Here is a 72,089-nt window from a genome sequence, read left to right as displayed (position 1 = left end):
TTGTCGTACTAAAATCAAAATTAAAGATTTTTCCACCTGCATAGAGACAAGTGAAGGAGGTCCACTAAAATTTGTCTGCAGTGCACGTTTAAAGACATAAAAATTACTTACCTATAAGGGGAGACTTGAGCGGGCAGTAGGGCATGTCATCTCTGTGTGGGTGGGGTTTGGGCAGGTGCGTGAGGTTGGCGTAGACGTCTCCTCCCAGGACCAGCCCCGAATTATTGCGACCATGCTCGGGTTTACGGAAGATTCGGATAAAGTAATTCACCCGTTTTTGGTATCCCTCGCGAGACAGCAGCGCCATCACAACCAACTGAATGCCCAAGAACATGAAGAAGTAGCGCCATTTTGACTGGAAGCTTAACATGGTGGCGCAGAATGGCCGCTCCTCCAACTTTTCTTAATTAACTTAATTGATTAGACATGCAACGAAAAGGCACTTGTAGTCTGCTATGTCCGTCCCGCATTATGCAGTTTCACCCGGCAAAGGATCCATGCATTTGTATTGACTTCATTGTCTTTCCATGTAAAGCAACGGTTGCTTTGTGAGCTTTATGTTGCCTTCTGCCCTCCGCCATGTTTTCTCTTGGGGGAGGGATCTGCTGCTACGTCAACAGTCGCCATGACAAAAGGTAAACATATGCGCAGAGGGCTGGGAGTGAGCGAGTTGGGGGCAGGGGTGATCAGACTGAAAAAGGGGTTTTGAAACTACTGTCGCATCATATTATTGCAGTCAGCGGAGGAGCAGGTTGGAGTAGTTCTTCCATAGCTCTAGTAGTAAGAATGTCTGGTATGATGAGCCTGGAAAACACAAAGAAAAAAAAGGGGGTGGTTACATTGACGGAAATCTGTTGACTCAGCGAATCTTCCACAAACAATGAGCGATTGTGTGCAAATTAACAGTTTGTTTACAGGGTACTTAACGTGGCAGTTGGATAGTCTCTCACTAATCAGGGCCCGGGGCAGATGACACTGGCTGCTTCAAAGTATGCTAATAGGAAGCAATTAAAAAAAAAAAAAAAAAAAAAAAAAAAAGACTAATAACTTCCTGGAAACAGAGCCAACGAAATCACTCTGAGATACGTCATACAACTGTACAACAACCAAGTCATGTCAGTTATTTGCACTTTGCGCCGTTTCTCCTTACAACCTCTTGTATAAAACTGAGAGATATTTGTACTACTACTATGTATTTCTATATTTAATTTTTACATGTATATAAATTTATATAATTATGCCTTATTTATTTGATACCAGTCTCTTGTTATTTTTGCTACTTATTTTGAATGTATTATTACCATTTATATCTTTGCTCTGTGTCATTATAATATATTGTGCTGTGTGAGCTGCTCTGTCCAAATCAAAAAAGTTTGTCTAAGTCAAAGATGTGTAACTTAAAGGTGCATTGTGTAACTTTTCTGGTGGAGGGTCTGTCAAATACTTTTCTCCATGGAGATGTTATTTCTTTGTCTGGAATTTTTCACAGTATTGTATTAAACCTTTCAATCTTCATGGAGACCAAACCAGTCTAAATGACATGTCAGATCTGTGGAATGGCAACACTGACAATGCCCGTTTTTCTAGGTATTTATGAGCTAGCTTCTCCCTAGTGTGTCGTCATCAGCATGTTTAAGATCTCTCCACTTCTAGAAATGTACCATATTTTTCAACTTTTCTTCTTAAATGTCTTCTTGGTTGGTGTAAAACTAGAATTTATATTTACAATAGGTATAATGCCAAAAAATAAAATAAAAATAATGATAAAGAGAATCATAACAATCTGTCATACACACTTTGACACCACTGCTGTACTGTGGTGAGCTCTGGTGTCAAATGGTCTCTTAGTCATAAATCAATTAGTTCTTGTTAAAAGTAGCCAGCCTCAGACGGTTAATCCTAATCCTGATTTACTGTGAGCGGAGGAGGAGTGCTGAGAGACGCCTGCAGAGAATTACTACCACTACTACCACCACCAATAATACTACTACTACAACTAGGGGTGTACAAAAATATCGAAATAGCCATAAATTGTATCTTTTAATGTGTTGATACAGTACAGACATTGTGGGCTGCTGTATTGATATATCGCCAAGAGTATTTTTTGGTATATTTTACTACACATTTTATTTTACTATTCAATACACGATTCACGATACGATATAATCACAATATGGCAATACATACAATAATCAATACATTGCACATGATATGCTGTTTTTTAAGATCCAAAATACATTTTAGCAACAATATTTCTTTGTTAAAGGACTGTTTGTGCAAAGTTAACATGAAATAGGTCAATTTCAAAAGGGCCCATATTATCATTTCCTCAACACAAACACACCTGGAGTTGTGTTTTGTTTCGTTCACATGTGTTTAATGCACAAACCCATATTTAGGCTGAGTTCTTCTCTCAAACGGAATACACTCTTCCACCTTGTGATGTCATGTGTAATACAGGAAGTGCTCCACTGTGTTTTTAAACTCCACACACCTTCACTAGAATCATTAAGATCACTTCAGCCCTGGAATTCTTGCAGTCTTTTGAAGTCTTTTCTGAACCAAAGTTAAAAGGTAGGTGTTAACTTGAAAACTGCCGTTACATGACATCACAAGGTGGAACAGAGCATTTAAAGCTTTGGAAATGTAGACAGACAAATACAACATAACTCAAACATGTGTGAATGAAACAAAAAAAATGTCAATTTGATGTTTTTTTACATTAAAACACGGCATACAGGAGTCACAGGAGTTAATTTGGCATAATACAGGACCTTTAATCATCAAAACAGTGAATATATTAGGTCTACTGCATAAACAAAATCCTTCTACTAAATAAGCAACAACATTGTAGTGCAATCACTCAAAAAAACAAGCTAAAATGATTAAAATGATACCAAAAAAATACTCTTGGCAATATCAATACAGCAGTCCATGATACAGATACTGTCTCACGATATATTGATATTTGAATATTTTTGCATACCCCCACGCAGTACTACTAATGCTAAAGCTGTTAGTACAAGTGTTGCTGCGCTTTGAGGGTATGCTAAGGGAGCTGAGCAACATTCAAATTGCAGCAGTATATACTAGTCTGTGCTGTTTTACAGCGTCTGATGCTTGAACCTAAACTAACCTGAAAGCAAATTAGAAGGACGAGACTGAACCATGTGAGCAGTGTGAAAGCAAACACTAAAAACAAGCTTTTTCCGTGTTTGTTTAGCTGCTAACAACTGCTAACACTAGACCTGTCACAATAAATACTAGATTGACTTGAAAGGTTGTTGTTTTTTTTCTATATGATAAGATTTAAGACGTAAAAGGTTGAATTATGAACTGTGAACTTTCAAGTGTTTCTTTCTGCTGTTTATTTATTGCAGCTCATGTTCGGGTTTTTTTTTTTTTTTTTTTTTTTTTAAGTCCGCTCATGACTGGCCTAATCAACACGACTTGAGTCTTAGTAGGGCTATGCTTGTAATCCAAGATTATTTAAGACACTTTAATTATCAATTATCAATATTAGACGCCATCTTAATCAAGAGGTTTACAGCCAATCCATGTAATTTGAAGCAGCGTTTGAGCTTTTGATATTTGAAGATTTTTGTGTTAAATGTAGGAATTGTACAGTTTTAAGTCAACATAAATAAAAAAAAAATCGTAATTGTAAAGTAACATTATTACAGGGCAGTTATTTTATGCTTTTCTCAGGACAAAGTCTCTAAGATTAAGTTAATTATTCATCTCCTCAGTACAGTCTACAGATCTGTGCTTTACAACCAGTTTGCGGCTCAGTGAGCATAAACCAGCATTAAAACATTCATACAGCCCAGATGGGTGAAGCCTCTTGCCCATAGATACAACATCGTCACTCCACAGTCAGTCTCACCAGTCAAGTCATAGTCTCTTTTACAAGAACATGAGGGGTTTAAGAGTTTCATCCATGCTTTGAAGGCATCTGCACCCATGACCACCTTCAAGAGGATCATGGATAGTGTCCTCAAGGAATACTGGCACCTCTGGTAATTTTGAGATCTGCGTAATTTGATTCCTATATTATTTGTTTTTAATACCGTTTTAATATTTGTTCTTTAAAAGCAGCTTTGAGTGTCCTGCATTATTATTATTATAATATTGCTGTGTTATTGCTTTTCCTGGAATGTTCCATGGTATCCAGATATTGGTATCCATATAGCATTTATTCATTATGGGTGTTTTTACTGCCCAAAAATACACTCTCTATACATATACACTCTGTAAATAAGGTTGCCGTTCCACAGATCTGACCTGTAATGTAGGTCAGATCTGATCTACATTACAGGTCAGTAGTAGTAGTCAGCAGTAGTAGTAGTCGAGTAGTAGTAGTCTAGTAGTGGTCAAGTAGTAGTAGCAGTAGGGTAGCAGTAGTCTAGTAGTCGTCAGGTAGTAGTAGTAGTTCACCTTGAGATAGATAGGTTTAATCTATACAGTACAACATTCTAGACAAAGCGATAGCATCTCCATGGAGACATGCAGGTGATGGACCCTCCACTAGAAAAGTTGCGCAATGCATCATGAAACTCAATATAGGCCAAACAGCAGCTGCAAAAAAAAAAAAAGCCCACATTAAAACTGTGCTGCTATGCCTTTTTAACTAGAATAACAGAAAATTCAAGTTACATGCAAAATCAATGCAAATCTAAATCTTTCAGGCTAAAGTCAACCAAGTAATTAGATGTAGATTTTCCTGATGTACCGGAAAATGCATTAGGGACGTGAAAATTGTTTTTAAAAGGTCCTATATTACACAAAATTGATTAGTGAGCTTTAAGCCGTGTTCTAATGTTATTACCTTCTCAAAAACATACATGGAGTTGTTTTGTTTCATTTGCACATATTTGAGTAACCCTTCAGCTCAAATTGCTTGGGATGTCATGCAGTGGTAGTTTTTAAGTTAACAGCTATATTTTACCCTTTGTTCAGTAGACATTGGATAATTTCAGCTCTGGAATTTCCAAATGATTCTAGTGAAGGTGTAGAGAGTTTAAATACACAGTGGAGCATTTCCTGTATTACTACTTAACATCACAAGGTCAAAAAGCATGTTTCAGTTTTAGAAGAATGCAGCCTAAATATGCGAGATTTGTGTGTTAAACATGTGTGAATGAAACAAAACACAACTCCAAGTATGCTTGTGATGAGGATTATATTAAATCAGAAAACAATGTAATATGGGCCCTTTAAATGGTTTAGTGTGTGTAACTGTGTGTGTGTTTCCTAAAAAAATCTGCCAATATAAACATGTAAACAAAGCCCTTCTGAGACAGCCTTTATGTTGGATGACCTGTACTAAGCCTGATAAGACCGAAAAAGCCTGAATAAAGGCCCATTTAAAAACACAGAGCAGAACCGCTACACCCGTGTGTACGCAAGATTTGGCGGAGAAATTTGTGTGGCTGAACACAACACAAACCAATGATGTAACAAACTGCTTTTTATATTCCAGTAAAATACATTTTGTTATCGTATTTTAAAAAGTAAAAAGTTAATTTGTGGGCCTTGCTATGGATTTTAAACAAGATATTGGTATCGGCAAATATCAGATATCTGTATCGGCGCAAAAAAATAAATAAAATATCCATAGTGGCCAATACTTAGGTCTTGTTATCCTTAAATATTATCCTGAAAAGTAGTTTCATTTCCAAAAGAAACCATTTCATTGCATCATTTATTCATGTGGTTTAAAGCATAATCTGTATATATAAATGGACATAGATAACATCTAACCCTAGCCGCCGCTTTCCAAATAGGAAGTTCACATGCGGGCTCTTCCACCTCCTAGTGACCTTGGCTCCCATTGACTTATATTGGAATATTGTGGTCCCTCTCTCTGTAACTGCTGTAGTGAGTCTCATCATTTTGGAACTTAAAATGTTCGTATTAACCTGCTCTACATGTTCCTGGTGTTTCACTATTTTCTCCTTTAAAGTTTTATTTATAATATAGATCTGGCACCAAATGCTCCCCTGTAACCAATAGCATCGTGAGCTTCATTTGAGCAGTGCAACACTATGGGTGACTTCGTCTTTATACAGTCTGTGGTTTAAACTGAAACAAAGCAGAGGATCATGGGCCATCTAGGTAATTGTTTTAACAGATGAGTCAGTTTTCCCAAAATAGTTATATGGCACTCTTGCTCACACATTACAAGAACTGTAATGGCATGCCTCTTTACATGCAAATTCTAAATCTTTGATGGTGAAGAGTTAAAGAGTTAGATTTGTCAGATATTGTTAGATATGTCAATTCATTAGGGAGGTGAAAATTGTGTGTTTATTCTAAATAATCCTGCCAATATTTCTTAACTGACATGTAAACAATGCCCTTGTGATGCAGCCTTTTGTTGGATGACCTGTACTAGGCCTGATAAGACAGATGGAAGCATCCAAGGCCCATTTCAAGATGCATTGTGTAACTTTTCTAGTGGAGAGTCCATCAAATGCTTTTCTCTATGGAAATGTTATTACTTTGTCTGGAATGTTTCAGAATATGGCATTAAACCTATTTATTAAACCTATTCCATCTTCATGGAGAACAAACCAGGCTAAGTTACAGATCAGATCTGTGGAAAGGCGACGGCGGCCAGAATACCTGTTTTTCTAGATATTTTTGACCTATAAACCACCTGTAATTGAATATATGCAAGGTAACAAGCTGTTTAATGTCATACTGTGTATAATATAATATGTAATATATATAATATTCCAGGCAGAGCAATGACATCACCATAGAAACAAGCAGTGACTGACCTCCACCAGAAAAGTTACACAATGCACACATACAGAACAGCTATACACATTTGGAGGACAAATTTGTGTGGCTGAAGCAGAATGAAGGGAGTATTTCCTATTCCAGGATACAATAGCTCTATCTGGACACATGGATCACAAAGTCTTGACCACATCACAGATCATTTTCATCTGTGGATTAGAGCAGATGGCAACCTGACCTCCTCTCACTTTGCAGGGCCAGTATAATGCCACATAGATTACCAATATGGTTTATAAAAGATCATGATTTAATCCCAGAGAAAAGACCTCCACTCCAGGACGGCACGGGGAATACGCAGAAAGGAGCGTGTGCAAGACTGTGGCACTAAACCTACACATATTTCATGCCCGTGTCAGAGAGTGGAAAGAGTAAAACCGAGATAGAAAGAAGATCATATTTAGCGTATTTGCAGAAAGACAGAAACTGTTGGCTATTTATTATGGGGCAAAAATCTCATAGTAAAAAAGTCTCATAGTATACCAAAAATACAAAAGAGAAATACATTTTTACATATTTTGTCTTTGTAAATACTACACCATATTTGCCAAGACAAAATATGTAAAGAATGGGCTGCTAAAAGTATTGAAAATCATCACTGATCATTGATAGTAACACTAGTATCAAAGCTAGATACTCATTTGAGCAAGTATAAAAAAAAAAAAAGACACATTCAGAGGATTTTTGAATAGGTTTAGAATGACCATTAACTTTATCAAAACAAGTATAAGACCACATAGACTGGTATAAATGTGTTTGTGTACTTTACCATTTCGTGTGCGCCCCTTCTGAACAGATTAATGAGTCAGAATGAAGCCCATGGTATACAGCAGGATGTTACACAAACCAATGGCGTAACCAACGATTTTTTATTCCAGTAAAATGCATTTTGTTATTATTTTTTACAAAAGTGAAAAGTTTTGTTTGTCTTTTTTTTTTTTCTTAAAAAGGTTCACTGTGAGGGTCCATCACCTGTTTCTCTCCATGGAGATGTGACCTGGATTGTACGGCATTACAATTGTTTATCTCTACAGAAACAGCAGGTAACACCACACAGCCAAGTTACATGTCAGATTCGTGGAAAGGCAAGCCCACTCATAGCAAGAATGCACGTTTCTAGGTCAGTAAAAACCCATGCAATTGAGTAAATACAAGATGGATACGTTTAATGCCATATCAGGGCAGTCCAAACAAAACTATAACATCCTCATAGAAACAAGCAGGTGGTAGATTCTCCACCAGAAAGGTTAGTTGCACAAATTTGTTGGCCTTGCTATGGATTTTAAAATGAATTGGCAAAAATCTGATTTGTTTTGGCTCAAAATGAAAAAGAAAAAGAAAAATACTGGCACATTTGTACTTTCAAGGTCTTGCTATCCTTACATAATAATTACCCTGAAAAGTGGTTTGAGCAACTGGCATTTTCCAAAAGACCATTGCATCATTTGTCCACGTACTTCAACCTGAAACAAAGCAAAGGATCATGGGCCATTTATGCAGTCATTTCAAAATATGAACGCTTGCAACGCAAGAGCAAAATTGTCTGAGTCAGTTATACCAAAATAGTTCCACCACACTGTTCCTCTTTCTTTTCAGACAAATTGTTCATTTGAAAGAGGAGCCAGGCTTTAGTCAAATGTGTGGGACTGAACAGAGAAGGGGAGGGGAAAGGAGGGGGAATGGAAAGAGGCCAAGAGTCTGTGAACAACATGTGCTTTTCACTACACTGCTGCAATATCCTTCCTCTTCTCAGATCTACTAGGGCTGAACAATATTGGAAAAGATGACACTATGCAATATGGCTGTGAGGTGTTGTGATAGACATTACTGAGATGTTTTAAAGGTGCATTTTTAGGCCTGTAATAATAATCAATAAAATCATACAACAACTTTTAACATGCCCAATAACTTTTCTAATTTCTATTTGCATGCTTGTTTTCCTCGTCTCTCTTGCTCTCTACGAAAGAGATTGAATTTCAGGCTTCTATTGCTCTCTACTGAATCCTTAGCGTAATGATGCTTGAATGTGTCAGCGTAGACTATCAACACAGCGGGTGCGCGCACAGCCTAAGTGCAGAAAGCACCGCTGTCTGTGCGGTTAATATGACGCCACAACACAAGCTAGCGCCGCCGTCAGAGCACCAAAACAGTTCATTGCCTTATGACAAAACAAGTCACGATGTCAAATCAGCACGATTGAGTGGGATACGTCACAACAGCCACATGTGTCAAATGTAGAGAGCATGCAAACATCGACAAGAAATGGCTCAAACTTCAGCAGCCAACATACACCCATACCCGAGCGACAGAACTAGCCCCTGGGAGAGCCCGAAATCCACTGAAATCCCACAAGACACTGATACGATACTGATACGATACCAGCCAGGACAGCAGCTCCATCATATCCAAACAGGATCCTGTAGGGCAGGTTAATACGAACACTTCAAGACCAAAATGATGAGGCTCAATATTCCAATGCAACTCAATGACTAAAATAACTTTTAAGGGAAATTTTGTTACAGAGACTTAATAATCCATTTTATTTATTGTCTAGTTGTGTTTGGTTCAACAATGGTTTATTCAAGTGCATTTTTTTTAACACGTCCTTGCTATAAGACTACATTACATTTGGATATTCTTATGTTAACACGTCTATTTTATTAGGCCTATTGTTTTTGGTTGTCTTGCAGTTCCTCTGTTAAATGCATTTTTAGAAAGTTTATTGATCTTTGAAAGCGTGTATTTGCATTTTTATTCCTTTTTCATTACATTAGTTGAAAATGGTCTCAAAATGTTTATTGCAATTATTTCTTTGGTCAATTAATTGTCCAGCAAAATCTGTTATCATTACAGGCCTATGCACTGTAACTTTCCTGGTGGAGCGTCCGTCACCAGCTTCCCTCCATGGAGATGTTACCTGGAATGTTCCACTGTATAATATTGCATTACGCTTATGTATCTCTACGGAGACAGCAGGTGATGCCATCGGACCAAGTTACATGTCAGATCTGTGGAGAGGCGAGACCACTTATAGTAAGCATGCAAGTTATTAAGTCCATTTAAAAAAAAAAACATATTATTCAGTAATTGCAACATGAATGCATTTAATGCCACACCGGGACATTCTAGACAAAGCAACAACATCTCTATGGAGGCAAGAAGATGCCAGACTCTCCACCAGAAAAGTTACACATTGTACCTTTAATATATTAAATAGGGATACACTGTTCCAATACTGGTACTGGATATCAGCACCAATACTGAAATATTTGCTGGATCAGATATTGGATTCAGCAGATATCCTGATTGGACTTATGAATTGATATAATAAAGACTATTTCCTGGTTGTAGTTGGAACGAAAAGTCTCAGAATGTTTGGGCTTTTTTTGCTTACTGTATTTTTCGGACTATAAGTCACACTTTTTCATGGTCCTGCAACTTATACTCTGGTGCGACCTATGTTTTAATATTTTCAGACTGACAGCCACGAGAGGGTGCTCTAGGCTTGTGTGTTAGTTTTCTGCACATGTCTCCTGCAGAAAAAGCTGCTGTCCTGTTGCAAGAAGTGAAATATGCAGCCGAAAATGGTAATCAAGCAGCAGAAAGAAAGTCTGGAGTAGTGAGAAACTGGTCTGGCGGAAAGCGGGAATGGAGAACACAGCCTCACGGTAACTAGGAGGGTGCACAATGTAACTTTCCTGGAAGTAATTGGCTGGATCGACAAAGCCTGGAATTCAGTGACAACCGAAACCATCCCGTCAGGATTCAGAAATGCCAGAATAATTCTAACTGGAATTGATGCCAAGTCTGATGACAGCTACGCAGAAGAGGCAGCGGCACTCTGTTGGAAGTGACGAGGATGAAGAATTCAATGGATTTAGTGATTTGGAGTGAGATGGAGAGTTTGGTAAACTTGTCATGTTATATTTTTTATGCTATAGTTATCTGAATAACTGTTCATATGTTACATTAACATACCAAACGCCTATTCAGCCTGTAGTTCTCTATTCTCTTGGTATTACTGTAACTTGGTTTTCAAGATGAAATGTCGGTTCCTGATATCTGATATTATAAAAATTAATTTCCACCAAAAAGTGCGACTTCTGTTTTTTCTTCTTCATTAAGCATTTTTTTGGCTGGTGCAAGTTATACTCCGGAGAGAGACTTCTAGTCCGGAAAATACGGTATATACAGGGCTGTTCCGAGTTAAATAACAGCAACATAACACATTTTCATATCAGCTTCACAACACTCCAAAACGAGAGGGGAGTGTTGCAGTGTCAATAACGCCAATTTGTAGCATGCCAATGTGCACTTCCTGACTATCACACAACCATTACTAATTAGATGCAGATAGCACACAGTACGGTTATTTTCACCTCAGGAGTCCTTATAAAGTATATCTGTATTGGGGCAAGAGCACTGACTGTAAATGGACATAGCTAACCCACTAGGCGCTGCAATACAAATAGGAAATGAACATGGGTGCGCTTAAAAAAATAAAAAAAAAAAATAAAAAAAAAAAACACATTCTGTAGCTGCTCCTGTCACCATTTTTCAATTCCTATTGCTAGTATAGACCTTGCTCCAAATTCACCCTCTAATCAGCCTCAATGAGCTTCATTTGACTAGAGCCGAACACTATGGGCGACACTCTTTTGGTCTGCTTCTTCATACAGTCTATGGGCAAGACAACGTTTGCTCAAATACAATAAAAAAAAAATCTGGTACAGGCCCTTTAACGAAAAGAGTCTGTGCTCAAAACGCCAGGAGAATGCCTTGACCCCTCTCTTGCCCGCTGCCTTTATGCCCGGCCGTGTGCGTTTTAAAACAGGACATTGTGCCTGCGTCCCCCGGGAGCATTAATATTACATCTGTGCTGTCCACGAACACGTACCACACACATGAATGAACAGAGGGCACAGTGCCTCAGAGCCCGAGCAGAGGGGTACACTGATATAAGAATAACGCTAGTGTATTTAAAGGTCCTATATTACGCAAGAGTAGGTCAGGTTATAATGTTGTTACCTCTTCAAAAGCGTACTTGGAGTTGCGCACGTTTGAGCAACCCTTTATTATTTGTCTGTCTACCTCTCCAACTCAGAACGCTCTGTTCCAGGTCATGAAGAGGTAGTTTTCAAGTTAACAGCTACTTTTATTGGTTACAGATTGAGAGAGATTCCAGGGCTGAAATTATCATAGTGTTTCCATACACAACTCCAGGTATGTTTTTGATGTGGAAACAATATTTTAACATAAATTAAAAATAGCGCAATATGGGCCTTTAGTGCCTGCTTCAGAGCCATGATGATCGTAATGAGTAATGCCGTTTTTACTATAGAGCTACAGTGAAAGGACGTAAAAAAACTAAAAAAAGAGGTGCGAACTCAAGTGTGAACAGTTAAGAGTCAAACAGCTTCCCTAAAAGATTAATACGCTATGAAGGCTGTAAGCATCAAGTTAGAACTCACCTCATTTAATATTCAGCCCCAACTTTGAAGGACCTGCATGTAGACTTTTTTGTATATTTGAGCAAAAAGTGTCTTGCCCCTGTAGAGACATATTGTATAAACAGTTCTTGAGGTCAAAATAAGTTCGCTGTGCCCCATCTGTATTGTATTTGTTTATTTTTTATATTTTTTTATATTGTGCCTATTCTTTGCAGCACTTTGGAGAGTTTGTGTTGGTAAAATTAAAGTTGGACTGAATTATAAAGTGTGCTGGTAGCATGCCATTTGTTAGTCATTAGCTAATTGTTGTTGCTTTACCGTGATGGCAATACGCTGTTCTGGGTTTTTGAAAATTGTGAAAAGCATTTAAACTACTGTAAATATTAGGGATGCACCGATACAAAACTGCTATAAGATATCGGGGTAAATACTGAACATTTTGGTGGATCAGATATCGGCTTTCAAGACATCGGTTCAGTCGATGTCCCATTTTGGTCTGTAAATTGGTGTAATAAGACGATTTACTAGTTAATGTTGGCCCAAAATTTCTCATAACATTAAACCTATTTTTACAAAGCTGTTTAGTAGTTACAAAACACATTTGGATAGTTTTTTACCTTATGCAGTTTTATTCTCAGTCTCTGCCGTGGTATTGGGTATCAGCAGCTAAAGCTAAAGTATGAGAATCAGTATTGAAACAGAAAAATCTTAGTATCCCTAGAAAATATTAGGAATAAGGTAGGTTAGGGATAACTAGCCAGGCCGGTGCTACCTAGTGCCTCCGCTCCATTTCGCTTCTCTCCAGCATAGGTTAGGAATCGGAACACACTAGACGGTTCGCAAAAACCCCGGAAGTGCGAGTTCGGGCACCAGTCAGTCAGTGAAGAGCCATATATTCTGTGTTGGCAACGATTCCCGATATCAAGGATTTAAAGCCGGAACAAAGAGTAAGTTCTGTGAATCTTATCAAGGTGAAAGACGTTATTGCCCTTCTTCCTAGGGGATTTGGGAAAAGCTTAATATACCAGTTAGCCCCGTTAGCGGCACATTTCATACGTCACAACCAAATAGCAGCGAATGGTTAAATGAAAAAAGTACCCGCCTACCATCGAGCAAACAAATTCTAATGCTGCAAAGTCAGACAGTTTCTACGAAGTGAAACCAGCTGATGAATCAGGCTAAGGGATAACTGGACCAATGTAGTGAAATTAACTAGTTGGTTCTTTTTTGTAACCTTAACCAAGTTACAGTGCTATCACTAGCAAATTAGATTAGACAGTATTTTGGGTGCATTCTTCTGGTGACTCGTATTAGAAACCAAATGGAACTGACAAACAAATTATACATGCATAATAACTAAAAATGCGCGAATGTCTTTGACAGATTTTTGTGTGTATGCATGTGTGTTTGTCTTCATTTTTGGAGATCACTGATGTATAGACGGCACTGGAGTCCTCCCAAACCCTGATAGAGAACATGTACTTGGCGGTCAGCACAGTGAAGTTCAGATCGGGGCACTAAACATCTGCAACGTACATTTTGATTTCGCCAAGTCTTCCACAGTGGTAAAAGTCACAGTGATTCATAAGCAGAACTAAACTGCCTGCTTGTTCAACCACATTTACATTTTTAAACTCAACTATAATAAAAAGGAAGTGTACGCAGCCTAGGCTCTTATGGTTTAGGAACTAAAAAAAAGGTGCATTGTGTAATTTTTCTGGTGGAGGGTCCTTCAAATAATTTTGTCCAAGGAGATGTTATTGCTTGGTCTGGAATGTTTCCCAAATGGTATTCCCTATATGGCTTTCTATCTTCAAGGAGACCAAACCAGGCCAAGTTATAAGTCAGATCTGTGGAGCGGCAACCCTGCTCACAGTCAGAATGCCTGTATTAGAGCTATAAAACCACAGCACAGGAATGAACCTGACCCATGATCTTGAGCTGTATCAAAACAAATAAAACCACAGAGACAAGTATATGCCCATGAATTACTATGGAACCTGGAGGACACATAAAACTGTGTGGTAATATATAAAAAAGTACAATTATTTAATGCTATCTAAAATGGAGAGTGACTTTTATTATCACCAAGTACTATTGTTATAGAGTACTGAGCATTCCTTAGTACCACATCAAGAGTAAATCATGATCATGTGAAATTTTAGTATCGTGACAGCACTAAAACCACCTTGATTTCCGCATTGAAACTGGCAAAATTACAGGGAGGTACATTTGGGGTGCCAGTTTCAATTTCTGATCCAAAACAAACTAACAAACCAAGAATACAAACAACATTGGCATCACGTCCAATGTTTTTACAATTAACAATAAATCAGTATTACAATCTTTACCAGTAAAAACTATGTTTGACCTGAAGATGTTTACCTCATATCTGAAAACATTTTATAACATTTTTAAAATCTAAATCTTATACAGTTTACCTTTTAAAAGGAAATGGATGTAACATTACTGTTGGAGAGTTCGTCAAATCCATTCCTCCATGGAAATACTATTGGTTTGTCTGGAATGTTTCACAGTATGGTATTCAACATTTCTATCTTCATTAGGGCTGTGCAAAAATATCAAAATACCAATATATCGTACCGGTTAATGTGATGATACAGTATCGATATCGTGGGCTGCTGTATTCATATATCATATCAGAAGTATTTTTTGGTTTATTTTACTACATTATTTTGTTACTGCAACAGTTTTGTTGTTTGTTTAGAGGAAGGAAACTCGCAAATGCGACACATTGGACATTTTCACTGTTTTGATGAGTTAAATGTTTCTTTTATATGAACTTTGATGAAGAAGCGGTTTAAACAAAGACTTATTTTCACAGCCACAATTTAGCCTTTATTTTTTATTGAACCGTATTGAATTGATTTGAAATATATCGTATCGAATCGGAAGTGCACTGTATCGAGGTATGTATCATATCAGCAACTTCTTAATGATACCCAGCCCTAATCTTCATGGAGACCAAATCAGACCAAGTTACAGGTCAGATCTGTGGAGAGGCAACCCCGCTCAGTCACAATGCCTGTTTTTCAGAAATTTTCAGCAATAAAACCACCTGTAATAGAGTAAATGTACGGTAGAGCTATTTAATGTAATGTGGAAAATTCCAGGCAGAGCCATGACCTACCCAGAGAATCAAGCAGGTGACGGACCCTCCAACGTAAATTTACACAATCCACATTTAAATAAATGTACTTTTTTCCAAAGATTACATGCTTACTATACTGCAAGCTCAAACCTGACTAGAGGAACTGAACCCATATGACACTCACACAGGGGCACATTGAGAGGGGCAGGGGGAGGGGGGAGGTCATTTTACATACACATTCCAACACAGTCAACAGATGAGCCCCACATAGACCACAGCAGATCTGACATTGTTCCTGTGTGCGGCGTTTAAATGGGTCCTGACATTCCAGTCCCAGCTGTTTCACATCACATGAAGTATACAGCCGCAATAAGACCATGCCACGTCTGCACTTCACATCCAGATAGGAGCCTCTGTCAACTAAAGCAGTGCATCAGCTCTGATTGTCCAGGTCCTTCAAACACTACCAACTGTATTTAAGTTCCAAGAAAACACGCCAACACTTAATCTAAACTTATAAGCAGTGATGCAAAATCAAAGGCTGCGAGTCATTTGGGTTGCCAGGTTCCATGTAGGGATGGGTGATAATGTAAAAAAAAAAAGAATTCTCTTTTTTTATTTTTTAGACACTCTGGACAATTATGATTTTAATCGATTTTAATCCAAGTGAGAGCATGGACTGCTCATCTTTCAAATTAAGGAAGCTCTTCACATTTTCATTCCTATGCTATTTGAGAAATCGTAAACTGCCTTCCATTACATTTGTATAGAAATGTCATTTTAATACCGCAATTAGCCTGCTTTGCAAGTAAGAAAGTCAGGAGTAAATTTCAATTCAATTCAAGTTTATTTATATAGCACATTTAAAAAACTTCAGCTGACCAAAGTGCTTCAGATACAAGTCAACAAAATAGAAGTAACAGTTACAAATACATATATACAGATAACATGTGAAAACTACAATAAAAACGAGGAAGAGGAAGGAAATTTAATCCTCAGTTTAAATTTTTTTCAATTCTGATTGTTAAAAACCTAAATGAACAGAATGAATTCCATTAACAGCTGAGTCCTAGTTCAATGATAAAATACAATTGGTTTTAACCTAAAAAGGACTCTGTTTGAATACTCATGACACAGCACAAGCAATTCATTTTAGAGGTTCTGAGCTTTTACATGAGGCATGTCCTGTCCATCTGTTGAAAATGAGAAAGTTTTGTAAATGGCCTGTATATGCAAATTAAGGCGCGGGGAGCCCAGACTTGGTGGTGCTTGTAACTACCATTTTGAAAACCATATACAAGCTCAGAATATACAGTTACTTTATACATGCTACAGGATACAAAATAACACTTCAGCAAACCGTAAAAATAGACCTTAACTATTCTCAAGTAAATCGCGAGTAAAATACCTTCTTTCTGCTCATCCCCAGAGATTTGCATGGTTTTGCATTAAGGGGATAAGAACAAGGATTTTATATGAGGCATTAGATCACCATCAGCATTAAAACACCACGTCAAGCCTGCTGGAGAGATAGGCGCCACTCTCCACTCATATTATCCATTAAAGCACACTTCGAGATGTAGGTGGCCTGGAAAAATGAAACATACAAAAAGGTTCATGCTACAGTCTATAGTTACAGCATAAATGAAGCTGAAATGAAGGGATTACATTAATCCACATCCAAGACCAACAAATAATGTATGCTCAATCAAACTGGGCTATGCCATGACTAATGTGCTATATTTAGATGTTAAGTGCATTGTTAAGCCTGATTTTATAGTAGATTTTGAAAGACAATTGATACTTTGCAGCTGATGTACTCTACATTCTCTGGTGTTGTAAAGCTAACAGAAAGCACTACTCTGTTAGAAGGTCTGCTGCTCAAATTAGACTAATCTTTATTGTAACAGTCTGACCAGAAAAAGAGCTGACTTGGTTGGAACTACAACAGGTGAGCCAATTTGTGCTCTTAAAAGCTCATCAAGTCTCTCTCTCGACTGACCAAAACCATGAATTGTATTGATCACAGGCTCCTGAAAATGTGTTTAAATCCATTCTGTATATTTCTTCAGTTTTCAGACTCTTAAAAGTTTTTGTCTGTGTTTACTAATGTGTACCATATTTTTTTGGACTATAAGTTACTTTTTTCATGGTTTGGGTGGTCCTACGATACTTATACTCCGGTGCAACTTGTATATTAAAATTTTCACACTGACAGCTGCAAGAGGGTGCTTTAGACTTGACCACTATCACTTCATGCTTTACTGTGCATGTCTCCTGCAAAAAAAAGCATCTGTCCTGCTGCAAGTAGAAAAATAATCAGCTGAGAACGGTAATCGAGCAGCAGAAAGAAAGTTTGGGGTGAGCGAGAAACTTGTGAGGGATTGGCGGAAACCGGGGATGGAGAACACAGCTTCACGGTAACCAGGAGGGTGCGCAATGCAACTTTCCTATGACTTATGTTTTTTTCTTCTTCATTACACATTTTTTGGCTGAAGCGACTTATAGTCAGAAGCAACTTATAGTCCGAAAAAAAAAAAAATACAGTACATTGTGTCACCATGATATGACATGCTGAACATAACACCAAAAGAGAAATATGTAGAACTAAACCCAGCATGATGCCACTACATCAATCAATCACAACGAATAGGTTCAAAACTTTATACCAGTGGCTCTCCAACATTTCACACAAAGTACAACCAAAGAAATGATTTGGCAGAGTACAACCAGATCTAAACTACTCCAGATTGAACCTAGGCCCGTCATGAAAACACATTTTGAAGTACGCTCTATTGCTGAGGAAAATATAGACGATAAGCAATGATACTGAAACTTATGAAATGTATCCCACTGACAACAGATAACCAAACATCTCTTCTAAATATGCCATATAATTAAAAATAAAAATAAAAAAACATTAGTTGCAAAAAATGAATAAATAGCAGAATGAAATGCTTTAGTAGTGAGGATACATCTAGAATGAGTCACAGCAGTTGTTTATTTGATCCTGTTCAGGTGAAATCTAATCACAGTACAGAAAAAGAACAAAAACTCCCCCACTAGAACAAAAAAAAAGTACAGGTCTACTCTAACCTAGGGCTAAAACAGGTCTAAATAATGAGTACATCATTTCTACTGTAGTTCATAACAAGAAATGATCCAAATGAGAGCAAAAAGTGGATGAAATGTACTGCAGATTAGGCAAACCCACAAACTGAAAAGCTATCCACCTGAAGCAGCTCGCATACCACAGTTTGAGAAACACTGCTCTATACTGATGTTAATACCAAAATAATAAAAATATTATTTTTTGTAATTAATATTCAACTCCAACAAAAAAAAAAAAAAAACTTTATGTTGCCGTTCTGAAAAAGGCCCAAAGTTGCACAGAAAAGGTCAAATTTTATCCTGTAAACATTTTTTTTGTATTGATACTTGCTAAAATTTGTTGAATTTTTATATTACCATAGTTTTGATATTCATTATTATGCAATTTTAGATATTTTGACAACCCTAGCTGGAAGAAATGTAAATGTAATGGCAAGTAACAAGAACATGAGGATTACTACAGATTAAGTAGTCTTATAATATTGATAATACCATTGACCTAGCAGTTTATGTTTATATATTAGTTTATTGTCTCACCACAGTTTTGCTTATTCTTAAAGGTAGTTTTTGCAAATGTATCTGAATGGTGTTTGATCCAAAGCTCCATTCATGATTTAGTACACAGAAAAGTATTCAAGGTGAATTGTGTGACTTTCCTGTTGGTGGAGCTGCCAAATACTTTTCTCCATGGAAATGTTATTGCTTTGTCTGGAATGTTTCGCAGTATGGTATTAAACCTTTCTACCAAACCAGACCAAGTTAAACATCAGATCTGTGGAGAGGCAACCCTGATCACAGGCAGAATGCCTGAATTTCTAGGTATTTTTGAGCCATAAAACCACCTATAACTAAATAAATGTAAGGTAGAGCTTTTTAAAGTCATACTGTGAAACATTCCAGGCAGAGCAATGACATATCCATAGAAACAAACAGCTCATGGATTGTCCATCAGAAAAGTTCCATAATGTACCTATAAACAAGTTGCTGAATATAGATTTTTAAATTATGTGAACTCAAAAAAATATTTCAACAACCTAAGTGGAGTGTGTAAGTACTCCACCGGGAAACTAAATCATTGAGTTCAGAAAACAACTAAGAAATCTTGTCAATTCTTTGAAAAAAAAAAAAAAAGTGACATGTAACATTATACCAGGGTTGAAATAGTAGTAGTGTACCTTTTCTATTAGACCATACAGCCAGTCTATGTAAACTACTGCAGCAGTATTGTATGGGGACAAAGAACATGTTATGGTTGAGTGACCAAGATTGTCATGTGCTTTGCTTTGAGTAAATAAGGCTAAAGCCTTCGGCCATGGGTAAACAAAAGAGTAAGATAATGTTCTTAAAAGGGAAATGGACCAGAAATCATCGAAACAATAATCACATTCAGCTTTGAAGGACTATACTTGGGTGTTTTGTTTTGATTTTATTGTATTGTTGACCTACTGTGATCAAGCCATGTCTTAGTTTATATCTTCTTTATTTTATTTTATTCTAGCCTTGTACTTGTATTGATATTTGCTCAAACTAAAACTAGTATCAAAATTCAACTAGTTTTAAATATTATGTGATTTTTGTATTCTCACAGCACATGACTTGACTGTTAAAAACTTTTACATCCCAAATCAAATATTATATTTTGGACATTTACAACAGGGCTGCAAGTTTAATTGCAATCGAAATAGCAATTTGAATGGGTGTAATTTTTATTCTACATAAAAAAACTGCTAGTCCTGTAGTTTAGAGCTGTACATTGTCACTTTATATTTGAGTCATTTAGTAGTTGAATTCTATCATCAGCAAATTTCAAAGCACGATATATTGATGGAAATGGAAAAATATATATAAAGAGAACTATTGTGAAAAACAATAACGTTGAAACTACTTTACATCACTGACACAATAACTCTAAAAACAGGATAATCCCAATAAATTATTTTTTTAAATATATGATAATATTACAAGGCCTTACAACAAATAATTTGCCGTAGAAACAACACCTTCAGCTCTACAGTTCAAATCTTATTGTATTACAACAAAAATAACTAAAATCTCTTCACTATTGCAAAGAAAAGCTACACACAATAAATGAGCTCCAAAATATATTACTTCATCTGTTATGTTATCGTGACAGTCCTAAACACAAATCTCAAATATAATCATAATGCTTTTCAGAACGATTGTAATTAGAGATTTTTTACTAAATCGTTCAGCGATGACTTTAACAACATCAACGTAATAAAAATAAAATCCTCAACATAGTACAGGGATGAGAAATTGTGTGGATCTGACCCATGTACAGTCAAAGACGAAGGCTTAATAAAGCACTTGGCCTTGACTCCAATCAATCCGAACAGCACTTAACACAGCAACCCCTCCACAAGAACACGGAGGCCAAAGGCACAGGGAGCCATTTAACCACATCTGTCTGGTATCCATGGAGGTGGGGATATGCCATTAATTGAGTTTTAATCAATATATAGGTTCAGTCATGTCCAGTGGTCACTGATGTGTTCAGGGTCTTTGGGTCCACAGGTACCAACGCTACAGATGTAAGATTTCTTTAAAAGGACCTGTATTGCACTAGTCAGGCTGGCGCTACCTTGTGCATTCACTCAATTTCATTTTTCTCTAGCGAGTAGCTCAGGAATTGGAATACACTAGACGATTTGTAAGAACCCCAGAAGTGTGAGTCCGGACACCAACTGATCATTGAAGAGACATGTTGGCAACAGTGCCCGAGATTGAGGATTTAAAGCCGGAACAAAGAGAATGTTTTGTGAATTTTACCAAGGGGAAAGACGTTATTGCCCTTCTTCCTACGGGATTTGGGAAAAGCTTAATATACCAGTTAGCCCTGTTAGTGGCGCATTACATACGTCATGACCAAATAGCAGCGATTGGTTAAATTAAAAAAGTACCCGCCTACCGTCGAGCAAACTCATTTTAACGCTGCAAGGTCAGACAGTTTCCACAAAGTGAAACCAGCTGATGAATCAGGCTAGGCTGAATACCTGGAGTTTTATTTTGTTTCACACACAAATCATTAAGTGCTCCACTGTCTTTTTAAACTCCACACACCTTCCCTGGAATCATTTGGATAATTTGAGCCTTGGCATTGGCCATCTCTATTGAACAAAAGGTAAAAGATAGCCATTAACATGAAAACTACCAATTCACGATATCACAAGGTGGAACAGAGTATTTTGAGATTTGGAAAGTAGACAGACTAATAAAAAAGGGTTACCCAAAAATGTGTGAATGAAATACAACTTCAGGCATGTTTTTTTTTTTTGAGGAGGTAACATTATAACTAGGGCTGGGTATCATTAAGAAGTTGCTGATACAATACATATCTCGACAAAGTGCACTTTTGGTACGATATGATGCATTTCAAATCGATTCGATACGGTTCAGTAAAAAATAAAGGCTAAATCATGGCTGTGATACTAAAAGTCTTTGCACAAGAAGTGATTTTACAAAGTTCATATGAAACACACCCATTTTAAATCATCAAAACAGTGAAAATGTCAAATGTGTTGCATAAATGAGTTTCCTTGCTCTGAACAAGCAACAAAACTGTAGCCGTGTCACAAAATAATTAAGTAAAATATACAAAAAAATACTCTTGGCAATATATTGATGCACACCCCTAATTATAACATGACTTAACTAGAGCTGTTAATCCATTAATTAAGCAGATGGAATTTAAGTTTGATCAGCTTCGTCAATCAAAACTACAATTACCCAAGAACACCAGGTTTCTTATTAGTGCAATGTTAAGTCTGCTTATTTGCCTAAGAACAGAAAAGAACATGACCCAGGCAATGAAATATTGTGCAAACATGCCCAGAGAAAAGGATGCGTGCCAGCCTCTTCGTCATGGCAACCCCTCCCTCTCTCCGCAGAGGCAATTGGCTGTGGCGGGGCAGCTGGTACACGTTTCTATGGTTACTCCCTCGTGCCCTGTCTCCGCCGGGACAGTGGGCTGGGTGAGAGGGGGAGAGGGACAGAACAGGGAGGGAGACATGGATCGCTCTCCTCCTCTGGGCCTGTACCTTCATTCGCTCATAATGCCGTCTCCGTGGCTACGTTCATGTGCTGCTAAAAACAAAGAGGACAGTGGCTAATACGACGCGCTACGTACACAGAGTAGCTAGCTCCCCAGTGAAAGCCATAACAAACCCCCGAGGAGCGTAAAAGTACTCACAGAGAGAAGCTAATGTGATGCCAAAAGAGAAAACGTCATTGATTAACCACAGGAGTTGTAGGGAGTAACTAATGGGACAGTGGCCAAAAAGCCTTCTACATTTTGAACATTTTGAACTGAACTGATCCCCATACTACAGATAATAAAAACACTCTTTATTTAGAAAACAGAGTGTACTTTTCAACATTAAATCCTAGTACTTCCTTTATTTTCCCATCTGTGTAATTGTTCAGTGGTCCAGGTACGTTCCACAGTGTATACCAATTTATGTGCTTGAATACTTTCTGATACAGCTCAAGATCATTCATTTCTGTCCTGTGAATGTGGCTCTTTTGGAAATGATACTTGCTCAAACGGGTATCTAGTTTCTATAGTTTCCGTATCGATTAGTATCTGATTTGCAAGACTTTTGACAAACCCTCAAGAGTGGAACTTAAAATGATTTCCAGGATACAACACAGCACCATAAGAAAAGAAAATTCCTGGAAAAGTAACCAAAAATTTCTACACAGCTATGATGATGTAATATTTCCTCGAGTTGGTAAGTACTCCACTGGCCATTTTGAGCCTGTGTAATCCTTCAACAATGACCATACCCACAATTACAAAATAAACGGAACAGGTAATAAAAGGCCATAATCTTTTTTGCATCAGTGGAGATAAATCTATTTACATTGCAAAGCAGCTGCTACACAAATAGAGACAAAACTGTGATTATAACTAAAAGAAAATAAAAAGACCAGTATTATTTTATTTTAGAATAGAGCACCTTCCTGATGCTACAAAAACAATCCACAATACATTTAAAGGAACTATATGTAGCCTTTATGGAACTCACATAAAAACTCTAAAGTAGAATTACAAAACAAAAAATATTCTAAATGTATAATATGGTTAAAAAACATGAGCTGCAGTAAAAAATAGCAGAATGAAACACTTAAGGAGTTAGTTTGTGTCTATAATGAGTCATAGAAGTTATTTCTATGACTCATTATTAGGCACAAACAAGCTCAAGTCTGATCAAAGAACTGAAAAATAACAAAAAGTTATATAGACCCTAAAAAAATGATTGTTCCATCTTTCATATACTGCACAAGAAGTTGATATCGTAATTATTGTAAGAGGTCTATGGAGGACATATACAAGCTTGTCTCGTTCTCAGTATATGGACAGCACACACTTCAGAAGCAGAGCCTGCACTAGCACTGACTAATGATTAGCTGTAAGTTCTGAAGTTTCAGTAGTGACCACTGAGATCATATTTCAGCATTAAAACTGGCAACTCAACTGAGAGAGTCATGTGACGCTCATTATGATATCTTTTCTGATAATCATTTTGAGAGCAAACAACATTATAGTAAACAGCTTAGTCATCATGTCCAATGTTTTTGTACTTCATAATAAATCAGCATTGCAATCGTTACCAGTAACAGATTTATATTAGATTTAAACATGCCTATGTCTTATCTGGGGACACAGCTAGGTAATGTCTATGTACTTTAAAATCTAAACCTTACGTACAGTCGCTTTAAAATGTGACGGGCCCCCATGATATTTTAGTTACTACTGAACAAGCTGAGCCTCCATATCGAAAACAGATAAGCTAGATCTTTCCGAGCTGCCCAGATTTTACCCCTGGATTTGTTGGCAACCCCATATCATTCTTCCATCTGGTAAGTTATGGTCTTTTATGGCCTGTCTGGTAAATAATGATTTTAAATAACAGCAAAGATTGTAACATATTTAGACGCAATTCAACTATCATCTCATCATTAAAATTCACACAATTTAGTCCAGACGTGTTTTCTAGAACCGCAATCTTTGGACTGCAGATTGGAAATGACTTATATAAAGAGAGAATTTTTTTTTTCACTAACAAATCTCAGTGTTAGTTTTGCCCACATTACCTTATCACATCCTGTTCCACGTGTCTGTCTAGTCTCAAAGTGCACACATTGGCGTGGGGTCCCTGGAAAAAAAGTCTAAAGTCCATCCACTGCCCATACTACACAATTTGACAGTTCCCAGGGAGGGGGGATGGGACCCAGAGCCAGACCGCCATGCACACCTCCTTTGTTCGGGGGCAGGGATCACCACCATTACCCCCACAAACTTCCACCCCCAAAAGCGACCTGAAACTCGACTAATTCTGCAGAAATCACGCAAGAACCACAGGACGGTGCATAACTTTCCGTTTTTCAGACATCAGAGCAGCTTACATCAGGAGCCAACTGTGCAAGTTAATAGTTACGTGCCCTTCACAAAAGTTTAGCAGTGCAGTTTGCAAATCGATCCAGTGAAAATTTTACAAAACAAACAAAAAAAAATACAACAACGTGGGTTGAGCCAACATTGCTGTAGATGCGGTTAAATGAAGTTGGCGATTGTTTTGAGTCTAAAAAGCCATATTAGACGCGTAAACAATGAAATTAGCGTAAGTTTAGTTGCTTCACAGGGTTAACTAAGAATCATGTTTAATCTGATAATAAAAATAAGAAAAGATAGACTAAACCGATTGGATAGTTTTGCGTAAAAACGTCTTCTATAGGAAATTTCACAGTAATCGCTAGCTACTTATTGTTCACAACATTAACACTATTTGAGTAAATGGGTTTAACTACTCAATGAAACAGCGTTCGCCAGTGAAATTACTATTCTTACTTAGTTTCAACGCAATCCAATCAACATATGAAACAATAGAGCTACTTTGGAGTCCAGTGGTCGTATCCAGCTGTGGTTGTGCCAGTAAGAACAGCCCTTCAGGTTTAGCAGTCTGGCTAACAAGCTAACTCCCGCTCCTCGTTGTTGTTTTTAACTCCCCGTGATCTGCACATTTTGCACCGCTTTTCGTCCGTACCTGGAGCCGTCCCCGGAGTCGTTTGCTTCGTGAAAACGCCGAATCCGCGCCCGCCTCTCTCCGCGTCGCCGATATGTCTGAAGTTGAAGCCGAGCGGACGCGCAGGGTGCCGTGGGTGATATGCGGAGTTTTATTGAGCGAATGGGTGAGACTACAGAGCGGGCGGTCCCTCCTCCCTCCGCCCACCCAAAGGAACCCCCCGAACGGGCTTTCATGGCACTGATTAGGCCTCCCGAGCTCCACATCAGAGGCGATCACACTTTAAAGCGATACGACGGTGGAGTAACGAGGCCATGGCCGTGATGAGATGTGAGACGTGGTGGGAATAGTGTTCTAACATCAGCGTAGTCTCAGTTTGGAGTAGCATCCGAGGGTTAGATCAAGCATTATGAAGGAAAGGTTAATGTATTGCTGTTATGTAACTGTACGACCCCCCCAGTGCAGCTTGAAAAAGAGTCGACTACTACTCTCCATGATCACAACAACACTTTAAAGGTCCTATATTATACAGAACTGACTGTTGTGAGCTTTTGATTATATTAGAATGTTGTTACCTCCCCAAAAACATACCGGGAGATGTTTGAGTAACTCTTTAATATTAGTCTGTGTACATCATGTTTCCCAAAGACTGGGTCAGGACCCTCAGGTGAGTCACAAGAGATTTTTGGGGGGGTCTCCTTGTCATGATCTAGATTCATCAGCCGGTTTCACTTTGTAGATACCGTCTGATCTCACAGCATTAGAATTCGTTCACTCTGTACTTTTTTTCATTTAACCAGTCGCTGCTATTTGGTCGTGACGTACGTAATGCGCAGGACTAACTGGCATATTAAACTTTTCTCAAATCCTGTAGGAAGAAGGGCAATAACGTCTTTCCCCTTGATAAAATTCACAGAATATTCTCTTTGCTCCAGCTTTAAATCCTGTTTCGAAAAATTGTTGCCAACACAGAATGCATGGCTCTTCGCTGATTGGCTGGTTGCAAATCGTCTAATATATTCCAATTCCTGACCTAGTCGCTGGAGAGAAAAAATTGAGCAGAGGCACTAGGTGGCGCCAGCCTGGCTAGTCACGATCTGCATGTAGGTCTCCAATTTACAGTTGTATACATGGATCTGTGACCTTATTGTCATTCTGGATAAGCATTTCTTCAGAATATCCTGTCCTCAGTAGGGCCAGTATTTCTATGCTTATTCCTTTCACTATTGCATATGTGTGTGAATTTGGATTTTCTGTACTCTACTAATGAAGACAAGGCATAAAAACAGACTGATTGCTGCGTCTGATATGCGTGTTGCGCTCTTCTCCTGCACCGGGACTGGAACGTGCTACAAAAACACAGACAGGCCCAACTATCTCATTAGAAATGTTGAAATGTTAAGACATGTTGTGTATAATTTATCTTTTTGTTATGATTTTATTGACTATTTTGTTCCAATATTGCTGGTTCAATTGAATGTTGAAAAAGAAAAATCAATGAGTCCAAATAGGCGACTTATGGATATTGCTCATTCAATGACTGTTTTTCATTGTTTAAAACTTGAGTAATACTAATTGTTCAGAGAGACACGATCATTCAGTCAACAATAAAATATCCTCATTAATGTTCAATTATGGTCAAATCCACCTTTATTTTGTGATTTATGAATAATGTCTATTGACTTGGGTTGTGAAGGTTTGTGATTTTTAAAACATGGGTCCCCAGAAAAAAAAGTTTGGGAAACATTGGTCTACATCACCAAAGCTCAAAATACTCTGTTCCACCTTGTGATGTCATATGTTGTTTACATGGTTACATTTTGTTTAGCAGCGATCAGCAATTCCAAGGCTGAAATTATCGAAATGATTCTAGTGAAGGTGTATGTAGGGAGTTTAAAAACACACTGAAGCCCTTCCTGCATTACTGCATGATCATCTCAAGGTAGAACAGAATGTTTTTTGTACGAGAGAACTCACCCTAAATATGCAGTGTTTGCGTGTTGAATATGAATGAAACAAAACACAACTCAGTATATTTTTGATGAGTAAACAACATTATAACATAAATCAGAAAATAGCGTAAAACAAAAGTACTCAGTCCATGCGTAAAGGGGTGTTCACGTGACATGAACACTGTAAATCTGAGGTTTAAAATGTCAGTACAGGGCAAAATGTCATGTAAGACTTTGATTTAGGCTTGGTTTACCGTTAAAGGGGCACATTAGTTTTATGGTGGAAGGTCCATCTTGAGTTTGTCTCATAAAAATGCTATTACTTGGCAGCTTTCCTGGAATGTTCCACAGTATGATAGAAAGTTATCTATTTTTCATGCATTTAATTTCAGGTTTAGAGTAAAAAAGTGGCCACGTGGGGGATGGCGATGTCTCCTGCTTGTCTCCCTGGTGATTGCTATTTCACATGTCATTTTTTTTGTTTTTGTTTTTTATACTATTTTCTAATCTGTTATAAAGTTGTTTCCTCATCAAAAATATACCCAGAGTTGTGTTTTGTTTCATTCACACATGTTTAACACACAAACCCTGCATATTTAGGCTGAATTCTCTCAAACAGAAAACACTCCACAAGTTCGACCCTGTGATATCATGTGGTGTCTGTCTTTTTAAATTCCATACACCTTCACTACAATAACTTGGACAACTGCAGCTCTGAAATTTCCTATCTCTGGTGAACAAAAGGTAAAAGGTAGCTGTTAACATGAAAACTACCACCACATGATATCACAATTTTGTATAATGTTATGGGCTTAAATAAGACTTTTTGTAAATGTGTCTATACATTTCAAAATGTTGCACTTAAACACAGTCCTTTTCTCATGGTCAACTTTCCAAACAAATGTCACGTTTAAAAAAAATATATGAAGTGAAATTTCTCTTGTTCAGTATTCCAATTTGCATAAACCAACACCAGATCTTTTGTGTGCAGGTTTCACTAAACATTAAATCCAGATATCATGTCTTATGCCTGCTGGTTACGTATCACACTATTTATGTGCAGGTTTCACTAAATATTAAATCCAGATATCAGGTCCTATGCCTATTGGCTATGCATCAGATCTTTTATGTGCGGGTTTCACTAAACATTAAATCGAGATATCATGTCTTATGCCTGCTGGTTACGTATCACGCTATTTATGTGCAGGTTTCACTAAATATTAAATCCAGATATCAAATCCTATGCCTACTGGTTACACAGGAAAAAATATAATATCAAATGAGCTCATGTGCCCTAACCCTCAAATTTGATGAACTATATTATAAATGTATCATTTTATGCCTAACTTTGTGCCCTAATACATGGATAAATGTTTATATTTTATAGACTTCTAACGCTTCTACGGGTTTCCTATGCGAAATTTCTTGTGACCACGTAAAGTAGTACTTTTTTGGCATTTTCTTTTTGTAAAAGTAGCTCACTGCTGCCTTAGACTTTCAGACTCACCTACAAGCTCCTACTGTATATTACGCAAAATGGACACGTGAGCTTTTAACCATGTTATAAGCTCATCAGAACCATACCTGGCATTGTGTTTTGTTTCATTCATGTTTGAATAATCCTTTATTATCGTCAAACCTCAAAATGTCAAAATGCTCTGTTCCAGCTTGTGATGTCATGAAATGTTTGAAATGTTTTCAAGTTAATAGCTACCTTTTACCTTTTATTCAGTAGAGATGGGCAATTCCAGGGAATGAAAACCATCCAAAATATTGTAGTAAAGGTTGAAGGAGTTTAAAAACTTAGTGGAACACTTCCTGTATCATCCCATGACATCACAAAGTGGAACTGAGTATTTTCTGTTTGAGATAAAAAGGTATGTTTTTGATGAGGAAATAACTTTGACATAAAGGAAAAATGTGCATTATATGTTTCTTGAAATTTGAGCCAATCAGAGGCAAAGGAGAAAAGTCAAGTTAGGTCATTCAAATGTAAACAGAGTAGACTACCACCTGTTCTAATGGTATATGGATTTATGGGTTATTTTCCATTATTTGAACCAACCATAAACCAACAGAGCTTTTGTGTGCTCGTTTCTCTTCACATTAAAACTGATATCAGGTTTATAATGACAGGTGCTGAACTACGCCTAGTTAGTCAATAAATGTTATCATGCCAAATGATCTGATGCCAAAGGTGCCATCACACCTACAATGATATGAAATACTGATAATAATATCTCTGTAAATCCTCCTATATTCCTGGTTCACTTAAGGTCAATATTACACAAAAAAGCTCACAAGAGTCGCGCTTTTAACTATGTTCTAATGCTATTACCTCCTCATAAACCTACCTGGAGTTTCATTCACACGTTTGAGTAATCTTTTATTATTAGTCTGTCTACATCTCCAAAGCTCAAAAAAAAAAAATTATATATATATATATATATATATATATATATATATATATATATATATATATATATATACCTACCCTCACCTATGGTCATGAGTTTTGGGTAGTGACCGAAAGGACGAGATCACGGATACAAGCGCTCGAAATGAGTTTCCTCCCCAGAGTGGCTGGGCGCTCCCTTAGAAATAGGGTGAGGAGCTCATTCACACCGGAGGAGCTCGGAGTAGAGCCACTGCTCCTACACGTCGAGAGGAGCCAGTTGAGGTGGCTTGGGCATCTGTTCCGGATGCCTCCTGGATGCCTCCCTCGGGAGGTGTTCAGGGCATGTCACACCAGGAGGAGGCCCCAGGGAAGACCCAGGACACGCTGGAGGATCTATGTTTCTCGGCTGGCCTGGGAACACCTCGGGATTCCCCCAGAAGCGCTGGAGGAAGTGGGTGCAGAGAGGGAAGTCTGGGAGTCCCTGCTCAGAATGCTGCCCCCGTGACCCGGCCCCGGATAAGCGGAAGAAAATGGATGGATGGATCCCTGTAATTACTGGGCCTATCTACATGAAATAGGGTATTCTAACATTAGCAGATATCAGTATAAATAAACAAAAATTTCATAATTTTATTTATTATAATATGTCAAAATAGCTTCAGAAAGTGGTGCCATTATTCGACTTTAAGATGCGAGATAATAATCATTATAGAGGTTTGTGGACTCAATCTCTAACAAATGAAAACTTTGTAGAGTTTTATTTTTGATATTTGCTTCAAAATCAGTAAATCTATCATAGAGTTACATGAGTTTCAGACAAACAATTCCTTCCTGATTTGAAGGACTTTCCTGATTTTGAGGACCTTTCCACAATCACAACATATAATGTTTTGATCTGAATTGCTTAATTGCTATGACAATGGAGGACAGTTGCCATGCCCACTATCCTGTGGTTTTTTGAATGCTCACGTGGGTTTTTGAAAAGAAAAGGCTTTTTTTTTTTAAGAGAAAACAAAACCTCAAACGTGAGCTTTCTTACTGAAGAACACATCTTTAAATAACAAATAATAAAGGTAAGATTTATTATATGCACTGTATGTATTTGTTTAAGCCGTACTGTACTTTTCATCCTATTTTATCTTCATTATTTTTATTTATTTTTTGTAGTCACTCTATATTCTCAGCTATGAATGAGCCAAAGCCGTACCAGCTGTTCTCCTTGTGCCCTCCTGATGCCCACATTCACCTGTCACATCTGGTGCAGTCACTGTGGCGCTCAAGTTTCTCACATAGAGGGTACAGAGAAGACTATTTCCTGGACTACTTATTCTTCAGATTCTTCATGCACCCGGAGGAAACCAGTCTGAGCATCTGTCCGTACTTCTTCGACCAAGTCACTGCCGACCTGTGGAAATTTCACCGGAGGCAGCCAAGGTAGGTTCACTTGGGTTTACATGTCATATTATATGTAAAGACGGGATCAAATCTCACGAAACAAAATTTCCACAAGATTGTGTACACATGAGATTGCTAGGGCTAGTGAGTTACACCTCCTCGAGAAGCTATAGTTTGAAAACACAGTGATAAAATCATGCTGACAACAAAAATATTAAATAAAATGCATAAAAACTGTGAACTGGGTTACAATATTTATTACAACTTATGTCAAAATTTAGGTTTATCTCATTCTTGTCCCATCCTTGTTATTGTGTTCAAATTCTCCAGCAGTTAGATTGTTTTGCTGCAATTAGGGATGCACCGATCCAGCTTTTTCAGCACTGATACTAGTATTGATATTAACCGATACCAGTAAGGATGGAGAATGGCATTTTTTTCCCCAAAAAATTACAATTACATAACACAATTTGATCAATTTTGTAATATGTTATTTATCCTGCAAGAAACAACAGTATAAATAAAAGTTCAGACATTATAAGACATTCTAGGCCAACATCAACCTGTTTAAATAGTGTCTTTACATCAAATTAAAAGGTCCAGCCTGGATATCGACTGAACCGATATCTGATCCACTCAATTTTCTTGATCAGCACCGATACTCAATAACAGTATCGATATCGGTGCATCCCCATTCATAATCAGGGGACAGTGGATTTGTCGTTCAACTGTTTATAATTTGCTTTCTTGTTTGAATTTGCAGGGATTTCAGCTGTCTGTGTCTGTGCTGCTTTCACTCCTGGTCAAACCTTAAGGAGGAGATACTGAGAACCTTCTTGTCCACGGCAGAAGAACGACGAAACGGTGTTCACTTCGATTTATGCTGCTGCCCCTTTGCTCGCAACACAAACAGGATCTTATCAGGGAGACAGTATCTTTTAAAACTCTCTAAATTCACCTCATTTGCCCCATGAAGACTTTTGGTTTACAACATTAAATTAATTGCATTTTTAATAAGGTCTTTGTTTTTTCCTTATCCTTTTAACTCAGATATACTTGTAGCCTCAACACTGAATAGCTATGCATATAAACTGTCAAACTGAACATTACTTGTGCTTAATGGGAGATTTCATGCATTATTCGCCTCTTTTCACATCTTCTGTCCTGATTTTAAACGTACATTGTGTAACTTTTTAGGTAGTGTCCATGAAATCTTTCTATCTTTATGGAGCTCCATGGAGAGCAAACCAGACTAAGTTACAGGTCAGATCTGTGGAGTCTGAATGCCTGTTTTTCTAGGTATTTTTTAGCTGTAAAACCTTTTATACTTGGTATTTTTGAGTTGTAAAACCATCTGTAATTGAATAAATGTAAAGTAGCGCTGTTTAATGTCATACAGTGGAATATTCCAGGCAGAGCAATGACATCACCATAGAAACAAGCAGGTGACGGACCATCTACCAGAAAAGATACCTAGTGCACCTTTAAATATTACAGGCTTATAGAATGTTATGACGTCATCTGAAACCCAGCAATACATGACAGCTTTTTGTTGAAAAAAAAAAAGTTTATTTTTAATGTTAAGATAAGTTGACGTAGATACAAATATTTTTTAGCTATGGCCAGACATTTCAAGATCCACTGGTGTCTACAGAGTGCTGTTTCAATGCAACAGAGTCTAAAATCACATTAGGCTCTGCTCTGCTAAAGGTGAAAGTCTGGGACAAATCACACAGATACAAATGTCCATGGACACAGGACTGGACCCTCTCATCTCCTACTTGTAGAACTCGTGCTCCTGTTCGTCCTTCTTGATGACCGTCTTATAGGCTTTCTCAAAGTCTTTGGCCAAGACTATGTAGCGATTTTCACGCACAGCCAGCATACCAGCCTGAAACACAAAAATACATGTAAAACTTGGTCATTCACAAATAGAAAATTTACATTATTTACTCAACATTCATAATGGTATATTTTCTTTTTAAAGGTGTGCTATGTAACTTTTTGGTTGGGGGTCTGTTACCTGCTTGTTTCTCTGGATATGTCACCGTTCTGCCTGGAATGTTTCACAGTATGACATTTAACAGCTCTACCTTACATTTATTCAATTACAGGTGGTTTTATAGCTCAAAAATACCAAGAAAAACAGGTATTCTGACTGTGAGCAGGGTCGCCTCTCCATAGATCTGACCTGTAACTTGGTCTGGTTTAGTTACCCAGATGATAGAAATGTTTAATACTAAAAAAAAACCCCACAGAAATATTCCAGACAAAGCAATAACATTTGTCAGACCTTCCACCATTAAACAAAAAAATTCAGATAAAACTTGGCCATTCATTCATGCTGATTAAACTTATAATTGCAGTACAGTGTAACAAAATGCAGTTTTAACATCTAATCAGTGTGTAATAAGCATGTACTAGATTAGTGGTGTCAAATTCAAATTCACAGAGGGCCAAAATTAAAAACTGGGACTAAGTCGTGGGCCAAACTAAATGCTGATTGAAAAATTTCAACATCATCTGCATGTTTTCTCTTCTTTTGAGATATGTAATGTTAAACCTTTTCTTATTAAAATAAATGTTAAATAATAGATTTGCTTAAACATTGAATCTAGAACAAGCATAATATAAAAATAACAACATTTTAAATAAATAATGTCTCTATGGTGTATCTGTAGCTGGCGGGCCAGCTCTAATGCACATTTGATTTGATCTTGTGGGCCAAATATAATTATATCGTGGGCCAAATTTGGCCCCCGGGCCTGAGGTTGACATGTCATACTACATAAAAAAATATATATGACAAAATATTATGTGACAAACTTATAACATGAGCATTTTGCTTACATTATTTACTCAACATTCATAACAAAAAATGTTTCTACAGTATTTGCGATGTTCAACTAGACGACTTAGCTGACGTCATCAACATTCACTGGGGGTGTGATGCTAACTATAGGCTCTGCTCTGTCTGAGGCTTTCTGAGACTTTAATCTGTGCTTGCAACCTGATCAGAAAGAACTGGATTAGCGGGAACTACAACCTCCTGCTGTTAAACTAGTCCTGCTCAAATAAAATTACAGTCACAACCTATCTATCATTAGCCAACAGTTTTTCAATTAGTAACTCTAACCTGTTGAAAATCAAACTAAACAGGACCCTGATATACTGTTTTGTTTTTCCTTGAGTTTTTCAGACTTAAATATTTTGACAGTGTTTGTTAATGTGTGCATTGTCACCATGGTAAGTCATTATATTACACCATTAAAAATACAAGTCAAACACCTGACGTCACTACAGTGTATGATTATATTAGACTATATATTGGCACTATATATTTGTTTATTGTGCTGAATTAAAAGGTGGGGACCAAAGTTCAACCCAGTGCACTCACCTCTTGGCAGATGGAGTTGATATCAGCTCCAGAAATCTTGTCTGGTCGGGCCACATCTGTGAGGTTTAGTCAAGGAGAACGTCACAAAGCAACTGTAGCTAGCTCACTATTTCTGCATCTATAATCAAATACATAACATACTGCTGAATTGGCCTTACACATCAAAACTGCAAAAGGTCATAAAGCACTGAAAGCATCTTTATAAACAAGTCAAAACTTCCCCCTTGACTACAAAGCTGAAGTGAACAATGCTATGAAAAAGGAAGGAGGACACGGAGTAGCAACCCACCAGACTAGCATTTACTGTAAAAAAAAAAATCATAATAATAATAATAAATTAAATAGGACATATGAAGTTGTTATACACATTATCAGTAGGGCTGTAGGTCATTAGTCGGTCAATGGTGTCTTAGTTAACTAATCATTTTATTTAGATAAGGATTTATATGAGACAGCAGTAGAAAGGAGAATGAAAGTGAGCGAGTTAGCTGAAGATTTGGTATTTTTTGATATTTATATGTAAAAAAAGCAGATTAAACTCATTATCCATCCATTTTCTTCTGCTTATCCGGGGCCGTGTCACGGGGGCTGCAGTCTAAGCAGGGACTCCCAGACCTCCTTCACCCCAGACACTTCCTCCAGCTTCTCCAGGGAGACCCCAAGGTGTTCCCAGGCCAGCCCAGAGACATAGTCCCTCCAGTGTGGCCTGGGTCTTCCTCGGGGCCTTCTTCTGCTGGGACAAGCCCAAGACACTTTAACTTCTTGGGTTCTTTTTAAAGACAATGCAGTAAAGTGTGTTTACCTTGTTGACGTGTTTCAGCTGCTAGCTGCAAGCCATCTTCAGAACTGTCACCGGTGTTGGTGGTGACGTGTCGTATATCAGCTGTCTGATATACGACACGTCACCACCAACACCAAAACCATGACTAAACCAGGTCTAAACAATATGACACCTAACAGTAGGTTGGACATAATTTAAGGTGATCTCATATAAAACTTATTTCTCTATCAATAATATTTTTAATATGGTGAAGGAAAGACTGAGCTTGTTATTGTCTTTTAGGAGACAAAACCTCTTATGTTAACATCCTAGTCCTTGTTTCTTTACAGCAAACAGCTGCTTAGTCATGGAGACTTTGGGTCAACATACAATTTGAAGAGAACAAACAAGAATTTTCAGGATGTGGTTGCTACATTCATGTCGTTTTAAAAAGCATGACAATATCAAGTAATCCAAAGTATTCAGATTACTTTATTCACTTTAAATAATTTAATGGATTACGTTACGAACTACATTTTGGGGTACGTAATCTGTAATCTGTAGGGGAATACATTTTAAAAGTAACCTTTCCAACACTGTGCATTCTAGGCAGAGCAGTGACATATCCAGAAGCAAGCAGGTGACAGTACACCTTTAAAGCGCAAAAAAGGGAAACTACCTCACTTGTTGCATAATTCATGAATGTTCTTAGTGACTTTTTCACTGCACTTATCCTGATGTGAGACAAGGATACAGTCTTCCAGGTCCACTTCCTCAGACAGGTTCATTTTGCTGGTGATGGTGGAGAAGACCAGTCGCTTCTGTCTGCGGTCGGGCAAAGGAAACTCGATCTTTCTGTCCAGACGTCCGGGGCGCAAGAGGGCGGGGTCCAGTGTGTCTGCTCTGTTTGTGGCCATGATCACCTGAACAAAGCAGACGCAGGGTCATCTTAGGACACAGTGGTGGATAAAGCACTCAGTTTTGTTACTTAAAAAGGTGCAATGTGTAACTTTTCTGGTGCAGGGTCCGTCAAATGCTTATCTCCGTGGATGTTGCTGCCTTGTCTGGAATGTTTCACAGTTTGATATTAAACCTTTCTATCTTCATGAAAACAAGACCAAGTTACAAGTCAGATCTGTGGAGAGGCAACCTCACTCACAGTGAGAAAGTCTGTTTTTCTATATATTTTTGAGCTATAAACTCAAATGTGATTGAATAAATGTAACGTAGAGCTGTTTAATGTCACACTGTGGAAGATTCCAGATAGACTGATGACATATCCAAACAATCAAGCAGATGATGGACCTCTGACCAAAAAGTTACATAGTGCACCTTTAAGTAAAAGTACAGATACAGGGGCAAAAGATTACACAAGTAAAAAGTATCACAATAAAGTTTTAGAACAATTAAAGCATCAAATATAGCGATTTTGTTCAAGAAATTTGCTGATTTTAAGGGATTCAATCATTTAATTTTTCTAGCTGATTTTGTGTTTTTGTTGTGATAAAATTTGGGACATTAACTCAAATGAAAAAAGGTCTCAAACCATAAAGAAAAACACTTTTTACGTTTCAGTCCAGGTCTAAAATGTAGTTGAGTAGGAAGTACAGATGGTCTATGGAACTATAAAAAGTAATAAGATAACAAAAAATATTTACTGTCCAATGTAATATTGTATATTTGTATATTTTTAAAGTTGTTCAGTAAATACTTTAAAACAGGCGTGTCCAAACTTTTTTCATCAAGGGCCACATATCTAAACACAGAAGAAGCAGAGGGCCGATCGAGAGCTGTAGACTGATGCTCAGTAAAGGGAATAATTTAAATATGTGCATGTTTAACACGTTAGAATGAGCCATCAGTTTATATTCATGCTAAGATCCTTAAAACTACACACTAAATATTAAATATTAGCTTTATCAAGGTAGATTTTCAAAAAACTTGCAGTAAAAAAATATTTTTTAAATGATGCAAGGTAATTTGGGCCAATTCACCTGGAAGCTTGAGGGCCAAGAAAAATTTGTCTGAGGGCCACATTTGGCCCCCGGGCCATAGTTTGGACATGCCTGCTTTAAAATGACAAGCAACAGTTACAAACCACATTTGGATTTTTTTTGTTTACCACAAAAATGGACATTTTAAACTTTAAGTTTCAGTCTCTGCACTAGTACGAGTTGATATTGGGTATTGGCAAAAACATAATGCCAAAGTATCAACATCTGTATTGGAATGGAAAAAGCTGCTTCGGTGCATCGCCAGTTTGAACTCTTTAATGTGATAAAAGTGCAGTGTTTATATTTAGCTGGTTAAATGTACTTTATTATTGCCCAAATGTTATGAAGTTCAAATTCTGATTGTGAAACAGCGTAAGCCTGGATTCCTGCGTTTAGGTTCTAAGGCAGGGGTGTCAAACTAATTTTGGTCCGGGGGCTGTATCCAACCTACTTTGATCAAAGTAGGATCAGAAAACTCATGGCATATAAGCCCCAAAAATAACAAATAAGTTCAAATATTTGTGCAGAGAAACACAACTCTATTACAGAAATCTTTTTTTTTAATTGATGAACTCTTTCTTTTACAAAATATAATATTACGAACAACCTGAAACTTTAAGAAAAATGTAATTTTAACGCAATGTTTTAACATGAACTTGTATACAAATAGGAGTAAGTCAATTTTTCTTGTAAAATCCTGCACTCGGCTCCACTTTTCTCATTTTTGTCATTTTGCTGATGAGGGTGTCATGGTCAACAGTCAAAACGATCGTCCTTTAAGAGAGACAAGTCTTCATTTGTGCTGCTCTGGTGGGAGGGGGCCATGCACAGAGGCACTGGAGACGCTGCTATGCTAAGCAACGCAGAAAATTACCAATATTTTAATAGAAAATATAATAAAAATATTTTAGTAGAAAATCACCCAAGGGCCACATTAAAGGTCTTGTAGGGCCGGATCTGGCCCCCGGGCCTTATGTTTGACAAACATAAAACCTGGAACAGTCTTCCTGAACATGTGAGACAGGCCTCTTCTGTGACGCTGTTTAAATCCAGGCTCAAAACATTTCTGTTTGACTGTGCATATAACTGGTTTTCATTCCGCACTCTTCTCTCCAATTTATGTCTCTCTTTTTTAATTTTAATCTTCATGATTATTTATGTTTTGATTTGTTTTTATTATGATTTTAATGTATTTCTTATTCTGTAAAGCACTTTGAATTACTTCGTGTACGAATTGAGCTATACAAATAAACTTGCCTTGCCATGTTCTAAGGTATCAAAACTAGATGCTCATTTGATCAAGTATCAGCCCAAAAAAAAAAAAAAAAAGGCACATTCACAGGACATAAATGGACCTTTCCTGAATAGCTTTAGAATCATCTTGAGCTGTATCAGAACAAGTATAAGAGCACACAGACTAGTATACGTCCATGGATCACATGGATGACTGAAGGATTACACAGGTATAAAACCACAACATAATATAAAAGAAAGAACTTATTTAATGTTGAAAATCACATTCTACTGTCTAAAGAAAAAGTGTTTTTAATTATCATCATGGTATCTGAATCTGCATTCAAATACATTTTTAGTCTCATGACAACATAATTAGGCTCACTGAAGAGAATTTATATAGCACCTTTCAAAATACCCAAAGCGCTTTACAGTTCATTATTCATTCACTCCACACTTGATGGTGGTAAGATACTACTGTAGCCACAGCTGCCCTGAGGCGGACTGACGGAAGCAAGGCTGCCAATCTGTGCCATCGGCCTCTAGAACCACCACCATCATCATCATTCATGCACATACCACTTTCATACTAGGCAATGCAGGTGAAGTGTCTTTCCTAAGGACACAACAACAGTTTTTGCGACTGGCACCCTCCTGTGGCACCTGATTTTCCCAGAGGTCTCCCATCCAAGTATTAACCAGGCCCAGCCTTGCTTAGCTTCTGAGATCTGACGAGATCACGCTTTGACAAACAAGTATGTCCACATACTGGCACATTATGAAACAGCTCTCAGATCCAAACAAAGGCCAATTCAGGTCTTAAGAGGATAAGCCATTGTTAAAGTAGTTCAGAGAAAGCTAAACCTCCAGGGGATGAATGTATAATGCCTTTTCCTCATCAAAAAGAAACCTGGAGTTCTGTTTGTTTAATTCACATATGTTTACCACACAAATCTCTTCTTCTCTCAAACTGAAAACACTCTGTACCACCTTGTGATGTCACGTAGTAATACAGGAAGTGCTCCACTGTGTTTCTAAAGTCCATACATCTTCACTAGACTCTTTTGGATAAGTTCAGACCTGAAATTGCCTAATTTGTTAACTACCACTACATGACCACACAAGGAGGAAGACGCAGACAAATGTATAATACAGGGTTATTTAAATATGCATGAATAAAACAAAACACAACTTCACGTATGTGTTTGATATGGTAACAACATTATAACATAGTTTCAAATAGGACCACATTATAACTATTTCTTTTTTAATTTAAGTTTTAACTCATTGTAATCTTATTTATCAGTGCCTGGTATTGATTTCCTCACCTTCACATTGACGTTCTGGTCGAAGCCATCCATTTGATTAAGAAGCTCGAGCAGGATTCTCTGTACCTCCCGATCAGCTGCACAGGGCAAAGACAGAAGAGGAATTAAAGATGCACAGTGTAACTTTATGTTTGGGGGTCATCACGTCTTTGCTTCTATGGATATGCCATTGCTCTGCCTGGAATGTTCTACAGTAGGGCATTAAACAGCTCTAGTTTACATTTATAGCTCAAAAATACCTACAAAAACAGGCATTCTGACTGAACAGGGTTGCATCTCCACAGATCTGAGCTGTGACTTGGTCTGGTTTCATCTCCAAGATAGAAATGTTTTCATACCATACTGTGAAACATTCCACACAAAGCAATAACATCACCATGGAGACAAATAGGTGGTAGGCCCTCTACCAAAAAAGTTACACAATGTGCCTTTAAAAATCAAGAGACGTTTTCTGAATAACTATAGAAGACACAAACCTCCAGTCTGTGCGTCGAAACGTTTTGTGGCGATGGCGTCGATCTCGTCAATGAAGATGATCGCAGGGGCGTTCTCCTTCGCCAGCCTGAAAACATCGCGTACCATTCGAGGCCCCTCCCCCAAGTACTTCTGCACAAACTCTGACCCCACCACGCGAATGAAGGCAGCTGACAACACACAGCACAAACCATCAAGGCATAATGTAATGTCAAATTTAAAGTGCATATGTCAGGGTCGACTACTCATTTCACTAAAAACAGTTACACAATAATTATGATTAGGCAAGTAAATATAGGCATAGGCTTTATTTTGTTCCTTGCTATAAAATTGTTGCCGCATTTTCTATAGAATTTTTGATGCTGATGACATAGGTAGAAGTATTCCATTTAGAAATCACTGCTATTTTACTGTATTTTTGTACTTTTCTTTAAGTTTTTTTCCCACTAACTACCCCTAACTGATAAATCAGTCTTTTCCAATAATAGTAGAGACTATGGTGTCCCTCATAATCTAAAATTATCATAGTCTAAAAACAGCCTGGATTTAACTGTCATAACAAAATTATTATCATTATAAACCTATAAAAGGGAGGACACTGGTCAGAACTGACTGAAGATTAAATATAGGTATTAATTGACATTTATACTCCACAAACTGAATGAGATTAAATTATTCAAATAAAAATTGTATGTGGCACCATAATCTAGGCCATGTAATAAAAAAATATGAATATCAGGTGAAAATGGGGAATAATTATGTATACGTATATACAGGAGAGAGACTTACCTGTGGTATGGTGAGCCACAGCTTTGGCTAACATAGTTTTGCCACATCCTGGTGGTCCGTACATTAGAACGCCCCTGGGTGGGTCAATGCCAATCTGAAATGGCAAAAATGAATGATGATGCAGTCAGGTATCTTAGTCAGTTTCATCAGGTAAAAAGAAAACTTAAATCTGAAGATAATGCACTCCAAGTACTTAATTTATAAAGCGCTTTTCAAAGACATTTGTCACAAAGATGCTTTACAGAGCTTTATTCACTTAATCCATACCCGGTAGTGGTAAGCCACTATTGCAGCCACAGCTGCCCTGGGGCAAACTGACAGAAGCGCGGCTGCCATGCCAATTGGCGCCATTGGTCCCTCTGACCACCACCATCACTCATGCACATAGCACTTTCATACTAGGCAAAGTGGGTGAAGTGCCTTGCCTAAGGACACTACAACAGTTTGTTTTGTTTTTTTTACGACTGGCGCCCCCCTGTGGCACCTGATTTTCCCAGCAGTCTTTCATCCAAGTACTAACCAGGCCCAGCCATGCTTAGCTTCTGAGATCTGACGGGATCAGGCTTTGACAAGCTGGTATGGCCACAGGGGTTCACAGTGGCTCATATTACGCAATATTTTCTGATCTATGTTATAATGCTGTTTCCTCATCACAAACATACCTGGAGTTGTGTTTTGTTTCATTCTCAGATGTTTAACACACAAACCCTGCATATTCACATATGCACCTTCACTAGAATCATTTGGATGATTTCAGCCCTGGAATTTCTAGTCCCTACTGAAGTGAAAGTAAAAGTAGCTGTTAACTTGAAAACTACCGCTTCATGACATCAGAAGGTAGAACAGAGCTGCAGACTAATGCTAGGCTAATAATAGGCTAATAAAAAGGGCTGTTGGGTAATAATGTAGGTTTACTCAAACATGAGTGAATGAAGCAAAACAAATCCAGGTATGTTTCTGATGAGGTTACAACGTTATGAGCTTGGCTCAAAGCTCAAAATAGTCAATTCTGCCTAATATAAGACCTTTAAAAAGTACCTATAGTAGATGGAATAAATCCTACCTGTTTATAGAGCTCAAAATGAGTGAGGGGCAACTCCACTGCTTCTCTGACTTCCTGTTTCTGAATGTCCATACCTCCAATATCAGCATACATCACATCTGGCTTTTGGTCTGTAAAGAAAATACACGTACAAACAAAAAAATACAGATATCAAAATATACTTAACAAAGGATACAGCATGAATTCAGTTGAACATAGCCAGGCCAACTACTCTAAACCTCGCAAAAACAAACATTGACGGTCATCACATTTCAAAGTAATTATATGGTTTGATAAAACAATATTCTAGAAATATCAGACGGAGGGATGGAGAGTATAAAACTAAGGGCACATTGTTTATTAATCCATAGACTGTATAAAAGGAGTGGACTATGGGAGAGTGACGTCACCCATTGCATTCAGCTCCAGTCAAATGAAGCTCAAAAGAGAAATTATTGGTTCATTAATACCTCTATATTTTATTATCATCAGGGGTGTGCAAAAACTGAAAAATCAATATATCACCAAGAGCATTTTTTGGCATATTCTACTAAATTATTTTGTTTCAGAGCTACAGTTTTGTTGCTTTTGTTCACAGGAAGGAAACTTGTATATGCAGCACATTTGACATCTTCATTGTTTTGATGAGTAAAATGTGTGTGTTTCCTGTTAACTTTGAAGAAGAAGTGGTTTAACAAAGCCTTTTAGTATCACAGCCATTATTTTTTATTGAACCATATCGAATCGATTTGAAATATATTGTATTAAATTATATCGAATTAAAAGCTCACTGTATCAAGATATGTATCGTATTGTGGCCTATGTATTGAGGTATATATCATATCGGCACCTTCTGAATGATACCCGCCCTAATTATCATCTTTATTTATTTTTCTTTTCTTGTATTCTTGTTTTAATATTAATTTTATGTAAAAAAAAATAAATAAAAAAATATTCACATAAAAATAGTGGCTTATGTGAAAAAAAGCACTGAATAAATAAATAAAAGTAATTCTTCTGGAGATTATTTAGATGTGAATGTGTGATAAAAATTTAAGAAGATGGCACTATCCATATAGTATAAAGACACTTCAGATAACTCATGTTACCTTTCCCCATTTATCTTGTGGCTAAGTTATTACAAGTGACAATCGTTATGCCTGTTCATGAGAACACTTTAAATAATGGGGATTACATTGAAGCTACTTAGATACAATTTACAAATAGTATTCATTAATTAGTGTTGCCAAAAGGACAAGACTTTATGCTAGTGGATAGACCAAATAAAATTCTGGAGGTTCTGAGCTTTCACGAGGCATGGCTTGTCTATGTATTACGAATGAAATAAATAAACTAAAAACTTTAAAGGTGCACTGTGTAACTTTTCTAGTGGAGGGTCCGTCACTTGCTTTGCTCTACCTGGAATGTTCCACAACATGACATTAAACAGCGTTTCCTTATATATATTACAGGTGAGTTTATAGCTCAAAAATACTTAGAAAAACAGGCATTCTAAATGTGAGCGGGAATGTTTCTCCACAGGTCTGACATTTAACTTGGTCTGATTTGGTCTCCATGAAGTTAGAAAGGTTTAATAACATACTGTGAAACATTCCAGACAAAGTAATAGCATCTCTGTTTCCTCCAAAAGTTACAAAATGCACCTTTAATCTGTAAAAGGCACTTCTACCACAGAACAGACAGAACATTTGTACCTGAAGTCAACATCATGATGCTGCTGTCGGCCTCCGGGGGCAGTACATCCACCAGAGCGTTGCTGTGTTTGTGCAGGGCCACAGACGCATTGGGCTTTAGCAGCTCTCGGTCAATGGTGCTCAAAATACGCACGTAATAGTTGGACCCTAAAAGGAATAAGAGGAGATAAAACACATTACACATTTAAAACACTGCTCTGAACAGAATATTTAAACTTTTATGAGAGTTACTTATTTAAGACACTACATTTCCTCGAAACAAAGCATAAAGTGTAATGACAGCTCATTAATTTTTTATATTTGCCTGCAATTTCTATTAATATCCAAAAGTCTCGTGCTAATAAAGAGATATGGCTTTTTAGTTTTCAGGACCTATTAAAAAGGTGCACTATGTAACTTTTTGGTTGGAACCTGCTTTTTTCTATGGATATGTCATTGCTCTGCCTGCCAATGCTCCACAGTATGGGCATTAAACAGTGATACTTTATATTTATTCAATTACAGGTGGTTTTATAGCTCAAAAATACCCAGAAAAACGGGCATTCTGACTTACTCGGGAGCCTTTTCTCCCATCCATGCTGATAAACGTGGGCGATGCAGACTGTGCAATAATGGCTACACGCAAACGGCCTACCAGAAGTGCAAAATACTTTTTTTTTTTTTCTTTTTTACAAAGGATAAAAAAGTCAGAATTGTATATTACTACCCCATATTATAATTTTCCCCAAATATCAGATTTTTCCTGATACTAAAAATTTATTTGAGCCTGAGAGGGTTAATACCATACTGGGAAACATTCCAGACAAAGCAATAACCTCTCCAGGGAGAAAAGCATTCGACAGACCCTCCACCAGAAAAGTTACACAATGCACCTTTAACATAGTGGAACACAGATTAAAGAAAAAACAGTGCCTAGATCTGTTCAGATTTAAATTAATTAAAGGAGGTCTCTGCACTGGCTTCCACAATTAGGTTTGAGATATGATTTGTTTAGTCAAGGCATAGTTACAAAAATAGTCATAGTCAAATTCGGTCCAACCTGGCCTGGCTTCTGTCCCATTTATCAGATCGCTCCCAATGTGTCCACTTCTTGTTTTCTGTTTTATGATGTGTAATACCACATACTGTGCAGTAACATATGGTGGCATATTTGTATATTTTGATACATTTTTTTCTCCCCACAAGATTATTTAGCATCCAATGTAATCATTATTTGTTATTCATGGACAGATGTAATAGTGTAATGCAAAAAATTTAAGGTAAGTAAGTAAGTCTTTATTTATATAGCGCTTTCACAGACATTTTCTGTCCCCAAAGACGCTTTACACAGCATTATTCAGCATTCATTCATTCACTCTATACCCTGGTGATGGTAAGCTACTATTGTAGCCACAGCTGCCCTGGGGCACATTGACAGAGGCACGGCTGCCATGCCACTCGGCGCCACCGGTCCCTCCGACGACCACCATCACTCACACACCACTTTCATACTAGGCAATGTGGGTGAAGTGTCTTGCCTAAGGACACAATGATTGAACTGATTGTATTTGACCATGACTATCAACTGTTTTATGGAGACCTATGTAGCATGTTTTGGGTTGATGGGGGAAACCGGAGCGCCCGGAGAAAACCCATCCAGACACGGTGAGAAACATGCAAACTCCACACAGAAAGGGCCAGGCGACCCAGGGATCGAACCCAGAACCTTCTTGCTGTGAGGCATGAGTGCTAGCCACTCAGCCACCGTGCCGCCAAGGTAGGTATATATTTTATAAGATGAAGCAAATAAATGATTTTCTATGTAAAATTCTAATTGTTGGTAGAGACACATTGTCAGTTCTTATTGTTGATTGTTGTAACTGTAAAATTTATTCCTGTAAATCACAAACTGCTGATGGAAACTAGCCATTTATCTATAATAATATATAAAGGCTAAACATAACCCTTTCTTGTTAAAGACATATTTCATTATTAGTTTATTTTCTTTGTGGATCATTCACAACTTTGTAGAACATGTGTGAAAGAAAGTACTCAACCAACTGGAAAAAAAAAAAACACTATATTTCTTTTTCCTGATGAAGGGAGAGATAAGATATGACGCTCTGCTGTTGCTAGGTTCCTTGATGTTACAATCAACCTACTGTTTTGATACTGGGCTACAGAAAATACATTGAATTGATAACCCTAAAGATGCATTGTGGCTTTTTTTTTGGTTGAAGGTCCATTACCTTCTTTCTATGGATGTGTGATTGCTCTGCCTGGAATGTTCCAAGTATGACATTAAACAGCTCTTCTTACATTTATTCAATTACAAGTGGTTTTATAGCTCAAAAATTGCAAGAAAAACAGGCATTCTGACTGTGAGTGGGGTTGCCTTTCCACAGATCTGACCTGACCTGTAGCTTGATCTGATATGATCTCTATGAAGATAAAAAGGTTTACTACCATACAGCGAAACATTCCAGACAAAGAACTAACATCTCCATGGAGAAAAGCATTTGACAGACCCTCCACCAGAAAATGTACACAACACTACAGGACACTGTGTGGCAAAGTCCTCTGATTGTTACTGTACCTGTAGTGGAACCAACTATGGCAGTGTTCTGGTCCACAGCTTCTAAGAACTGCCCGATGACAAGAGGGATGCTCTGTATCCTCTTTACCTCCTCTTGAGCGTGGAGGAACTCTTTCTTTAGGTTTTTCTGTTCATCTTTGATGTACTCCTCCTGCACCTCCAAGAACTCCAGCTCCTGTTGTAGTTTCTGTCAGCACAAAAAAAGATTACAACCACATTCACAAATAAATACAAAATTAAGCAGTCTCAAGCAAGCAGTCAACATAAAGCTACTACAGCACATAGCATAGCTCAGCATCTTGTATTTTACCGTTTTGTTTAACTACTTCAGTGCATTATTAAATACCCCTGCATCATTATAAACTACCTTGTATCTCGCATTTACAGTGCATTTTTAAGTACACCTGCGCCATTATAAGGCAAACTACCTTGTATCTAGTGTGTACAGTTTGTGTACAGTACAGGTACAGTGTTTAAATAAATTAGTGTCAATAGAAAATAAACTACCTTGTATCTGGTGTAAAGATCCTCCAGATCTTCGGGTTCGGGAGCCAGAAAGGACAGACCAGTTTGTGGCCTGGAGTTCAACACTGCAGGCATTTCCTCCTGAAGAACAAAAAATAATCCTTAAATAAGAATACTGAATTCTAGTACCATCACAGTAGTGATAGAGTTAGCATAGCATGTTAGCTCAGAAAATAGCATTAAATGTAACACGGGTATTTAGATAAGATAAATGCACCAAACGTCAAATTGATTCTAAACTAAACCCAAAAATAGACGTGATGACGATTTTTTTTTAAAAGCTACCCACCATTATTTAATTTTGCAATCTTACACTAACGCGAGCAGCATGACCTAGCAGTAAAGAATGAATAGGCAGGTTTGGTACGTGCGGTGTAAACAACTGTTCTGAACTTTACACACGCCAAAAAAGCACAAACTAACACTTGTCCAATGATGCTGGAAACGTACAACACCAAATCAAGTCTGTCAAGTCACTCAGAAAAAGGAAAACATTTTTACAAATTCATACCGGGCTCTTTTCTACGGCTACGCAGTCCTCCATGTTGAATTTGACCAACAGACGCTGACGTACTGACGTAAAACGTTGGACAGCGGCGTTAGCGGGCCTTCTGGGTAATGTAGTTCGCCTTATTGTAATATTCTTAGCGCAGGAAATTATGAAGATTTGTGGTAGGCAGGCAGGTGTGATTTTCTCTCTCTCTTTCTCTCTCTGATCAGCACTTAATACATGCATAACAAATGGTGAATCAAATAAAAAAGCAGTTTTTAATCCTATGTTGCGTGTTTACATTACAGCTTAATTTAAATGTAACCCTGCTTGAAAATATTAAAATTATTTAGAATACAGTACTCTGATTGGGACATGTAACCGAATACGTTACAAATTACATTTTAATGCAGGTATTCGGTATTTTGTAACTAAACATACCTACATTTTCAAAGTAGGCTATTCTTCCCATTGCTGACCACTTGGGGAAGCAAACGTACAATTAGCGTACTATTAATTAATACTTTGCAGCTGATGTCACCTTTTTTTACTGAAAATCAAACACCTAAACAGGATCATGAATGCTCATATTGATCACAGGCTTCTGAGCGTTTCTTAAATCCATTTGTATTTTTCTTGAGTTTTCAGACTATCTTTAAACACTAAAGTGTCTTTAAAATGTGTAAAGGCAACTGGAGCTAAAAGTGAAGTAGAAATAGAGAAATTTAGATTAATCTCTAAATATCACTGAATAAGAAGAATCAAGGGGGATTAACAAATGATGGACTATACTGAGATACGAGTGCAATCAGAGCTTGGTTTAAAGAAATATTGCATCTTTTTGTTTTAAGTAAAACAGTTTGATGGACATTTATAAAAAAAATTTTAACAAAATACAGGTTTTTATGTTTTACGTTAACAAATGTTGAGCACACTATTGATTTTTTTTTTTTTTTTTTTACCTTATCTACATATAGACATAAGTTACTAATTATACTTTTTGTGAAGCTCAAATACAATTTTGAGGCTAGATAAGTTGTAGTAGATAAGTAAACTAACTGACATTTCTACCCTAACACTAATAGACTGGTTGTAGTTTATTTTTTTAATTTAAAGTCACTGGCATTTACACTTTCAATCTCAGTTTCTGTTACAGAGCATTTACTGGCAATGTTGTGTATGCAATCTGTGGGTGTGAGGCATGAAAGTATAATATTAATATAATTATTAGAGATCCGGTCTCATGTAGCCTAATGTAAATTTTCAATAGTTACCATGGTACAATTCAAAATCTGTTTTATGGTAAGTTCTACAAAAACAAGAAAATGTTATGAAGCCCATTATTAAAACATATAACTTAATATGTCATGTAAATCTGAAAATGCAGTGATTTTATAGTGAATTATGAACTTATTAACTTATTTTATAGTTTGTTTACTTGCTTAGGCTACACTGTAAACCCAAATAAGTTACCAGAACTCAAAAAATTTTGGCAATGGATTACCTCAATAATTTTAAATTGATGAAATTTAAAAGTCACAATGTTCCAGAACTTAAAAGGTTGGATGGTTTGCTACATGCACCTTTTGATAACAACTGACTTAAAAGTGTTCATTCAGCTCAGCTCAAATATTTGCAGTTAGTTTTCAAACCACTGGAATAATTTTATTTTCAGTTTTATATGTAATCTATGATATTTTGGTGCTCACATTGTACACACAATCCAGTATATCCGGATGTATCTAAACACATTATAGTATACATATAGACACATCATAGTATACATACATTATACACAACATAGGAGGGGGATCTGAACCCAGGCCCCCCTATGTGAAAGTTGTGAAAGAAACTAATTTTTTAATGAGGAAACAACATTATAACATAGATCACAAAATAAGTAAAATGATCCCTGCTAAATAAATTTGATTCTAATACATTTAATACATACGACTGGAATAATTTAATAAATTTTCAGTTTTATATGTAATCCATGATTTTTTGTACACACATTATAATTATACACACAATCCAGTATATCCAGCTGTATCTAAACAAAAGAAAAAGTGAAAGTTTGACTAAAGTTTGACTAATCTAATCTAATCTAATTTTACTAATCTAATCAATATTATATAATAGTTTAATAATACATACATACATACATACTTACATACATCACACTTTATAGTATACACATAGTACATTATACACACATTATGTGTTATTTTTTAACAACTTAATTCTACTAAGTTGTACCTCATCTAAGTTACACTTACTTATACCCACAATAGTTCCCTTTAATAAAAAATAATAATAATAATTAAAATTACTCAAAAAAAAGTTAGTACGATTATTTCTAAACTTTGAGTAAACACAACTTAATCTATTTAATTAGTTTGAACTTTTGGGTTTACTGTGTACTTATTTATGAAACTGAAAATAAGACCCCCTTCCTGCATGTCAAAAGGAAGTAGTCTCCCACACTGACATCTTATATATTTTCACATTCAGAGACAATGACGGAACTGTGTGCAGGTTTTCTGGACTGAGCAATTTAAAAATGAACTGGCTACTAAGGATTTTCCTGATTCATCTCCTAGTTTCAGGTAAGATGCACGGACTGAATGAACTGTAAAATAATTTGTCACTATTTGTCACTGCTAACTGATATAGGCTGTAGTATAGTTTTCAAGTTAAGTCGAGTAGATTCAACTTGACAGGTAAAATGATCTAGCAATGGAATAAGTGTGTTTTTGTTAATTCAAGCAACATTAGACTTTGTTTCTTTCAAGTGCAAGGAGTTTTTTTTATTATCTTAAGTGCAGCAGATGTATTTTCATATTTTAAGTTCAAAATGAAGAAGTGAGGACTTGCAAGTCGTGATTTGGACTCAAGTCAGACTTGAATCACTGTTTGTAGGATTTGAGACTTGACTTGATAAAATGGGCTAAGACTTGGGACTTGACTTGGACTTGAAGGTCATTGACTTGGGACTTGACCCGGACTTGAGGCCTGTGACTTGAGAAGATTTGAGAAGCACTTTTAAATCTGAATTCTTTCTATTCTGACTGTAATGATTCACACTAAGATATTTTCAAGACATTTAAAAAGGAAAAATTTACATTTCTACATCTCTTATCCATCCATCCATCCATCCATTTTCTTCCGCTTATCCGGGGCCGGGTCGCGGGGGCAGCAGCCTAAGCAGGGACTCCAAGACTTCCCTCACCCCAGACACGTCCTCCAGCTCCTCCGGGGGAATCCCGAGACGTTCCCAGGCCAGCCGAGAGACATAGTCCCTCCAGCGTGTCCTGGGTCTTCCCCGGGGCCTCCTCCCGGTGGGACATGCCCAGAACACCTCCCGAGGGAGGCGCCCAGGAGGCATCCGGAACAGATGCCCGAGCCACCTCAACTGGCTCCTCTCGACGTGGAGGAGCAGCGGCTCTACTCCGAGCTCCTCCCGTGTGACTGAGCTCCTCACCCTATCTCTAAGGGAGCGCCCAGCCACCCTGCGGAGGAAACTCATTTCGAGCGCTTGTATCCGCAATCTCGTCCTTTCGGTCACTACCCAGAGCTCATGACCATAGGTGAGAGTAGGAACGAAGACTGACCGGTAAATCGAGAGCTTCGCCTTTCGGCTCAGCTCCCTCTTCACCACAACGGTCCGATACAGCGACTGCATCACTGCCGAAGCTGCACCGATCCGCCTGTCAATCTCACGTTACGTCCTCCCCTCACTCGTGAACAAGACCCCGAGATACTTGAACTCCTCCACTTGAGGCAGGGACTCTCCACCCAGAGAGGGCAAGCCCCCTTTTTCTGGTCGAGAACCATGGCCTCGGGCTTAGAAGAGCTGATCCTCATCCCAACCGCTTCACACTCGGCTGCAAACCGCCCCAGTGCACATTGCAGGTCCTGGTTCGATGAAGCCAACAGGACAACATCATCCGCAAACAGCAGAGATGAGATCCTGTCCATAAATACAATGAACAGAACCGGTGACAAAGGGCAGCCCTGGCGGAGTCCAACATGCACCAGGAACAGGTCTGACTTACTGTCGGCAATGCGAACACAGCTCCTGCTCCGGTCATACAGGGACCAGACAGCCCTTAGCAAAGGGCCCCAGACCCCATACTCCCAAAGCACCCCCCACAGGACACCACGAGGGACACGGTCGAATGCCTTCTCCAGATCCACAAAGCACATGTGGACCGGTTGGGCAAACTCCCATGAACCCTCGAGCACCCTATGGAGAGTGTAGAGCTGGTCCAGTGTTCCACGGCCAGGACGAAAACCACACTGCTCCTCCTGAATCCGAGGTTCGACTATCGGCCGGATTCTCCTCTCCAGTACCCTGGCATAGACCTTACCGGGAAGGCTGAGGAGTGTGATCCCCCTATAGTTGGAACACACCCTCCGGTCCCCTTCTTATACAGAGGGACCACCACCCCGGTTTGCCAGTCCAGAGGTACTGTCCCCGACCGCCACGCGATGTTGAAGAGGCGTGTCAGCCAAGACAGCCCCACAACATCCAGAGACTTAAGGTACTCAGGACGGATCTCATCCAACCCCGGAGCCTTGCCACCAAGGAGCTTGCCAACCACCTCAGTGACTTCAGCCAGGGTGATGGATGAGTCCGTCTCCAAGTCCCCAGCCTCGGCTTCCTCCTTGGAAGACGTGACGGTGGGATTGAGGAGATCCTCAGAGTATTCCTTTCACCGCCGGACAACGTCCCCAGTTGAGGTCAACAGCTCTCCCCCCGCACTGTTGAGAGCTGCTTCCCCCTTCTGAGGCGCCGGACGGTTTGCCAGAACCTCTTCGAGGCCGTCCGATAGTCCTCCTCCATGGCCTCCCCGAACTCCTCCCAGCTCCGAGTTTTTGCCTCCGCAACCGCACGGGCTGCAGCACGCTTGGCCCGCCGGTACCCGTCAGCTGCCTCAGGAGTCCCCCGAGCCAGCAAGGCCCGATAGGACTCCTTCTTCAGCTTGACAGCATCCCTTACTTCCAGTGTCCACCACCGGGTTAGGGGATTGCCGCCGCGACAGGCACCACAGACCTTACGCCCACAGCTCCGAGCAGCCGCATTGACAATAGAGGCAGAGAATGAAGCCCACTTGGACATATCCATATCCATATCTCCATCCTCCCCCGGAATCCGGGAGAAGTCCTCCCGGAGGTGCGAGTTGAAAGTCCCTCTGACAGAGAGCTCCGCCAGACGTTCCCAACAGACCCTCACTACACGCTTAGGCCTGCCAGGTCTTTCCGGCTTCCTCCTCCGCCAGCGAACCCAACTCACAACCAGGTGGTGATCAGTTGACAGCTCAGCCCCTCTCTTCACCCGAGTGTCCAAGACACGCGGCCAGAGATCAGATGACACGACTACAAAGTCGATCATTGACCTCCGGCCTAGGGTGTCCTGGTGCCACGTGCACTTATGGGCACCCTTGTGCTCGAACATGGTGTTCGTTATGGACAAACTGTGACTAGTACAGAAGTCCAATAACAAAACACCGCTCGGGTTCAGATCGGGGAGGCCGTTCCTCCCAATCACTCCTCTCCAAGTGTCACTGTCGTTGCCCACGTGGGCGTTGAAGTCCCCCAGGAGAACAACGGAGTCCCCGGTCGGTGCACTGTCTAGTACCCCTCCCAAGGACTCCAAGAAGGCCGGGTACTCAGCACTGCTGTTCGGCCCGTAGGCCGACACCACAGTGAGAGACCTGTCCCCGACCCGAAGGCGCAGGGACGCGACCCTCTCGTTCACCGGGGTGAACTTCAACACACAGCAGCTGAGCTGTGGGGCAATGAGCAGGCCCCCACCAGCCCGCCGCCGCTCCCCGCTGCCAACGCCAGAGAAATGGAGAGTCCAGCGCCTCTCAAGGAGTTGGGTTCCAGAGCCCAAACTGTGCGTGGAGGTGAGGCCGACTATATCTAGTCGGTAACGCTCAACCTCCCGCACAAGCTCAGGCTCCTTCCCCCCCAGCGAGGTGACATTCCATGTCCCCAGAGCTAGTCTCCATGTCCAGAGATCCGGTCGCCGAGGCCCCCGCCGTCGACTGCCGCCCAGATCTCTCTGCACCGGCCCCATATGGATCCTCCCGCGTGTGGTGGGCCCACCTGAGGACGGCCCCACGTCACTCCTTCGGGCTGAGCCCGGCCGGGAGGGAGGGAAGGCCCGGCCACCACGCGCTCGCTGGCGAGCACCCACCCCAGGCCTGGCTCCAGGGTGGGGCCCCGGTGACGCCAATCCGGGCGACGTAACTGGCCTCGTTGGTACACTTGTCATACAGGGCTTCTGAACCGTTCTTCGTCTGACCCGTCCCCCCGGACCTGTTTGCCTTGGGTGACCCTACCAGGGGCTTGAAGCCCCCGACAACATAGCTCCCGGGATAATTCGGGCACTCAAACCCCTCCACCACGATAAGGTGACGGTTCAAGGAGGGGTACATCTCTTCTATACTCTATAAATACTCATATATAAATATACTGCGATTTTTTAAGTACAATTTATCTTAAAAGTTATAAATTGCAAAAATGTAAGCTATTTTTGGTACTTTGGTTTAAAGACTTGAAATGACTTGAAGCTCAAAGCAGACTACTTGGACTTGCCTTTATTTGACTTGGGACTTGACTCGGACTTGAGGTCAAAGACTTGAGACTGACTTGATACTTGCAAAACAACGACTTGGTCCCACCTCTGACAAAAAGTCTTGCTCCATTGGTAGATCATTTTACTTGTCAAGTGAAATTTACTGAAATCATGATAAAACTTTCTTAATTCAAGTCTTCTTAATATGACTTTTTGTAGTGTTGTTACATTCCACCACTGCTTACAGATACACTCTCTCTCACTTGAATCTTTTATCTTTCAGGTGTGAGCTCAGTGGTCAGTATAGAGCAGCCGTCCACCCTCACCACTTCCTTGGGCCAAAATGTCACCCTTCCTTGTACTCTCAAAATTTCCAGTGACCACAGATTAACCAGCGAGCCTATTCTATACTGGGAGCTTCTGACGCGGGGTCGTCTGTGGCCCCCTTTAAGGAAGGACCAAGGACGGATGCAGCGCCCAGAGTCTGGGAATTGGTCCATACTTTTAAAACATGTCCAATGGGAAGATGGAGGACAGTACCAGTGCAAATTATCACTGACCACGCAAAATGAGAAGAGCTTCAGAGTGAAAGGGAGAGGAACGGAGCTGCTACTTTATGGTAATAGTCAGACACAGTAGTGCCTATAGTTAGCATCACACCCAAAGGTAATGTTGGTGCCATCTGCTGTAAAGTATAGATAGCTATGAAAGGACTCGTTCTTCTTTCAGGACTAAACTAATGTTCCATTAGCCAGGCTGGTGCCACCTAGTGCCTCCACTCAATTTCATTTCTCTCCAGCGACTAGGTCAGTGAAGAGCCATACATTCTGTGTAGGCAACGGTTCCCGAGATTGAGGATTTAAAGCAAAGAGAATGTTTGGTGAATATTATCAAGAGGAAAGACACTATTGCCCTTCTTCCTACGGGATTTAGAAAAAGCTTAATATATCAGTTAGTCCTGTTAGTGGTGCATTATATACGCCATGACCAAATAGCAGCAACAGGTTAAATGAATCAGGCTAATGTTCCATATCATATAACTCTATAACTAATTCGATTTTTGTTGTATTTGAATGTTTTTTTTTTAATAAGACAGACAAAAATATTACAGATTATTATATGTACCAAAACCGTTACATTAATAAAACAGCCTACTAATAATAGCCTGTTTCACATAGAGTAACAGACACACACATACTGTTAACCTACAGTATGTCTCATCTATGTTTAATCATGTTTTCTTGTCACAAACAGACCTGAAGTTGTGTTTTGTTTCAATCACACATGTTTAACACACAAACCCTGTATAGGCTCTATACAGGGTTCTTTTCTCAAACTGAAAACACTCTGTTCCACCTTGTGATGTCACATGGTAATACAAGAAGTGCTCCATTGTGTTTTTAAACTCCATACACCTTCACAAGAATCATTTAGATCATTTCAGCCCTGGAATTGCCAATAGGCCTTTTTCACAACAGCCTGAAGTGCCGCCATGCAGTGTTGTGCATGAACGAGTTCAAAAGAACACGTTCATTGAACATGTTCATTTTTCAGTGAACTTTGAACTGAACGCAACACTTTTGTAAATCAAGAACTTGAACGTGAATTTGTTCAAATTATGTGTGATGAACGAAGTACGTCACTGTTGGGGTTCAGTTAAACGTCGAAATTTGTTTTCACCTGACGAGTGACGATCTGCTCGCACTTCACCTCGCGAAACCACAGCCGCGTGTCAACGCGAAGGCGACTCCACCGGCAGCTTTAGCGGAACGTACGGGTCAATCAAACTTGACTGGGCGCGTTTAGCTGCTTGTATTTACCTTCTGTACAGGCTGACCACGGCAAACGCAAGGATTTCAAAAGTAAATTTCAAAGCACTAATTAACAGTCTGTGTGGATCTGGGCTCTTTCACATGATACACAACTGCCCAGGGAGCACAATGTGCTGATGGTAAATGCACAAATACAACAATAGATACATGCTCTCTGTGGATTTTGACGGGGATACGCGCCTACGCTCGTGTAGAGCGTCAAAAAATAGGATGGATCCTATTTTCTGAAATCTACACGCACAGGATGTGCTGCTCCGCGCGCGTATTATTTTACTTGGTACATATGTCAGTAACGCGCGTCACAATGCTTTTTTAACCTGGACTGAAATGGTGGGTTTTTCGTTTTTCTTCATACAAATTTGCTAAAATCACCGCGATATCAGCAGCGGTGAAACACCGGAGGTGCGCCTGTGTAGACCGTGATCCTGAGCGAAAGGACCGACGCAGAAGTCCGCACTCCACCGAGATAAACGCAGCTGACGCCCGATCGCACTCGGGGTTCTCTCAGGGGCGGTCCTAGATTCCAAGTTCTAGTCCAGGATTAGTCCTGGCTTGGTCCTGGTTTAGTCTTGGTTTAGTCCTGGTTTAGTCCTGGTTCAGTTCTGGTTTAGACCTGGTTCAGTCCTGGTTCAGTTCTGGTTTAGTCCTGGTTTAGACCTGGTTTAGACCTGGTTTAGTCCTGGTTTAGTCCTGGTTTAGACCTGGTTCAGTTCTGGTTTAGTCCTGGTTTGGACCTGGTTCAGTTCTGTTTTAGTCCTGGTTTAGTCCTGGTTCAGTCCTGGTTCAGTCCATATACGGCGCAAAAGTTCAGCATCTTAACAGTTCTTTTGGTGAGAGTAAATTAAAGTGCTGTAATAGTCATGTAATGTTTTACATTTTAAATACAGTAATATTGCAATGTAACAAATTACTTTGAAATGACAGTAACAAGTCATAATAACACATTACAGTTTTAAAGTCACTTGTCCAACAGTGTATCTTGTAAAGTTGTTGTAAACTAGAAGTCAGTTTGAAAAATAAATGCAGCCTTTCATTTACAGATCTCATCTAAATATAAAATGAACTGAACTTTGAACTAGTTCAAAATTAAAATTGTGAACTATGAACGTGAACTATTCACTTTGAACAAGTGTGAACTGAACGTTGAACTAGTTCATGAAAAGTGTGAACTTGCACAACACTGCCGCCATGTAGGGTAAACATCACATACGTCAGTGCTTTTCTGTGGTTAAGTATCTGTGGAAATGTCTTGTGTATTTTCCACCAGCTTCATAAATCTGCCCCATCACCAAATCTTCATCCAACAAGGTCAACAAAGGACATATTCTCTGTCCATGAAGAATTTATCCACAACTATCGAAGTAAGAAAGAATAAAAAACAAGAATTTAAAAAAATGACTAAAACATAAGTAATAAGTAATTTGTAAATAAGTAACTCGTTAACTCAGACTGATTCTATAATTAAAATTTAAAAATCTATTTCATGATGTAGATATTAGCATAGACAGAGAGATTTGTGCAGTTCAAATGCTGCACAGATTACACATCTAGCATTTAAATTGCTCAAATCTCTCTCTCTATGCTAATATCTACATCATGAAATTGATTTTTTAATTTTAATTGTAGAATCAGTCTGAGTGAACAAGTTACTTATGTTTTATTCATGACCATAATGTTAGTTTTGCTCAGGAGTAGTTCACTAATGCTAATCCTTGTTCGCCTTTACGTTTTCATCTTTCTTCCCCTGATGTTTGTGGATAAATTCTGCATTGACAGAATATGTTCTTTGTTGACCTTGTTGGATGAAGATTTGGTGTTGGGGCAGATTTACGGAAGGCAAGGCAAGTTTATTTGTATATCACAATTCGTACACAAAGTAATTCAAAGTGCTTTAAAGAATAAGAAAAACAAAATCACAATAAAAACAAATCAAAACATAAATAATCATCATAAAATTAAAGATTAAAATTTAAAAAGAGAGAGAGAGACATTAATTCCATACAGATTTATGAAGCTGGTGGAAAATACATGAGACATTTCCACAGATATTTTGCCATAGAAAAGCACTGACGTATGTGATGTTTACCCTACATCATGGCACTTCCAGCATTTGTGAAAAAGGTCTGTCTCTACTGAACTAAAGGTAAAAGGTAGCTGTTAACTTGAAAACTACTGCTTCGTGATATCACAAGGTGGAATAGAGCATTTTGAGCTTTGAAGATGACAGACGCAGAGTTACTCAAATGAATGTAAGAACAAAACAAAACACAACTTCAGATATGTTTTTGAAGATTTAATGACAATCCAGCATGGCTTACAGCTCATAAGAATGCATTTTGTGTCATATAGGACCTTTAATTTGATTTTTTCCCTCTGCTTTTTAGATCAAATATTGTTTCAACCCTCTGATCTCAACGCCAGCCTGCTGCAGTGCCAGGTCAATGTGTCCAAGCTTTCAGGGTTTGATCTGTCCATTTCTCAGAGTGGTCAAATCCTCAAGTCCACAGGGAGAAACAGCACATCTTTACATTACGTCACCCTGTTCCAGACCGTCACCCTTCGGAGTCACAGGCCATATGAGTGCAAGCTCCACTTTAATGGGGAACTGGTTACTACGAGTATCTTTCAGGATGAGTCAGGTAAATGTTTTACTTGTTTTGGTTTTGCACAAGGAAATGGCGTGGGATAGATTGTTTAGTCTGACCCCACACTAGCATTTACAACTGAACTGTCCTTGGGCAAGACACTTCATCCACATAATGAGTGAAATAAAGGGTCAATATTAAGCAGAATTGACTCTTGTGAGCTTTAAGCCATGTTAGAACAATGTTACCGCTTCCAAAACATACCTGGAGTTGTGTTTTGTTTCATTCACACATGTTTGAGTAATCCTTTAGTATCAGTCTGTCCAGATCTCCAAAGGTCAAAATGCTCTGTTCCACCTTGTAATGTCATGTAGTGGTAGTTTTCAAGTTTACCTATTAGTTTTTGTGCTGTCCAGATTGACAATTCCGGGGCGGAAATGCTCCAAATGATTCTAGTGAAGGTTTAAGCAGTTTAAAAACACAGTGGAGCACTTCCTGTATTACCGCATGACATCACAAGGTGGAACAGAGTGTTCTCTGTTTGAGAGAACTCAATCTGTGAATGAAACAAAACACAACTCCAGGTTTGTGATGAGGAAACAACATTATAACAAAAATGAACATGATGTATCAGCCCTTTTAGATAAGATAAACCTTTATTTGTGCATCAATGGAGAAATTACAGTGTTGCAACATAAAGGACATAAAAGAATAGCAGCAAAATAAGAACATGCAATCAAAATCAAGTATTAAAATATTGTAAGTATTGCTATCAGATTTAGTGGCCTATGCCTATAACCAGTTAATAAACAAAACTGAAGTACAACGTAAGTACAGAGAAGTGGGCGTTTCCTGGTGGCGGTGAAACAAAGCTTAATTGTCAGTATGTTGTCTTGAAAATAAGTTATTAAAAATGATTCAAACATTCACAAATCACTCCAAATACAACTTCGAGGGGGTAAATGAAAAAGGAAACAGCTATAACATGGGTAAAAACTCTGAAAAGTTAAATTTGCATAATAGGTCTGCTTTAATGGTGTGTGTTTGGGGGACTGGAGGTGGCTGAAGAGAGCACTGGTGCGTTTATTCAGTCAGCATCTGTCAGACTATGACTTTATTATTTCCACAAGGACTAAATGAGTACACGCTACACACTGCAGTGCACTTATTATTATTATTATATTAGGGAAACTTTGTAGGAAGTGTAAAAACTGCTACGTGAGCTGTTGTCCCCGCCAAACAAAGTCAAGTAAAAGGTCCTGTATTATATTAAACTGACCCTGAATTGAATGTTGTTACCTTCTCAAACATACCTGCTGTTCTGTTTCATTCACAATTTGTTTGAGTAACCCTTTATTATTAGTCCGTCTACGTCTCCAAAACTCAAAAATGTTCTGTTCCATTTCAACTCCAGGTATGTTTGTGATGAGGAAACAACATCATAACATCAGAAAATAACATAATATGGGCCCATTAAGTTGTAGACTAGACCATGTTACAGGTTAGATCTGTTTTTTTTCACTTATAAAAGCACTGTAATTGAATAAATATGAAGCAGGGCTGTTTAATGTCATACTGTGGAACATTTTAAGCAGGTGACAGATCCCTAAACAAAACGTTTCATCAAAAGTTGCATCTTGAATGGTAACTTGTCTAATGTAGAACTTTAACAAATTTAGAAAAAAAATTTAACACACTATTCATAAAACAATAAAAGCAAATGTTTGCAAACTCAACTGCACTTCAACTTTGGACAGTTTTCTAGTTTATCAGGGAGTAGGGGCCATGGGCAGGAAACTGCTACAGCTACATTTTTACACCTAAACCACAACTCACCCCATTTCTGTATCATCTTTGAGTATATAACGTAGGTTGACCACAAGAGAAAGGGCATGAAGATGTGGTACAGTTTTACCTTTCTTCTTTTTTTTTTTTTTTTTTTTTTTACAGAGGGTGTAAAAAGTGCATTGTGTAATATGGAGGCAGGTGACAGTTTCCTCAGAATGATGTCTTGAGGTGCTTTTCATCTGCTCTGACTGATTGGGTAAAACTACAATAGCTAACAGGAATAGTAAAAATTTAAATTAGCTTAAAATATTCCTGTAACACTCCACAAAACAAACCCAAAACCAAACTAGAAAAGCACTCAGAGAGCGCAGACCTCCGCCAAAGACTATCCCCATTTTTTATATAAATTGCGATAAAATCTGTCTTCTGGATCAGATCCGGATCAGCCTTTGGAATATGAAAGAGGATCCCATTGTCCATCCCTGAGTCAAATTTCATGGGGTTTGGTCAATAATTAACCGAGATATTGAGAAACTAAATTTTTAGCCCCATTTACCACAATGTTAACTAAAATTTCAAAGTGATCCAGAATCCAGGATTTCTTTCGGATCGACCCCCAAAATGAAATCAGTTTTTCCTTTTCACATTTCCAACAAATCCTGAAAATTTCATCAAAATCGGTCCATAACTTTTTGAGTTATGTTGCTAACAGGCAAACAAACAAACAAACAAACAGACAAACGCCAGCAAAAACATAACCTCCTTGGCGGAGGTAATAACTCTTAAAACCCCAATCCAAAAAACCATAACCATAAAACCTAAACAAACAACCATACACCAAGTAACCTTTAAAACCCATCCATCCATTTTCTTCTGCTTATTCGGGGCCAGGTCGCGGGGACAGAAGTCAAAGCAGGGACACTTCCTCTAGCTCCTCTGTGGGGACCCCGAGGCATTCCAGGCCAGACGAGAGACATAGTCCCTCCAGCGCGTCCTGGGTCTTCCTCGGGGCCTCGCATAGAGGCGCTGGAGACAGTGCTATGCTAAGTGACGCAGAAAATTACCAATACTTTAATAGAAAATATAATTAAGATATTTTAGGAGAAAATCAGTTGAGGGCCAGATTAAAGGTCTTGGAGGGCCGGATCCGGCCCCCGGGTCTTATGTTTGACACCCCTGCTTTAAACATTCCAAAACACATATATTGCCCCATATTTATTGCATTATTGGTTCATTAATAATGCCTCCTTTACATCCAGGGCCCAGCAGCTGTCAATTAGTACCACTGACGTGCACAAGACGTAAATACACTTTTAAAACCAATTATGTGCAATGTCTTTTTTAATATGTGCAAATATGTTTAAAGTGCTGTGTGCTCTCAAATGTGCTGTGGTTTAAAGTGTCTTAGTGAAGGATGAAGGTGCTGCATGTTACTTATAGGTAATAATCCAGCCCGTTTGTTTAGAATCAAACAAAAATACTGTTGTATATGTTTGCTTTGTTTTGTAGGACCCTCTTCGCCAGATGAGGAGTATCACCGGCCTTGGATCTTGTATGGGGGACTAATCCTGGTCCAAGTGGTCTGCCTTTTAGTTATGACCATTGCGATGTTCTATCAACTACTTATGGAGCGTACAATATGTATTATCACCATTAGCTGTCTGTCTTACTGATGTCCTTTGATGTTCCTTTAAAGTGGTCAACGTAACATTTGTAGTGAAGGGTCCGCTACCTGCTTGTCTCCAAGGAGATGTTATTGCTTTACCTGGAATGTTCCATGTTATGACATTAACCATATTCATCTAGCATTTATTCATTATGGGTGTTTCTATTGCTCAAAAATACAATAATTCCTCTTATGAATAGAGCTGACTCTCCACAGATCGGAATTGTAATGTAGCATAGTTCTATAAGCTGCTTGTCTCCCTCATGATAGATAGGTTTAATCTATATTGTGGAACATTCTAGACAAAGCAATAACATTTCCATGGAGACAAGCAGGTGGCAAATGTTACACAGTGCACCTTTAAGGAATATCAAAGGACATCAGTATGACAGAAAACTAAAGCTGATAATACATATTGTAATAAAACGTAACATATATTTGTGTCAAGGCATGCAAATCAATTTACAAGAAGATAAAGTAAAAAATAAAATATGATATATGATAGTATAGTATAAAGGTTCTGTTTGATGGCATGTACAAGGCATATTGTTTTAAATAGTTCATGTTTACGTTAACTCTTTTTTTATATATATAATATGTAATTTTGACATTAAAATAATTTGATTTGTTATATAATCAACAGAATAGTTCTATGCATTAATATATCTGGTAGTTTGTGTAATACTTTGTTTAAAATGGATAGAAATAAAGTTTTTTACATCATTCCAAAAGCTGGCTGTTTATTTGTTTATTGAATTGTATTTTATCTCCATCTAGTGGCAGGTGAAGGTAGTAATCCACAAAGTAAACTTTGTTTGGTTTTGTTGAAATTCCCAGTGAGGTCATAACGTTGTAAAAATAAACCTCCCTGTTGAAAATGTGTGTCACTGAAAGAGGGGCTCTGAGAACCTAAGAATGGAAAAGGTTATTAGGCCTATATTATTATCAAAAAAGTAGTATTAAAGGGGGCACTAGGTAACATTTTGTTTGAGGGTCCATCACCTGCTTGTTTCTATATGACATTGCTCTGCCTGGAATGTTCCACAGTATGACTTTAAACAGCTCTACCTTAGAATTATTCAGTTATAGGTGTTTCACTGCGCAAAAATATCTGGTAAAGCTGGCATTCTGACTGTGAGTGGGGTTGCCTCTTTACAGATCTGAGCTGAGCATTTGATGGACCCTCCACTAGAAAAGTTACACGATGCACCTTTAACTTATTTTAATATGTATGTATGTTTGTATATCTATATGTATGCATGTATGTGTGTGTGTGTGTGTGTGTGTGTGTGTGTGTGTGTGTGTGTGTGTGTGTGTGTGTGTGTGTATGTATGTATGTATGTATGTGTGTGTGTATGTATGTATGTGTGTGTGTGTATGTATGTGTATGTATGTATGTATGTATGTATGTATGTATGTATGTATGTATGTGTGTATGTGTGTATGTATGTATGTGTGTATGTATGTATGTATGTATGTATGTGTATGTATGTATGTATGTATGTATGTATGTATGTATGTATGTATGTATGTATGTGTGTATGTATGTATGTATGTATGTATGTATGTATGTATGTATGTATGTATGTATGTGTGTATGTATGTATGTATGTATGTGTGTGTGTGTGTGTGTGTATGTATGTGTGTGTGTGTATGTATGTGTGTATGTGTGTATGTATGTGTGTATGTTGTATGTATGTATGTATGTATGTATGTATGTATGTATGTGTATGTATGTATGTATGTATGTATGTATGTATGTATGTATGTATGTATGTATGTATGTATGTATGTGATGTATGTATGTATGTATGTGTATGTATGTATGTATGTATGTGTTGTATGTATGTTATTATGTATATGTTGTATGTATGTATGTATGTATGTGTGTATGTATGTATGTATGTATGTCTTTATTTATTTATTATTTTATTAACTACATTACTGGTAGGTCTTATAGCCAAAATAAAGCCTGGAGTTCATATAGACTATATAAAGGTTTATTTAATTATATATGTATTTCTTTATTGAATTGTAGGCCTATACACAGCCTATGAGCGTTCATCAGAATCGATCTTACGATATATCGCTCTGCAGGCCTCGACCAAAATTGTCCTCTTCTGTGCGCAAAGAACGAAACCCCCGTTACTTGAACTGGCCTATGTTACCTCACACGCTGTTTACGCCACGTGGGATTTTCTGAGAATATGGAAACATTACACAAAACCACTGTTGCCATAACAACGGATCCATACCTCCTCCTCCACCACCTCTCTCTCTCTCTGTGTGTGTGTGTGTCTCTCTCTCCACTGCAATGCATCACAACCTCCCCGCTCCTGCCCCCTCTCTCCTCCACGCGCCTCTCTCTCTCTCTCTCTCTTTCTCTCTCTCGCCTTGGCGCTTTCACCCCATCCCAAACCAGACCGCCTTCCCTGCACCGACACGCGAAAGATGCTATCCCGTCAACAGTCCACCGTCACGGCCATCGAGGGGCTGTTTCCACCCCTCCTCCCGCTCCTCGTGCCCCCTTGCTTTCGGAAGATGTGATCACCCGGAGTTCCACACGTGCGTAATAGTCTCTGCAATATTTTTGGATAATTTTTTTATTTATTTTTTGGATAACTGTGACGCCAGGATGCATCGGTGCGCCCCTGATCCATCAGGACAAGACACGCGCTGGATTTGATTTATTACACACCGAGCAAGGGTGAGCGCTAACGGGACTGGATAAAGACGTCTACGGCGCTTTTAACCGTATGAACATCCGTTAATTTAATCCTAACACACCCGCATTTAAAATTAATGCATTTGGCGCTCGATTGCACGTAGAAGCGTGAGCACTTTTTTCCACAGACAATGCAAAACATGTAAATAGAATCTTTAAATAAAACAATAAAAATAAAGATATATCTACGACACATAACGCAAAGCAATAACATGAAGCAATAAAAATAACCCATATCTTCAATACCAAAGAAGCTTCTTCCATACCATTACATTGTCTCACTGTGGTTGAATAAAAAAAGACAGCTGGTCCAATTTGAACAGCTCAGGTGAACTGACACCCAAGCAAATATTATTTAAAACTTCCTAAACAAACTTGGTCTTCCATTGAACATCCAGCCGAAGCTATACATCACCAGTCTTCCCCACAATCACCTATTATATTCTGGTAATTACTCTCAGTGAACATTGAAATAGCCCAAGCTTGCTTTGGCCTACCACGCTGTATAAATAGTTGAACAAAAGCCCTATTTGGAACAAGGGACGAAACCCGAACCTGTGGAGAGATTGGTAACTGGACACTACCGCGCAAGGAGCCCACACGCTTTGCTTTAGAGTCTGAGAAGCTCGCCAGGTGAAGAACTAAAAGAAGAAGGAAGGAAGGAAAGAAGAAGAGGAAAGGAAGAGGAGGAGGGCCCAATACGGACCACACCCACAGCTTGAGAACCTCCGCGGAGTTTGGTGTGTTTGTGTCTGTCTTTCTCTCTCCTCTCTTTAAGGATGCGGGTTGGAGAAGGAGGGAGGCGGCTGATTCCCTGCCTGGTCCTGGTCGTGGTGCTTCAAGGTGAGTTCCCTGGGGGTTGCCATGGCAATGCACCCCTGTTTACTTGGGATGTCCTCCATGTTGATGTTTGATGTTGTGCTCTTGGATGTTTACGTAGAGCTATACGGAAAATTCTTGTGACGTGTTTGCGGAAATGTATGTCGAGTTGTATGTTGAACTGATTAGATGAAGCCAGTACCACCTTTTATTTAATTTTTTTTCTTCTAAATATTAGTTAAGAAAGTAGAAATCCTTACATGTCTAAAAACCTTTCAGATTAATTTATTACTAGGCCTACATAAAATTTTTACCTATTCCAAGAAAACCAATTTTTCTAAGTAAATCTAACTCTAAATTCTTATCGTGTTGGGTAAATGTTATATGAAGAGAATTATTTAGTTGATTTAGATGAAAATTTGTTGTGCAGTTAACCAGGGGTGGACCGAGACCAGAAAACGGCCCTGGACTTTTCACCACAAATCAGCTCATGGAAAAAAAGGGGGGGCCCACGATCGGACATTCAGAGCGTACAGATTGCCAGTCCGCCCCTGCTGTTAACAGTGAACGAACGTTATCCATGTTGTTTAAGCACTTTTACAGTTTGTCACTTCATTTTATATACATTTACATACATTATTCAACTCCAGAGAGATCCCATTTTGCAGTATACTGTGTGAAGCAATCATGATTTTTAACGTCTGCACTATTTAAATACATTTGTGATGTACATTTGTAAAAGGGTCCCTGAAGTAAAACAAGGCATGGTGAACTAGATTGCACGGTGACAGTGAATTTGAATCAACCAATCAGCAGCTGAAATTGACATAAACATAAAAAAAATAAATAAAACTTTTATTGTATTTTTTGTATTTTGTTTTCATGTTATTTTTTTATTTAATGCACTTTAATTATATACTTTCGTGGAACATAATAATATTTAAAGTGAAAACAGATATGTTAAATCTGAATAAAGTCAACATTTATTTTTTTACATACAGCTATTCATGTTTTTTCACTTTGGATTAGTGATGAATACAATTAAAGCACCCATTTTATGCAGTTTTTTTGATCTACATTATAATGTTGCCTTATCAAAAACATAGCCTGGAGCTTTGTTTTGTTTCATTCACACATGTTTAACTTCTCTCAACTAGAAAACACTCCGTTCCAACTTGTGATGTCATGTGGCAAAACAGGAAGTGCTCTAATGTGTTTTAAACTCCTTACAACTTCACTAGAATCGATAAGATAATTTTGGGCCTGGAATTGACAATCTCTGCTGATAAAAGTTAAATCTAAAAGGTAGCTATTAACTTAAACTATCACTACATGACATCACAAGGGGGAACAGAGCATTTTGAGCTTTGGAGATGTAGACAGACAGATAATAAAGTGTTACTCAAACATGTGTGAATGAAACAAAACACAACTACAGGTATGTTTTTGATGAGGTAACAGCATTATAACATGTCATAATTTAGAAAGAATGAATTCTACTTAATTATGTTGAGTAAAATGAACTATTCTAACAATATATTTCTTTATTTTGACTCACACAGCTCATTTGACCATGTTCCAGGAAGCAGAGATGTATTACTAAGATACCATTCATGTGGGCAGTGCTATGCTATGTGGATTATGTGAAGTAATTGAATACATGTACCGAAAATACATGTTCTGAATGCTAATTTTGTTTAACTTTATTCTGGTACAGCTTTTTCATTTGGTGGTATTAAGAATATAGTTACTTTTCTAAAATTAAAGGAACACATGGTGGCTTCAAACAGCACAGAATCAGTGAAGAAAAAAAAAATACAACCTTGCTCTTATAGTGCATGGTTTTTTTGCAATAAATAAATGTATATCGAACAAGCTGTTTTTAATCTTATGTTGCATATTTACTACAATTTTAATGTATGAAAGCATTGAAAGTATTCAGAATACAGTGCTCTGATTGACCCATGTGTCAGAATACGTTACAAAAATACATTTTAAAGCAGGTATTAAGTATTCTTTAAAGGTGTGCTGTGTAACTTTTTGGTTGGGGTCTGCCACCTACTTATTTGGATATGTCATATGTCTCTGCCTGGAATGTTCCACAGTATGACATTAAACAGCTCTACCTTACATTTATTCAATTACAGGTGGTTTTATAGCTCAAAAGTACTTAGAAAAACAGGCATTCTGACTGTAAGAGGCATCACCTCTCCACAGATCTGACCTGTAACTTGGTCTGGTTTAGTCTTCATGAAGACAGGAAGGTTAATGCCACACTGTGACACATTCCAGACAAAGTTACACAATGCACCTTTAACTAAATACGTTTTCAAAGTACTTTTTCGATCATCGGTTGTGTGTGCACCAGTAGATTGGCTGGTGCAGCTGTTTGGGTTTTTTCTGTCTGTCTGAGTGTTGAGACATTTCTTGGAGTGTGGAGGGGGTCTGAACAGTTGTGATGCCAGGAAGAGGTATGTCTGTGTATATATACGGAGGGTCACTCACTCCTCACTGTCTACAGGGGGCAGTGCTGAGGGATCGCTTTGTTTGTGGTTATTTATACAAGTGTGAATGGATGAGCTTCCTATCCAAGTGTCAGCATAGAATAAGATCAATGGGCGTGAAAGCTAAAATAATCTTGGATGGTTGTTTTACTGTATTGGTACTTTGTGGCTGATGCGTTTGATGTGTGATGTTAACTGTAGGCATTGCCCTGTCTGAAGCTTTGTTACACAAGTTAGACTTAGCTGATATTTGTTTTAACGTAATCTGACCAGAAAGAATTGACTTAAAAGAAGATACAACAGGTGAGGTGATTTGTGCGCTTAAACAAGTCTCTCACACATAAAATTACAGTACAGTTTTTCAGTTAGTCATGCTCATCTCTTGAAGAAAATTAAAATGTGCTGTTTAAATCAATCTGTATTTTTGTTGAGTTGTCAGAAAGGTTTTTGTCAGTGTCTGCAAATGTATGCATTCTGTGCAACAACATTTATCTTGCCCCAATACAAATATATTGTATGAACAGCTCCAGAGGTCAAAAGTCAGCTGTGTACTATCCACTGGGATAGGAAGAATATACTTGAAAATGTATTTAGCTACCAAATACTGAATAGCTGATTTAAAATGTACTTTGTTACATATTTTGATACATGGTTCGATCAGAATACTTGTGTTTGCTATCAAATACCACAATGTATTCGTCCAATTCTGGAAAAGTAACTGTATTTTGAATACCACCAAATGAAAAAGTAACTGTACCAGAATACACTGTACATGTGTTCTAGCCTAATTCATTTCATTTCATGGACTTCGTCTGACCTCGCAGCATTAGGATTCATTCACTCGACGGTAGGCGGGTACTTTTTTTAAATTTAACCAATCACTGCTATTTGGTCGTGACATATGTAATGTGCCGCTAACGGGGTTAACTGGTATATTAAGCTTTTTCCCAAATCCCGTAGGAAGAAGGACAATAACATCTTTCCCCTTGATAAAATTCAACAAACATTCTCTTTGTTTAGACTTTAAATCCTTGATCTTGAGAATCGTTGCCAACACAGAATATATGGCTCTTCTCTGATTGGCTGGTGTCCAAACTTGCACTTCCAGGGTTCTTGCAAATCATCTAGTGTATTGCTGGAGAGAAATGAAATTGAGCGGAGGCACTAGGCTACTTATTTTGAATACCACCAAATGAAAAAGTAACTGTACCAGAATACTGTTACTGAAAATGAGTATGCAGAATATCTATTCTCTGTATACATGTTTTCAGCTACTTCGTAACATTGCCTATCAGCATCTAATCAGAAAGTGTTTTATTGTTTGATTATCAGGAAGTGCACTGCGTGCCAGTTGTTGTTGCATTACTGTGATGCTAACAGTAAAACTCACAAGAGGGAACAGTGTGATACACGTGACCAGCTTTTAATATGTTTTTGCTAATACTATTAAAAAACATGGTGACAGAGCTGGTGTTTAGTGAATCATTCACAGTTATTGTTAGGCCGAGCCCCGACAGGGCGTAGGGCCTATTGCTTCCGCTCAGCGGAGCGAATGGGAAGGGACGTGCGCATGTCCGAATGCGACAAGACGACATGCAACTATGTCCACGGTCGCCCCCGGCACGAACAGCAGTATCCCAGTAACCCACGCCCAAGGCCTGGCTCATATTTACTACTGCTAAAATGAATGGAAGTCAATGGAAGGTCAGTGGGTGACCCCAGCGAGATGGTCCAGACGTGCCCGTCACTCACCAATGACCCCACGGTGACGTGGGGAAGGTCGAGAGCTTTCAAAAAACGTATAATATGTTGTTCTAATGTTTTCGGATATATTGTTTTTGCTCGAATTATTATTATTTTTTTTTTATTAGGCCCGAGCCCCGACAGGGCGTAGGGCCTATTGCTTCCGCTCAGCGGAGCAAATGGGAAGGGACGTGCGCATGTCCGAATGCGACAAGACGACATGCAACTATGTCCACGGTCGCCCCCGGCACAAACAGCAGTATCCCAGTAACCCACACCCAAGGCCTGGCTCATATTTACTACTGCTAAAATGAATGGAAGTCAATGGGAGGTCAGAGGGTGACCCCAGCGAGATGGTCCAGACGCGCCCGTCACTCACCAATGACCCCACGGTGACGTGGGGAAGGTCGAGAGCTTTCAAAAAACGTATAATATGTTGTTCTAATGTTTTCGGATATATTGTTTTTGCTCGAATTATTATTATTTTATTAGGCCCGAGCCCCGACAGGGCGTAGGGCCTATTGCTTCCGCTCAGCGGAGCGAATGGGAAGGGACGTGCGCATGTCCGAATGCGACAAGACGACATGCAACTATGTCCACGGTCGCCCCCGGCACGAACAGCAGTATCCCAGTAACCCACGCCCAAGGCCTGGCTCATATTTACTACTGCTAAAATGAATGGAAGTCAATGGAAGGCGATGGGTGACCTCGACGAGATGGCGAATGACGAGCGCCTCAGTGCCCGTCACTCACCAATGACCCCACGGTGACGTGGGGAAGGTCGAGAGCTTTCAAAAAACGTATAATATGTTGTTCTAAATGTTTTCGGATATATTGTTTTTGCTCGAATTATTATTATTATTATTATTATTTTTATTATTTTGCTCTTTGAACTCTAATTTGACCCCCTAAACACGTTCAAAAACTCACCAAACTTTGCCCAAAATTCAGAAGTGGCGAAAAATTCGATAAAATATAGGTTTCGTGCACGGGCATAAAAAAATGGCGACACAGCGCCACCTCGAAAAGTCAAAATACATTGCGCCTATGGGAGACGTCCCGACGTCAACTTTGTCGTAGAGCCACGAAATTCGGTACACACATTCAGCATGTGAAGACAAACAAAAAATGTTATTATGGCCACGCCCCCTGACAAACCAGAAGGCGGCCATCTTGGATTGAAATTTCAGTCCGCATTTTCGTTCACATTGCGTTTGAACGAACTCCTCTGAAGGCGCTTCACCCACAGGCCTGAAAATCACCGTACATCATCTAGACAAGTGGAACATCTAAAGTTAGCTGATTTTTTTTGATAACTGTCACGGTTTTCGTGCGGCGAAGCTGCAAAATTTTGGTCAAACTTTTGGCGAATTTCAAGGTGACATTATTTGCTCCTGTTCGCACATACTTAGTCCGATCGTGCTGAAATTTTAAATACTAATGTGTGATCTCAGTCTGAATATAATACACTATAAAACATATGAAAAAACACTATAGCGCCCCCTAGCATAGACATGAAAGTCAACATTATCAGATCTGCACCAAATTTGGGAATTAAATTCTATGCATAATTACGAGCAAAAAAGTATATTATGGACATGGCGAATTTTTCACTGTTGGCCAGCAGGGGCGCTAAAACTCCTCCCAAAAATAGAAAAAAATATATTACACGCACATGCTTAGTCCCATCATGCTGAAATTTGAATCACTAATGTGTGATCTCAGTCTGAATATAATACACTAAAAAACATATGAAAAGTGAACACTATAGCGCCCCCTACCATAGACATGAAACGTCAACATAGTCAGATCTGCACCAAATTTGGGAATTAAATTCTATGCATGATTACGAGCAAAAAATTATATTATGGACATGATACCATTTTCACTGTTGGCCAGCAGGGGCGCAAAGACTCAAAAATTTGGCGCCTATGGGAGACGTCCCCGGTCAACTTTGTCATAGAGCCATGAAATTCGGTACACACATTCGTCATGTCAAGACAAACAAAAAAAATGTTATTATGGCCACGCCCCCTGACAAACCAGAAGGCGGCCATCTTGGATTGAAATTTCAGTCCGCATTTTCGTTCACGTTGCGTTTGAACGAACTCCTCTGAAGGCGCTTCACCCACAGGGCTGAAAATCACCGTACATCATCTAGACAAGTGGAACATCTAAAGTTAGCTGATTTTTTTTGATAACTGTCACGGTTTACGTGCGGCGAAGCTGCAAAATTTGGTCAAAGTTTTGG

The 72,089-nt window shown here is 38.6% G+C and overlaps 3 protein-coding genes and 1 pseudogene across 5 annotated transcripts in view; 1 reads left to right on the top strand and 3 right to left on the bottom strand.

Moving 5' to 3' along the window:
• Positions 1-25,665, bottom strand: part of si:dkey-199f5.8 (beta-1,4-galactosyltransferase 3) — a 36,008-nt gene extending 10,343 nt beyond the window's left edge. Inside the window, exons 1-2 of one of the 2 annotated variants that reach the window (XM_020936139.2) lie at positions 25,545-25,665; positions 112-804 (exon numbers count right to left, since the gene is read on the bottom strand). In XM_020936139.2, the coding sequence (XP_020791798.1) occupies positions 112-370 (259 nt within the window). In that variant the 5' untranslated portion in view covers positions 371-804; positions 25,545-25,665. Of the gene's footprint in view, positions 1-111; positions 805-24,594; positions 24,649-25,544 lie in introns of those variants that run through there. The other variant, XM_020936143.2, reaches the window with a different exon arrangement.
• A 7,149-nt stretch (positions 25,666-32,814) lies between these two features.
• Positions 32,815-47,719, bottom strand: psmc4 (proteasome 26S subunit, ATPase 4). 2 transcript variants are annotated; one of them, XM_020936093.2, is made up of 11 exons: positions 47,612-47,719; positions 47,083-47,181; positions 46,576-46,762; positions 44,001-44,147; positions 42,307-42,416; positions 41,244-41,337; positions 40,457-40,624; positions 39,981-40,057; positions 36,180-36,348; positions 34,666-34,721; positions 32,815-33,159 (listed from the first exon to the last, which is right to left on the bottom strand). In XM_020936093.2, exons 1-11 carry the CDS (start codon positions 47,642-47,644, stop codon positions 33,046-33,048), a joined length of 1,254 nt encoding a protein of 417 aa, XP_020791752.1. In that variant the 5' UTR covers positions 47,645-47,719; the 3' UTR covers positions 32,815-33,045. The 2 variants fall into 2 exon arrangements, with proteins under 2 accessions (XP_020791752.1, XP_055019553.1); XM_055163578.1 differs by lacking the exon at positions 47,612-47,719 and adding an exon at positions 47,390-47,513.
• LOC129411963 (5S ribosomal RNA) lies at positions 41,716-41,833 on the bottom strand (annotated as a pseudogene).
• On the top strand, positions 47,393-62,420 carry LOC129411764 (uncharacterized). The gene is made up of 5 exons (XM_055163579.1): positions 47,393-47,715; positions 50,126-50,196; positions 54,460-54,795; positions 58,393-58,647; positions 61,891-62,420. The coding sequence occupies exons 2-5, from the start codon at positions 50,151-50,153 to the stop codon at positions 62,052-62,054; spliced, it is 801 nt and encodes a 266-aa protein (XP_055019554.1). The 5' UTR covers positions 47,393-47,715; positions 50,126-50,150; the 3' UTR covers positions 62,055-62,420.
• The last annotated feature ends 9,669 nt before the right edge of the window (positions 62,421-72,089 follow it).

This window comes from Boleophthalmus pectinirostris, unplaced genomic scaffold, assembly GCF_026225935.1.
Source record: "Boleophthalmus pectinirostris isolate CB_2022bp ecotype Guang Dong unplaced genomic scaffold, ASM2622593v1 HiC_scaffold_6, whole genome shotgun sequence".
NCBI lineage: Eukaryota > Metazoa > Chordata > Actinopteri > Gobiiformes > Gobiidae > Boleophthalmus > Boleophthalmus pectinirostris.
The sequence above is the reverse complement of the archived record's forward strand: the minus strand, read 5'-3'. Positions and strand labels throughout refer to the sequence as shown.

Coding starts and splice junctions, on each gene's coding strand:
- psmc4 (XM_020936093.2), bottom strand. CDS start 47,644: ATGGAGGACTGCGTAGCCGTAGAAAAGAGCCCG. Junction 40,625..41,243: donor TGTGGCTCACCATACCACAG/GTAAGTCTCTCT, acceptor GTGTGTTGTCAG/CTGCCTTCATTCGCGTGGTG. Junction 36,349..39,980: donor ACCAGAACGTCAATGTGAAG/GTGAGGAAATCA, acceptor TGCTTTGTTCAG/GTGATCATGGCCACAAACAG.
- LOC129411764 (XM_055163579.1), top strand. CDS start 50,151: ATGAACTGGCTACTAAGGATTTTCCTGATTCATCTCCTAGTTTCAG. Junction 50,197..54,459: donor GATTCATCTCCTAGTTTCAG/GTAAGATGCACG, acceptor TTTATCTTTCAG/GTGTGAGCTCAGTGGTCAGT. Junction 58,648..61,890: donor TATCTTTCAGGATGAGTCAG/GTAAATGTTTTA, acceptor TTTGTTTTGTAG/GACCCTCTTCGCCAGATGAG.